The 66,517-nt window shown below is 44.7% G+C and overlaps 1 protein-coding gene across 1 annotated transcript; it reads right to left on the bottom strand.

The window, feature by feature from the left end:
• Window positions 1–17,178: 17,178 nt before the first annotated feature.
• Window positions 17,179–54,395, bottom strand: si:ch211-57n23.4 (immunoglobulin superfamily DCC subclass member 3). Its single transcript, XM_068746977.1, has 14 exons — window positions 54,392–54,395; window positions 53,611–53,916; window positions 44,784–44,928; window positions 44,532–44,662; window positions 43,968–44,105; window positions 43,710–43,868; window positions 35,257–35,422; window positions 29,306–29,556; window positions 28,342–28,506; window positions 28,032–28,220; window positions 18,670–18,783; window positions 18,252–18,375; window positions 18,059–18,173; window positions 17,179–17,283 (listed from the first exon to the last, which is right to left on the bottom strand). The coding sequence occupies exons 1-14, from the start codon at window positions 54,393–54,395 to the stop codon at window positions 17,179–17,181; spliced, it is 2,112 nt and encodes a 703-aa protein (XP_068603078.1).
• Window positions 54,396–66,517: the final 12,122 nt, after the last annotated feature.

Genomic DNA, 66,517 nt, shown 5'->3' with positions numbered 1-66,517 from the left:
TTGACACGCGTTACTGACAAAGCGTTACTGACACCACGCTACAGACACTGCGTTACTGACACCGCGTTATTGACATGCGTTACTGACACCGCGTTACTGACACACGTTACTGACACACGTTACTGACACACGTTACTGACATCGCGTTCCTGACACGCGTTACTGACACAGCGTTACTGACACCGCGTTATTGACATGCGTTACTGACACCGCGTTACTGACCGTGTTACTGACCGCATTACTGACACTGCGTTACTGACACCGTGTTATTGACACGCGTTACTGACATCGCGTTACTGACACACATTACTGACACCGCATTACTGACACTACGTTACTGACACTGCGTTACTGACACCACGTTACGGACACCGTGTAACTGACCGCGTTACTGACACCGCATTACTGACACCACGTTACGGACACCACATTATTGACACCGCGTTACTGACACCGCATTATTGACACTGCGTTACTGACACCGCATTATTGACACCGCATTATTGACGCCGCGTTATTGACACTGTGTTATTGACACGCGTTACTGACACAGCGTTACTGACAGCACGCTACAGACACTGTGTTACTGACACCGCATTATTGACACTGCGTTACTGACATCGCGTTACTGACACGCGTTACTGACACAGCGTTACTGACACCGCATTATTGACACCGCGTTACTGACACACGTTACTGACACAGCGTTACTGACACAGCGTTACTGACACCGCCTTACTGACCGCGTTACTGACCGCGTTACTGACACTGCGTTACGGACACCGCGGTATTGACACGCGTTACTGACACAGCGTTACTGACACCGCGTTACTGACACTGCGTTACGGACACCGCGTTATTGACACGCGTTACTGACACAGCGTTACTGACACCGCGTTACTGACATGCGTTACTGACACCGCGTTACTGACACCGCGTTACGGACACCGCATTATTGACACCGCATTACTGACACCGCGTTATTGACACCGTGTAACTGACCGCGTTACTGACACCGCATTACTGGCACCACGTTACGGACACCGCATTATTGACACTGCATTACTGACACCACTCTACAGACACTGCGTTACTGACACCGCATTATTGACACTGCGTTACTGACATCGCGTTACTGACACGCGTTACTGACACAGCGTTACTGACACCGCATTACTGACACCGCGTTACTGACACTGCGTTACTGACACCACGTTACGGACACCGCGTTACTGACACCGCGTTACGGACACCACATTATTGACATCGCGTTACTGACAACGCATTATTGCCGCCGCGTTACTGACACAGCGTTACTGACATCGCGTTACTGACATCGCGTTCCTGACACGCGTTACTGACACAGCGTTACTGACACCGCGTTATTGACATGCGTTACTGACACCGCGTTACTGACCGTGTTACTGACCGCATTACTGACACTGCGTTACTGACACCGTGTTATTGACACGCGTTACTGACACAGCGTTACTGACACCGCGTTACTGACACCGCGTTATTGACATGCGTTAATGACACCGCGTTACGGACACCGCATTATTGACACCGCATTACTGACACCGCGTTATTGACACCGCGTTACGGACACCGTGTAACTGACACCGCATTATTGACACCGCGTTACTGACACCGCGTTATTGACACGCGTTACTGACACCACGTTACGGACACCGTGTTACTGACCGCGTTACTGACACCGCATTATTGACACAGCGTTACTGACACGCGTTACTGACACCACGTTCCGGACACCGTGTTACTGACCGCGTTACTGACACCGCATTACTGACACCACTCTACAGACACTGCGTTACTGACACCGCATTATTGACACTGCGTTACTGACACCGCGTTACTGACACCGCATTATTGACACTGCGTTACTGACACCGCATTATTGACACTGCGTTACTGACATCGCGTTACTGACACGCGTTACTGATACAGCGTTACTGACACCGCATTACTGACACCACGTTACTGACACTGCGTTACTGACACCACGTTACGGACACCGCGTTACGGACACCGCGTTACGGACACCGCGTTACTGACACTGCGTTATTGACACCGCATTATTGACACCGCATTATTGACACCGCATTATTGACACCACGTTATTGACACTGTGTTATTGACACGCGTTACTGACACCACGCTACAGACACTGCGTTACTGACACCGCATTATTGACACTGCGAAACTGACATCGCGTTCCTGACACGCGTTACTGACACCGCGTTACTGACACTGCGTTACGGACACCGCGTTATTGACACGCGTTACTGACACAGCGTTACTGACACCGCGTTACTGACATGCGTTACTGACACCGCGTTACTGACACCGCGTTACGGACACCGCATTATTGACACCGCGTTACTGACAACGCATTATTGACACCGCGTTTCTGACACAGCGTTACTGACACAGCGTTATTGACACCGCGTTACTGACATGCGTTACTGACACCGCGTTACTGACAGGCGCTACTGACACAGCGTTACTGACACCGCATTACTGATACCGCGTTACTGACACCACGTTACGGACACCGTGTTACTGACCGCGTTACGGACACTGCATTATTGACACCGCGTTATTGACACCACGTTATTGACACTGTGTTATTGACACGCGTTACTGACAAAGCGTTACTGACACCACGCTACAGACACTGCGTTACTGACACCGCATTATTGACACTGCGTTACTGACATCGCGTTCCTGACACGCGTTACTGACACAGCGTTACTGACACCGCGTTACTGACCCCGCGTTATTGACATGTGTTACTGACACCGCGTTACTGACACACGTTACTGACACACGTTACTGACACAGCGTTACTGACACCGCGTTACTGACCGCGTTACTGACACTGCGTTACTGACACCGTGTTATTGACACGCGTTACTGACACAGCGTTACTGACACCGCGTTATTGACATGCGTTACTGACACCGCATTACGGACACCGCATTATTGACACCGCATTATTGACACCACATTACTGACACCGCGTTACTGACACCGCGTTACTGACACCGCATTATTGACACTGCTTTACTGACATCGCGTTACTGACACACATTACTGACACCGCATTACTGACACTACGTTACTGACACTGCGTTACTGACACCACGTTACGGACACCGTGTAACTGACCGCGTTACTGACACCGCATTACTGACACCACTCTACAGACACTGCGTTACTGACACCGCATTATTGACACTGCTTTACTGACATCGCGTTACTGACACACATTACTGACACCGCATTACTGACACTACGTTACTGACACTGCGTTACTGACACCACGTTACGGACACCGTGTAACTGACCGCGTTACTGACACCGCATTACTGACACCACGTTACGGACACCGCATTATTGACACCGCGTTACTGACACCGCATTATTGACACGCGTTACTGACACAGCGTTACTGACACCGCGTTACTGACACTGCGTTACGGACACCGCATTATTGACACCGCATTACTGACACCGCGTTATTGACACCGCGTTATTGACACCGTGTAACTGACCGCGTTACTGACACCGCATTACTGGCACCACGTTACGGACACCGCATTATTGACACTGCATTACTGACACCACTCTACAGACACTGCGTTACTGACACCGCATTATTGACACTGCGTTACTGACATCGCGTTACTGACACGCGTTACTGACACAGCGTTACTGACACCGCATTACTGACACCGCGTTACTGACACTGCGTTACTGACACCACGTTACGGACACCGCGTTACTGACACCGCGTTACGGACACCACATTATTGACATCGCGTTACTGACAACGCATTATTGCCGCCGCGTTACTGACACAGCGTTACTGGCATCGCGTTATTGACACTGTGTTATTGACACGCGTTACTGACACAGCGTTACTGACAGCACGCTACAGACACTGCGTTACTGACACCGCATTATTGACACTGCGTTACTGACATCGCGTTACTGACACGCGTTACTGACACAGCGTTACTGACACCGCATTATTGACACCGCGTTACTGACACACGTTACTGACACAGCGTTACTGACACAGCGTTACTGACACCGCCTTACTGACCGCGTTACTGACCGCGTTACTGACACTGCGTTACGGACACCGCGTTATTGACACGCGTTACTGACACAGCGTTACTGACACCGCGTTACTGACACTGCGTTACGGACACCGCGTTATTGACACGCGTTACTGACACAGCGTTACTGACACCGCGTTACTGACATGCGTTACTGACACCGCGTTACTGACACCGCGTTACGGACACCGCATTATTGACACCGCATTACTGACACCGTGTAACTGACCGCGTTACTGACACCGCATTACTGGCACCACGTTACGGACACCGCATTATTGACACTGCGTTACTGACATCGCGTTACTGACACGCGTTACTGACACAGCGTTACTGACACCGCATTACTGACACCGCGTTACTGACACTGCGTTACTGACACCACGTTACGGACACCGCGTTACTGACACCGCGTTACGGACACCACATTATTGACATCGCGTTACTGACAACGCATTATTGCCGCCGCGTTACTGACACAGCGTTACTGACATCGCGTTACTGACATCGCGTTCCTGACACGCGTTACTGACACAGCGTTACTGACACCGCGTTATTGACATGCGTTACTGACACCGCGTTACTGACCGTGTTACTGACCGCATTACTGACACTGCGTTACTGACACCGTGTTATTGACACGCGTTACTGACACAGCGTTACTGACACCGCGTTACTGACACCGCGTTATTGACATGCGTTAATGACACCGCGTTACGGACACCGCATTATTGACACCGCATTACTGACACCGCGTTATTGACACCGCGTTACGGACACCGTGTAACTGACACCGCATTATTGACACCGCGTTACTGACACCGCGTTATTGACACGCGTTACTGACACCACGTTACGGACACCGTGTTACTGACCGCGTTACTGACACCGCATTATTGACACAGCGTTACTGACACGCGTTACTGACACCACGTTCCGGACACCGTGTTACTGACCGCGTTACTGACACCGCATTACTGACACCACTCTACAGACACTGCGTTACTGACACCGCATTATTGACACTGCGTTACTGACACCGCGTTACTGACACCGCATTATTGACACTGCGTTACTGACACCGCATTATTGACACTGCGTTACTGACATCGCGTTACTGACACGCGTTACTGACACAGCGTTACTGACACCGCATTACTGACACCGCGTTACTGACACTGCGTTACTGACACCACGTTACGGACACCGCGTTACGGACACCGCGTTACGGACACGCGTTACTGACAAAGCGTTACTGACACCATGCTACAGACACTGCGTTACTGACACCGCATTATTGACACTGCGAAACTGACATCGCGTTCCTGACACGCGTTACTGACACAGCGTTACTGACACCGCGTTACTGACACACGTTACTGACACCACATTATTGACACCGCATTACTGACACCGCATTATTGACACCGCATTATTGACACCGCGTTATTGACACCGTGTTATTGACACGCGTTACTGACACAGCGTTACTGACACCACGCTACAGACACTGCGTTACTGACACCACGCTACAGACACTGCGTTACTGACACCACATTATTGACACCACATTACTGACACCGCGTTACTGACACCGCGTTACTGACACCACGTTCCGGACACCGTGTTACTGACCGCGTTACTGACACCGCATTACTGACACCACTCTACAGACACTGCGTTACTGACACCGCATTATTGACACTGCGTTACTGACATCGCGTTACTGACACGCGTTACTGACACCGCATTACTGACACTACGTTACTGACACTGCGTTACTGACACCACGTTACGGACACCGTGTAACTGACCGCGTTACTGACACCGCATTACTGACACCACGTTACGGACACCGCATTAATGACACTGCGTTACTGACACCGCATTATTGACACCGCATTATTGACACTGTGTTATTGACACGCGTTACTGACACAGCGTTACTGACACCGCATTATTGACACCGCATTACTGACACCGCATTATTGACACCGCATTATTGACACTGTGTTATTGACACGCGTTACTGACACAGCGTTACTGACACCGCATTATTGACACCGCATTACTGACACCGCATTATTGACACCGCATTACTGACACCGCATTATTGACACCGCATTATTGACACCGTGTTATTGACACCGTGTTATTGACACGCGTTACTGACACAGCGTTACTGACACCACGCTACAGACACTGCGTTACTGACACCGCATTATTGACACTGCGTTACTGACATCGCGTTACTGACACAGCGTTACTGACACCGCGTTATTGACACCGCGTTACTGACACACGTTACTGACACAGCGTTACTGACACAGCGTGTCAGTAACGCTGACACCGCTTGTCAGCGTTAAAGCCACCCCGGACCCAACAATGGCAACATGAGCCCCCCAGATCCCCCCAAGCAGCCACAGCAACCCAAAAACGTCCACCAGGGCCCCCCCAGAGCCACACGCAGAAGAACCAGCCCAGGGCCCGGGAGCGACCGTCACCAACACAGCCGACGAAACCTAGGCCAGCGCAGCAGCACAGGGCACAGCGGGCCGGCCCGGCGCCCCACCAGCACCCAACACCACGCCCCCCACAACCACCCGCCCCCCTCCCAGCACCCTCCACCCATCCCCCCCCCACCCCCCACCCTCCACCAAAAACAAAAACATTTAAGCAGCATCACCATTTACATCGCTGTGGTGGCTTTCGCTAGCAGGCAGAATCAGGTTGCAATATTTATATTTAATGATTTAATAAAAGGAGACCAACTTTCTGTAAAATATTTCAAATATTTTTTATTTATTTTTTTGGAAGCAGATATTTTCGCCATTGATATGTGTTCTATGAGGAGGTTCAACCAATGATTGATGTTTAAAGACCGTTTATTCTTCCAGTTAACGAGGATTGTTTTCTTGGCGATGGCGAGGGCTGCGAGTGTGGGGTGCGTTTGTTTCTGTGAAATAACGATTTCTGCTGAGTCACCGAGTAGACACGTGATCGGAGATAAAGGGAACGTACAATCCAAGATGGACGACAGTTTATGTGATACTGCGACCCAGAAGTCCTGGACGGGTGAGCACAACCATATGGCATGGAAATACGTGTCAGCAGTATTTTGGGAGCATTGAGAACAGATGTCAGATTCGGAGAAGCCCATTTTCTTCATCATATACTGAGTAATGTGTGTTCTATGAAGGATCTTATATTGGATGAGTTGAAGATTTCTGTGTTTTGTCATTTTAAATGCATTTTCACAGATTTGTGTCCAAAAGTCATGATCTAAGGTTAGTGACAGATCCGTCTCCCATTTTGAGATGGGAAGAAATATCGTATCTGTGCTTAAGAGTACTTTACAAATCTTAGAAAGGGTCTTTTTAACTGTTGGGGGAAATCTTTGTGACTTCCATAACAAATACAGGTGGCTGAGGCGGGCCCCGGAGCATTGGAATTCTTTTCTTAATTGTATTCTTTACTTGAAGATAGTGAAGGAAATTTCCGCTTCCGAGTTCATATTTTTGGAACAATTTTGTAGATGACATAAACGTATTGTCATGAAAGAGATGATGGAGTTGAGAGATTCCCTTCTGTTCCCACATACCTACATGGAAAGGTTGATTGCTAGCCTGAAAGTCAGGGTTATTCCAGATTGGAGAGAACATGCAGGGTTCCAGTTTAGAATTTGTAACTTCTAACGCTTTCCACCAGGCGGACAAGGTGGAAGAAATCATCGGGTTTTTAAAACAGTTATGCCGTTTGATGGTTGTTGTGATAAAGGGGAGATCTGCGAGTCGAATATCCTTGCAGTCCTTCTGTTCCAATTCTAACCAGTAATTAGAGTCTCTATTCGGGTGCATCCATAGTACAAGATATTGTAGCTGGTTAGCCAAGTAATAATTCATAAAATTTGGCACTTCCAGGCCTCCTTTAGATTTACTCCTCTGAAGGGTAGATAGACTAATTCTAGCTTTTTTATTTTTCCAGTAGAATTTAGTGATGGCTGAATCCAACGATTGGAAGCAGTTGGAAGTTGGTTTAAACGGAATCATTGAAAATAAATAATTGATTTGTGGTAAAATTTTCATTTTGATGGTGGCTATTCTTCCCAGAAGGGATATCGGGAGGTTATTCCAACGCTTCAGATCACTGCTGATTTTATCCAGAAGTGGGGTGAAGTTTAATCGGGTTAACTCAGACAGGAATGCAACCGACACAGTGTATTTATGCCCAGGTACTTTAAATTGCCCGTAGGAAAGGAGTAGTTTGGGTCCTGGTCTGCAGGGTTCCATGACTTTTCTGTAATGGGAAGTAATGTTGATTTTGTCCAATTGATGGAATAGTCTGAAAGTTGTGAAAATATTGTGTAATATTCAACTTGAATACTTCCTGCAGCGAAGCCGAGGGTTCTTGTAAATAAAGCAAGACATCATCAGCATATAAATTAATTTTGTGTTCTGACACCGCAGTGTTGATTCCCTTGATCCTGGTGTTTTGCCGCACTGCTGCTGCTAGAGGTTCAATAAATATTGCAAATAATAAAGGAGAGAGTGGGCAGCCCTGCCTGGTACCTCTCTGCAAGGTGAAGCTCTGTGAGGTAATCCCGTTGGTGGTTACGGTCGCTTTGGGAGAGTTATATAATACTGACACCCAGTGGCATCGTTAGGCCTATTTTAGGGGGCCGTCCGGGCCTGGTGCTTTGCCGTTAGGCATACTATCTAGGGGGCGCTATGGAGTTCATTTATAGACAGCGGAGCTTCCAGAATGTTCTTATACTCAGTTGATAGTTGAGGCATCTTCAGATTACTGAGAGGCTTCAGCCCCCCTAAAATATTCTTAAGCCCCCCTAAATAATTTGGGGTTGTTTTATAAAAATATTTTCCTTTCTTTTTTTTTGTTTTTGTTCAGTGACCAAAAATGCCGACATATTCTATTATAACCGCCAGAATATATGTTTAAAAACATGTAACCTGTCATTATTGACTTAAATCTGATCATGGATCTGTTTCCCCTCACTTCATGACGTAAGGTAGAGAACCCGTTCCACCTGTTCCTATAGAGAATGACCACATCACTGAAACTCCAGTCCACGTTTTCCCTGTGACCGCTAATTGTCGGTCCCTGCAGCGTGTTTGAAGCACACAGAGCAGAATAGAAGAGCTTTAGGAGAAGAACGTGAACGGATGGATGAAGAATGGATATAAGAAAGTTTTTCAAGAAAGTAAGTTTATCACTGCTGGTAGTAACATTTAGTTATTGTGTGACACACTTAAGGGAAACACACAGATGCATTAGCCATGGAGCTGCATGAGAACCACAGCCCTGAGCCACGCCCACAGTCTCCCTGAATCAGGGGCAGAGACCTGCAGGACCTGGAGGAACCTGCAGGTTCACGCACTGAATGGAACTCAGACACAGTGAAAAGAGAGTTACTTTTCCCTTGTGTGGATCGGATGGCTGGCGAGCTTGAGTTCAGATTCTGCAGTAGATGCAGAGCTACTAAAGGCATCCAGCATGCAGGCCTGAATGTGAGAACCTCTTTAGAGTATCACAATTGAATGAACTTCAACACTCCAGCCTGAAAACAGAGGAGGTTCTGGTGGCCTGAAAACAGAGGCTGGATGTTCTCCCAAAGATATATTGTCTCTGCACAACCTCCTTGATTCAGACATGTTTCCCTCTCTGAAGGTTCTACCCAAGTTGCCCTAACAGTGCCCGTAAGCAGCTGCTCATGTGAAAGGTCCTTTAGTGCACTGCGTCGGTTGCACTGCGTCGGTTGCACTGCGTCGGATGCACTGCGTCGGTTGCACTGCGTCGGTTGCACTGCGTCGGTTGCACTGCGTCGGTTGCATTCCTGGCTGCGTCAAACAACGGGTCAGAAAAGACTTCACAGTCTTGCAGTCATTGAAAAAGACGAGCTTCAGAATCCCAACAGAGTGATCGACTCTTAGAAACAGACGCGTTCTTTGATGCTTCCATCCATCAAGTAACTTGTAATTTTAGCCATTTTGTTTCTTGTTAATGCTGTAAACATCCTGTTGCTGTCTAAAACTGTTTGTTGTTGTTCTGTATTGAAACAGACTGAAATAATAATAATGTATAATTTATCAGTCCTTGTTAGCCGTTTGAGGTTTTGTGCTCGTACGCTACATTTGCTCACATCCTGTGCATCTCCTGGGGGCTAAGCCCCCCCCTGTCCTTAAAACCTAGTGACGCCCCTGCTGACACCCAGTGAATAAATGACTCTCCAAACCCAAGCTTGTGTAGGACGGCAAAGAGGAAGGACCAGCTAACTTTATCAAAGGCTTTTTCTGCGTCCAGCGATACAACCACTGCCTTTTTTCCAAGTCACTGCGACATACTGATCAGATTCAGCAGTCTTCTAATATTGTTGGTGGAATGTCAACCTTTAATGAATCCTGTTTGGTCGCTGTGAATTACAGACGGGATCACTGTCTCCAGCCTGGATGCGAGTGCCTTTGCTATCATTTTGATGTCGGCGTTGATTAATGATAGAGGTCAGTAGCTTGAAGGGAGGGTGGGGTCTTTGTCCGGCTTCAGTAGAAGTTTAATTGCTGCTGTATTCATGTGGGGTCGTATATGACCATTGTTTTTCATTTCTGTCACTGATCTGAAGAATAACGGCGCTAACATGGTCCAGAAATGCTTCATAAATTCAGCCGGGAAGCCGTCTGGGCCTGGTGCTTTGCCGTTAGGCATACTATCTAGGGGGCGCTATGGAGTTCATTTATAGACAGCGGAGCTTCCAGAATGTTCTTATACTCTGTTGATAGTTGAGGAGTATTCAGATTACTGAGAAATGCCTCAATATCCTCCGGGTTGGGTTTATTAGCTGCTGAATACAAGTTGTGGTAGAACGTGTAAAATATCTGATTGATTTCTTCTGGTGATTGCGTGCACTCACCATTTAACCCTTTAATTGCTGTTATGAGAGATCTTTCTCTGTTACGTTGGAGTTGATTCGCCAGAAACTTGCCTGATTTGTTATTATATTCAAAGTCGTTGTATCTCAGTTGTTGTAATATGAACTCTGTTTTCTTTGATAATATATCATCTAGTTTTAGTTTTGTGTTTTGTAGTTCAGTCCACGTTTGATTGCTTGAGTTCGCTGCGTACGCATCGGTTAATAGTTTAATTTTCTCCTCTAATTCCTTTTCCATTTTCTGTTCCTGTTTTTTTTTGTAAGAGGCATATGATATAATTTTACCTCTGATTACAGCTTTCCCTGCTTCCCAGAGTAAAGACGGAGATGAGTTTGGAGAGTCATTCATTTCCAGATAGTCTGCCCACTCTCTTCTTATGACCCTATCAAATTCTGCATCTTTAAGCAAAGAGGTGTTAAAGCGCCACGTCGACGGGGGTTCAAAGGTCGCTGCGATTTGTAAGGTGAGCGTGACCGGAGCATGATCGCTGATAATTATTGGATTAATTTTAGTAGAAATATTCTCAATCACAGAATTATTTGTGAGAAAATAATCAATTCTTGAGAATGAACGGTGCACAGAAGAAAAGAACGTGTATTCCCTCTTCATTGGATTCTTTCATCTCCAGCCGTCGCCAAGGCCAAAGTCATCCATATACTCCAGTAGTACTTTGGCTGATTGTGTACTGTAGTACTGGAGCGATCTACTGATGGATGTAGAACTGTGTTGAAGTCTCCGCCGATGATGATAGTTGAGTCTGCTGTTAGCTCGAGTAGCTGAGAGAACAATGTGTGGAAGAAGGCCGGATCATCACTATTAGGAGCGTACAGATTCACTATTGAGTATAATTTACTGAATAATAATGTATCGGCCCTCTGGATCCGTTACAGTGTTGTTTAACGTGAAGAGTAGTCTCTTGTGTATTAATATAGAGACTCCTCTTTGTCTGCTGTTATAGCAGGCAGAAAAAACTTGACTGAGATTTGTGTCTGTGAGTAATTTCTCTTCTGATTTTTGTAAATGGGTTTCTTGTAGGAGACAAATGTCTGCTTTTAATTTTGAGAGATGGTCTAAGATGTTGATTCTTTTTGCCTGAGAGCGAGCGCCACACACATTCCAAGATACGCCGCGTTACTGATGGGCAGACCACTGGGTCAGGAGCTATTGATAGCAAACACGTCATTTACACAGGGGACAGAATAGTGTGGACTGATAGAGATGCAATCTTCATCACGCTTCGAGTGAGAGGAGTAAATAAAGACTGGGCGTGGTTAACTGAGCTCATTTAATGATTGAAAATAAATCAGATAAACATTCAGCTAGAAAAGGGGTCTTGGTTTGGTTTAGGCACGCTGACATGTGTCCAGGTAGTGAGACAGCGCCGTCCACAGAGACCACGCTGTTTGGCAGGAAGGACTTCTAAATATTTCTTCATTCAAAACATCCCTTTTTAGTGAATTCAAATCAGGTCGTCATTTTTTATTAGCTTCTAGGTGATGCCTTCTTTCTGTCCATCACATACGTTTTAATATGAGTCATTGTTTTAGCTGTAGCTAATAACACATCTGGCTTATAAGCACTTCTTAATATGCAGCTGGCTTTGGGTTAGTAATTGCTGCTGGGTTCGGGTTAGTACTTAGTCAAGTACTGGTACCAGCAGCTTCTACGTTCCTGCACCTCTTTGAGTTCCTGTTCTTCTCGGAACGACTCTTCAGGCAGCGGGAGTTTGGCGTCAAGAACCTTCCAGTCTTTAGTTTCTGCCTCTCACATCATTTGCTTTAAGGAATCCTAGCATTCATTTACACATCATCCATATCGCTAAAGAAAAATGTGCAATTAACATCATGCATTTTGTCAGAGCTACTAAGGATAACAAGTATAATAACTTCTCCTGTAAACGGCAGGAAGAACAAAAGAATCAAATGAGAACGAGAAATGAAGCAAAGGAGTTTAACCACTACACACTACAGACTACACACTACAGACTACACACTACAGACTACACACTACAGACTACACACTACAGACTACAGACTACACACTACACACTACAGACTACACACTACAGACTACAGACTACACACTACAGACTACACACTACAGACTACAGACTACACACTACACACTACAGACTACACACTACAGACTACACACTACAGACTACACACTACACACTACAGACTACACACTACAGACTACAGACTACAGACTACAGACTACACACTACAGACTACAGACTACACACTACACACTACAGACTACACACTACAGACTACACACTACAGACTACACAAACACTTTGGTATCATTGTTTGAACAGCTTTTAGTTTGAGAGAGGCGATGAGGGGTTGAGCCCTCGTAAATCACTCTGCACTGCTTGAAGTTCTTTAACACTCATAAAGTTTGAACAACAATCAATTAAGCCCATCTGAAATCACAATCAGGCGTAATCAGAAATCAAGTTATTTACAGATACATAAAACAATGTTTGCTTAACATTTGTTGAATTAGAAGCTGGCGAGCTTTAAAGCATTTAAATCCTTTCTCAAGCCAAAGTGGCATGAACTCAAAAGGCTTGTTCCACCAAAGCTGAAGCCACTACTTTAATCACTTAACCAAAATCAAGTTATTTATTTGGCATTATTCAAACGCTTTGTCTCTTAAACCTTCTCCAGTTCCAGGTGGACTTTGAACGTGGCGGTGTTCCTCAGGGAGCTGCTGGTGAGGCGCTGGAGTAAGAGTGTTAAAAATGCAGAGCTATTTGGTTACATATAACTAAACATTTCTAAATAGTATTCACATAAAAAGTATTTTAAAAATATCTGATATCTTCATTTGGTTAAATGTTAGAATCCACAAAATAGTTAATCTGCAATGACAAATTAAATGACATGAACGTTAGCATTTAAAAACTCATTCATAAAAAACAATTTCTTTTTGGTTTGTGTTCAGTTAAAACACTTTTCACACAGGTTCAAAATAAACTATCCAAAATTGTAAGTACATATTTGTTAAAATAACTTTGAAAAGACGTAAAGAAATCCTTCAGCGTCTTTATCTTTGGGCATCATCAGCTTCGTTCTCACACATTTGTGAAAGGCTGACATGGTGAAAAGTAAAGTCCCAGCAAAAGGTCCTCGGCCCCCAGCCCAGTGGCGTTCATGATCCAGCACCTGAAGAGTTAACTTGGCAGCAGGGCATCGTGTACATCATGTTTGAGCAGCACAAACAGGGACCTTGAACTAGGTCCACATCCTCTGCACAGATATGTCTTTGGAGATGTTTTAAAGCAGCTTCATAGAGAATCCATGACCCAGGAGAACACCGTGAGCTCCTCCTGGGTACCTTCACCAGGACACCAACCCAAACAGGAGCTCCAGGAGGTCGTCGATCTGTGGCTGATTCCGGCCCGTCCGTGGGAGTCATCCTGGTGAGGACTCTCCACCCGTCTGTCACTGCAAGCACGTGTCTGCTCGGAGGAGGGGTGTTTTTGGCTGAGGTAGACCAGAACCAGCAGCAGCCTTTGGGAATGCCTGGTTCCGACTTTATTAACAGGCTGCCTTCACTCAACTCCCCAAGGAACGCTACCTCAGGCTGAGGAAACACCTCAGCCATACACCCGAGGCTCTTGCTGGTTCTGGTCTACCTCAGCCATACACCCGAGGCTCTTGCTGGTTCTGGTCTACCTCAGCCATAGACCTGAGGCTCTTGCTGGTTCTGGTCTACCTCAGCCATAGACCTGAGGCTCTTGCTGGTTCTGGTCTACCTCAGCCATAGACCTGAGGCTCTTGCTGGTTCTGGTCTACCTCAGCCATAGACCTGAGGCTCTTGCTGGTTCTGGTCTACCTCAGCCATACACCCGAGGCTCTTGCTGGTTCTGGTCTACCTCAGCCATAGACCTGAGGCTCTTGCTGGTTCTGGTCTACCTCAGCCATAGACCTGAGGCTCTTGCTGGTTCTGGTCTAACTCAGCCATAGACCTGAGGCTCTTGCTGGTTCTGGTCTACCTCAGCCATAGACCTGAGGCTCTTGCTGGTTCTGGTCTAACTCAGCCATAGACCTGAGGCTCTTGCTGGTTCTGGTCTACCTCAGCCATACACCTGAGGCTCTTGCTGGTTCTGGTCTACCTCAGCCATAGACCTGAGGCTCTTGCTGGTTCTGGTCTACCTCAGCCATAGACCTGAGGCTCTTGCTGGTTCTGGTCTACCTCAGCCATAGACCTGAGGCTCTTGCTGGTTCTGGTCTACCTCAGCCATACACCCGAGGCTCTTGCTGGTTCTGGTCTAACTCAGCCATAGACCTGAGGCTCTTGCTGGTTCTGGTCTACCTCAGCCATAGACCTGAGGCTCTTGCTGGTTCTGGTCTAACTCAGCCATAGACCTGAGGCTCTTGCTGGTTCTGGTCTACCTCAGCCATACACCTGAGGCTCTTGCTGGTTCTGGTCTACCTCAGCCATAGACCCGAGGCTCTTGCTGGTTCTGGTCTACCTCAGCCATACACCCGAGGCTCTTGCTGGTTCTGGTCTACCTCAGCCATAGACCCGAGGCTCTTGCTGGTTCTGGTCTACCTCAGCCATAGACCTGAGGCTCTTGCTGGTTCTGGTCTACCTCAGCCATAGACCTGAGGCTCTTGCTGGTTCTGGTCTACCTCAGCCATAGACCTGAGGCTCTTGCTGGTTCTGGTCTACCTCAGCCATAGACCTGAGGCTCTTGCTGGTTCTGGTCTACCTCAGCCATACACCCGAGGCTCTTGCTGGTTCTGGTCTAACTCAGCCATAGACCTGAGGCTCTTGCTGGTTCTGGTCTACCTCAGGCATAGACCTGAGGCTCTTGCTGGTTCTGGTCTAACTCAGCCATAGACCCGAGGCTCTTGCTGGTTCTGGTCTACCTCAGCCATAGACCCGAGGCTCTTGCTGGTTCTGGTCTAACTCAGCCATAGACCTGAGGCTCTTGCTGGTTCTGGTCTACCTCAGCCATAGACCTGAGGCTCTTGCTGGTTCTGGTCTACCTCAGCCATACACCTGAGGCTCTTGCTGGTTCTGGTCTACCTCAGCCATACACCTGAGGCTCTTGCTGGTTCTGGTCTACCTCAGCCATAGACCTGAGGCTCTTGCTGGTTCTGGTCTAACTCAGCCATAGACCTGAGGCTCTTGCTGGTTCTGGTCTACCTCAGCCATAGACCTGAGGCTCTTGCTGGTTCTGGTCTACCTCAGCCATAGACCTGAGGCTCTTGCTGGTTCTGGTCTATCTCAGCCATAGACCTGAGGCTCTTGCTGGTTCTGGTCTAACTCAGCCATAGACCTGAGGCTCTTGCTGGTTCTGGTCTACCTCAGCCATAGACCTGAGGCTCTTGCTGGTTCTGGTCTAACTCAGCCATAGACCTGAGGCTCTTGCTGGTTCTGGTCTACCTCAGCCATACACCTGAGGCTCTTGCTGGTTCTGGTCTAACTCAGCCATAGACCTGAGGCTCTTGCTGGTTCTGGTCTACCTCAGCCATACACCTGAGGCTCTTGCTGGTTCTGGTCTGACTCAGCCATACACCTGAGGCTCTTGCTGGTTCTGGTCTGACTCAGCCATACACCTGAGGCTCTTGCTGGTTCTGGTCTGACTCAGCCATACACCTGAGGCTCTTGCTGGTTCTGGTCTACCTCAGCCATACACCTGAGGCTGTTCGCAGAGGAACAAAGCTCTGTTACGACCGATCAACTGGAATGTTTGATGTCGGTGAGAATATTTGCCTGAATTTGGGTTTGTGCGTATCTTCAAATGTCAAATTTAACTTCCAGAAGAGATCCTAGAAAAATAATATTTTGGTTAAGTGAGAGGATCTTCCTGGAACAGTGAGAACCTGACAGATGTAATCTGCAGTGACTGCTTGTTTTAAGGACTTATTCCACATGCACATGTGCACATCCAGATGCAATAAAGGTAACAACTTTGGTATTGAGGTAGGGGTGTGCAATAAGGGTGGGGAGGTAAAAGACAAAGATGTCTTCTAAGCTACAGGTCGCAGGCTTGTTGAGGCTAATCTCATTTCATCGCTGTGATGACATCTGATGGTACAGGTGGGAGGACTCGGGGCCAGGGGGGGTCAGGGGGTCCCATGTTCCGAGCAGGGGTGTTGAAATCGCTGACCAGCGTTAGTCAGTGGCCGTGCCGGGCTGCCGGGGCTGCCGGATGACAACCTGGCATTGAACTGGACACGAGAAGAATCACAACACAAGAGCGGGAAGCCATGAGAAGCAAATAGTAAAGGAGTAGAAACAATGCAGCTTCGGTTGATGGAGTTATTTCTGATTTCTTTGGAACCTGCATAAGCAGCGTACTGAAGGAACGACAAATCAATGGTACATTTATATGGTAGTGGAATAACCAGGACAAACGAGCTAGCAAAGCTAACAAACTAGCAAACGCTTTATGAATTCTGCTTGGAAACATTTTATTACCGCCGCCGAGGCGCTTATGTAATCGCCGATGTTGGATTCTGTTAGCAAGATAACTCAAAAAGTTACAGACGGATCAGGATGACATTTCCAGGGAATGTTGGGAATGTTACCAGGAACAGATGATTACAGTTTGGTGATGATCCAGAAGAGATCCTGGATTCTCGATCACTTTGAAATGTTTGGTAACTTTGCAGTTTAAAATGTGTTCTTCAATATCTCGGTTGATTATTGATCGATGTTTATGGAATTTGACACAGTCATGGGGAGGCGGGGGGTTCTCTATCTCACCAGCGATCCATATTGAGGTCAAGAACAAATATTACATTTTAACATTAAACCCATTTATGGATTCAAGAATCAGTTAAGCTCTGATTCACTTTGACTTTTCATGTTGGTGTATAAAGATAAGAAGAACAATCTAGAACCTACTGGTGCTTATTTATTTCTTTAAAATCCAATCCAACACAAAATGAAGGCCACGCTTCCAGTTGGGAGGGCTGCGAGCAGCATGGTGGGGGTGGCTACCTGAGGTGGACGCTCCATTCTTGGCAGGCTTGCTCCCTCTTTACGGAGGTCATTGGGTCCGGTGCTTTCCCTCGACACAGACCAGGTGTCTGGAGTGTCCGTTCTGCAGAACAGACTGGAGCAGGATCCAGACAGGAAGGAATAAAGCGTCTGGAGCAGTGCTGCGTCTGTTAGCTTAGCATAGTGGACTCACCTGCGGCGATATCCAAACATGAGGAACAGAACACAGAAGATAATGCAAGCGGTGCCGATATGGATCCCAACCATGATGCTGCCCAGAGAGACGTCGCCATCCCGGCACTGACACGGAGCGCCCCCTGTGGCAGACAGCCAGCACATCAACATGATCAGCATCCATCCATCATCCAACCATCATCCATCCAGGCATCATCCATCCATGCATCATCCATCCATCCATCCATCATCCATCCAGGCATCCAGCCATCATCCATCATCCATCAATCCATCCATTCATCATCCATCCATCCATGCATCCATCCACCCATCATCCATCCATCCATGCATCCATCCACCCATCATCCATCCGCCCACTCACACACCTTCCAGGTGTGTTTTCTCTTCCACAGTGGGTGGCCCATGAACAGACCTACCAGTGGGGGGGTTGCCCCCTCCTCCTTCAGCCAGTGACACCAGTCTCCTGGAGCCGCCACTCTCACCATTTCCATTGTAGGCCACCAGTTTGACTTCAAACACGGCGCCTGGTTCTGTAACAGAGTCCAACCACTGTGTGAATGAATCACTGTGTGAATGAATCACTGTGTGAATGAATAAATGAATCACTGTGTGAATGAATCACTGTGTGAATGAATAAATGAATCACTGTGTGAATGAATCACTGTGTGAATGAATCACTGTGTGAATGAATCACTGTGTGAATGAATAAATGAATCACTGTGTGAATGAATCACTGTGTGAATGAATCACTGGGTGCATGAATCACTGTGTGAATGAATAAGTGAATCACTGTGTGAATGAATCACTGTGTGAATGAATAAATGAATCACTGTGTGAATGAATCACTGTGTGCATGAATCACTGTGTGAATGAATAAATGAATCACTGTGTGAATGAATCACTGTGTGAATGAATAAATGAATCACTGTGTGAATGAATCACTGTGTGAATGAATCACTGGGTGCATGAATCACTGTGTGAATGAATAAGTGAATCACTGTGTGAATGAATCACTGTGTGAATGAATAAATGAATCACTGTGTGAATGAATCACTGTGTGAATGAATCACTGTGTGAATGAATAAATGAATCACTGTGTGAATGAATCACTGTGTGAATGAATCACTGGGTGCATGAATCACTGTGTGAATGAATAAGTGAATCACTGTGTGAATGAATCACTGTGTGAATGAATCACTGTGTGAATGAATAAATGAATCACTGTGTGAATGAATCACTGTGTGCATGAATCACTGTGTGAATGAATCACTGGGTGCATGAATCACTGTGTGAATGAATAAATGAATCACTGTGTGAATGAATCACTGTGTGAATGAATCACTGTGTGAATGAATAAATGAATCACTGTGTGAATGAATCACTGTGTGAATGAATCACTGTGTGAATGAATCACTGTGTGCATGAATCACTGTGTGAATGAATCACTGTGTGAATGAATCAATGAATCACTGTGTGAATGAATCACTGTGTGCATGAATCACTGTGTGAATGAATCACTGTGTGAATGAATCAATGAATCACTGTGTGAATGAATCACTGTGTGCATGAATCACTGTGTGAATGAATCACTGTGTGAATGAATCACTGTGTGAATGAATCACTGTGTGCATGAATCACTGTGTGAATGAATCACTGTGTGAATGAATCACTGTGTGCATCACTGACACATGCCTCATATATCTGACCGACTACATTAAGCGTGAAGTAGACTCGGGCAAATACTGCGGCATGGTCATGCTGGACCTCCAGAAGGCCTTTGACACCGTTAACCATTCAATCCTATTGAATAAACTAGGGGCGATCGGTTTTGATAGCACATCAACAAACTGGATGAAATCGTACCTTGAGGGACGAGAACAAATGGTGGACATAAACGGAACCTTGTCCTCGTCCCTCCCGGTGAGCTGTGGGGTTCCTCAAGGCAGCATTCTCGGGCCGTTACTGTTCCTCCTATACATTAACGACATGAATGCTGCCTGTAACTGCAAATTGTTCCTGTTTGCTGATGACTCAGCACTCCTGATTTCGGGAGAGGACAAAGTGCAGGTTGAGGAGGCTCTCAGCTCTGAGGTCACCAGAATCAGTACTTGGCTTACTAATAACAAACTGTCACTACATCTTGGTAAAACCGAATCGATTCTTTTTGGGTCTAAACACTCTCTACGTGAGATAAATGTTAATGATTTCAAGGTCACAGTCGATAATACAGTCATCTCCAGCAAAGAAGAGATTACCTATTTGGGCTGTGTTCTTGACAAATACCTGTCTGGCGATAGTATGGCAACTAAGGTGATCAAAAAAGTCAATCAGAGAACAAGATTTTTGGGCAGAATGTCTGCTTTTGTCAACAAAAGTGCTCTCCGGACGCTTGCTGGAGCCTCGTTCAGCCCCTCTTTGACTATGCTAGCACCTCCTGGTATTCAAACATCAAAGTGTCCCTGAAAACCAGGCTCCAAACCTCCCAAAATAAACTGATTGGGCTACTCCTCAATCTGGGGCCCATGACCCACCTTCTTCCTGGACATTTTGCTAGCCTAAAATGGCTCAGGGTAGAAGACAGGGTTAAACAACTCAAAATGGGATTGGCATTTAAAATAGTCAATGCAGCTCTGCCCTCAGTCCCCTCAATCCCTGCATACCTGAATAAACACCTCCACAGATTTAGTGACACCCACAGCCACAACACTAGAGGGAGCTCAAACAACAACCTGATTACCCCCTCCTATAAGACTAACATGAGTAAATCATCTTTTTACAATACTGCCCCCCAAGGGTGGAACTGTTTGACTCCTGCCTCAAAACATGCACCTCTTTGGCCTCCTTCAAAAAGGCCCTAAAAATACACCTTTTAGGGGGACAGAAATGGAGATAGTCATCACGACTCTCTCCGGATCAAACCCCCCCCCTATTTGTCCACCTACGTTGCACATATTAATTGCTTTAGTAATTTATTGTAATTTATGTAAGTTATTTATTGTCATTTTGCATCAGTGGTGTAACTTATTTTAGATTAATTGTTAGTTTGCACTGGCGGTGTAAAAACATTTTATTTTTGTTTTTCTAAATGTTACGTTGCATCAATTGCGTAATTTAATATTGGTTTTATTTTTATTTGTATTGTTAATTGTATTGTTAATTGTGGATGATTTATGTACGAAGGACTTTCAACGGAAACAAGCCCGCAAGGGCTTTTTAGAAATGCTCCTCTTAGACCGGATGTTTGACGTTATTTGTACTGTAATACATGCTACTGTGTGACTGTACTTGTACTCTAACATTCTATCTAATAAATATATTCATCATCATCATCATGAATCATTGTGTGAATGAATCAATGAATCACTGTGTGAATGAATCACTGTGTGCATGAATCACTGTGTGAATGAACCACTGTGTGAATGAATCAATGAATCACTGTGTGAATGAATCAATGAATCACTGTGTGAATGAATCACTGTGTGAATGAATCACTGTGAATGAATCACTGTGTGAATGAATCACTGAATCGCTGTGTGAATGAATCACTGTGTGAATGAATCACTGTGTGCATGAATCACTGTGTGAATGAATCAATGAATCACTGTGTGCATGAATCACTGTGTGAATGAATCACTGTGTGAATGAATCAATGAATCACTGTGTGCATGAATCACTGTGTGAATGAATCACTGTGTGAATGAATCACTGTGTGAATGAATCAATGAATCACTGTGTGAATGAATCAATGAATCACTGTGTGCATGAATCACTGTGTGAATGAATCACTGTGTGAATGAATCACTGTGTGAATGAATCAATGAATCACTGTGTGAATGAATCAATGAATCACTGTGAATGAATCACTGTGTGCACGAATCACTGTGTGAATGAATCACTGTGTGAATGAATCAATGAATCACTGTGTGAATGACTCAATGAATCACTGTGTGAATGAACCACTGTGTGAATGAATCACTGTGTGAATGACTCAATGAATCACTGTGTGAATGACTCAATGAATCACTGTGTGAATGAACCACTGTGTGAATGAATCACTGTGTGCACGAATCACTGTGTGAATGAACCACTGTGTGCATGAATCAATGAATCACTGTGTGCATGAATCACTGTGTGAATGACTCAATGAATCACTGTGTGAATGAATCACTTTGTGAATGAATCACTGTGTGAATGAGTCACTGTGTGAATGAATCACTGTGTGAATGAATCAATGAATCCCTGTGTGAATGAATCACTGTGTGAATGAATCAATGAATCCCTGTGTGAATGAATCAATAAATCACTGTGTGCATGAATCACTGTGTGAATGAATCAATGAATCACTGTGTGAATGAATCACTTTGTGAATGAATCACTGTGTGAATGAGTCAATGAATCCCTGTGTGAATGAATCAATAAATCACTGTGTGAATGAATCACTGTGTGCATGAATCACTGTGTGAATGAATCAATGAATCACTGTGTGAATGAATCACTTTGTGAATGAATCACCCTGTGAATGAGTCACTGTGTGAATGAATCACTGTGTGAATGAATCAATGAATCACTGTGTGAATGAATCAATGAATCACTGTGTGAATGAATCACTGTGAATGAATCACTGTGTGAATGAATCACTGAATCGCTGTGTGAATGAATCACTGTGTGAATGAATCACTGTGTGCATGAATCACTGTGTGAATGAATCAATGAATCACTGTGTGCATGAATCACTGTGTGAATGAATCACTGTGTGAATGAATCACTGTGTGAATGAATCAATGAATCACTGTGTGAATGAATCACTGTGTGAATGAATCAATGAATCACTGTGTGAATGAATCACTGTGTGCACGAATCACTGTGAATGAATCACTGTGTGCACGAATCACTGTGTGAATGAATCAATGAATCCCTGTGTGAATGAATCACTGTGTGAATGAATCAATGAATCCCTGTGTGAATGAATCAATAAATCACTGTGTGAATGAATCACTGTGTGCATGAATCACTGTGTGAATGAATCAATGAATCACTGTGTGAATGAATCACTTTGTGAATGAATCACTGTGTGAATGAGTCAATGAATCCCTGTGTGAATGAATCAATAAATCACTGTGTGAATGAATCACTGTGTGCATGAATCACTGTGTGAATGAATCAATGAATCACTGTGTGAATGAATCACTTTGTGAATGAATCACTGTGTGAATGAGTCAATGAATCCCTGTGTGAATGAATCAATAAATCACTGTGTGAATGAATCACTGTGTGCATGAATCACTGTGTGAATGAATCAATGAATCACTGTGTGAATGAATCACTTTGTGAATGAATCACTGTGTGAATGAGTCAATGAATCCCTGTGTGAATGAATCAATAAATCACTGTGTGAATGAATCACTGTGTGCATGAATCACTGTGTGAATGAATCAATGAATCACTGTGTGAATGAATCACTTTGTGAATGAATCACCCTGTGAATGAGTCACTGTGTGAATGAATCACTGTGTGAATGAATCACTGTGTGAATGAGTCAATGAATCCCTGTGTGAATGAATCAATAAATCACTGTGTGAATGAATCACTGTGTGCATGAATCACTGTGTGAATGAATCACTGTGTGAATGAGTCAATGAATCCCTGTGTGAATGAATCAATAAATCACTGTGTGAATGAATCACTGTGTGCATGAATCACTGTGTGAATGAATCAATGAATCACTGTGTGAATGAATCACTTTGTGAATGAATCACTGTGTGAATGAGTCAATGAATCCCTGTGTGAATGAATCAATAAATCACTGTGTGAATGAATCACTGTGTGCATGAATCACTGTGTGAATGAATCAATGAATCACTGTGTGAATGAATCACTTTGTGAATGAATCACTGTGTGAATGAGTCAATGAATCCCTGTGTGAATGAATCAATAAATCACTGTGTGAATGAATCACTGTGTGCATGAATCACTGTGTGAATGAATCAATGAATCACTGTGTGAATGAATCACTTTGTGAATGAATCACTGTGTGAATGAGTCAATGAATCCCTGTGTGAATGAATCAATAAATCACTGTGTGAATGAATCACTGTGTGCATGAATCACTGTGTGAATGAATCAATGAATCACTGTGTGAATGAATCACTTTGTGAATGAATCACCCTGTGAATGAGTCACTGTGTGAATGAATCACTGTGTGAATGAATCACTGTGTGAATGAATCAATGAATCACTGTGTGAATGAATCAATGAATCACTGTGTGAATGAATCAATAAATCACTGTGTGAATGAATAAATGAATCACTGTGTGAATGAATCACTGTGTGCATGAATCACTGTGTGAATGAATCACTGGGTGCATGAATCACTGTGTGAATGAATCACTTTGTGAATGAATCACCCTGTGAATGAGTCACTGTGTGAATGAATCACTGTGTGAATGAATCACTGTGTGAATGAATCAATGAATCACTGTGTGAATGAATCAATGAATCACTGTGTGAATGAATCAATAAATCACTGTGTGAATGAATAAATGAATCACTGTGTGAATGAATCACTGTGTGCATGAATCACTGTGTGAATGAATCACTGGGTGCATGAATCACTGTGTGAATGAATAAATGAATCACTGTGTGAATGAATCACTGTGTGAATGAATCACTGTGTGAATGAATCACTGTGTGAATGAATCACTGTGTGCATGAATCACTGTGTGAATGAATCACTGTGTGAATGAATCAATGAATCACTGTGTGAATGAATCACTTTGTGAATGAATCACCCTGTGAATGAGTCACTGTGTGAATGAATCACTGTGTGAATGAATCAATGAATCACTGTGTGAATGAATCACTGAATCGCTGTGTGAATGAATCACTGTGTGAATGAATCACTGTGTGCATGAATCACTGTGTGAATGAATCAATGAATCACTGTGTGCATGAATCACTGTGTGAATGAATCACTGTGTGAATGAATCACTGTGTGAATGAATCAATGAATCACTGTGTGAATGAATCACTGTGTGAATGAATCAATGAATCACTGTGTGAATGAATCACTGTGTGCACGAATCACTGTGAATGAATCACTGTGTGCACGAATCACTGTGTGAATGAATCAATGAATCCCTGTGTGAATGAATCACTGTGTGAATGAATCAATGAATCCCTGTGTGAATGAATCAATAAATCACTGTGTGAATGAATCACTGTGTGCATGAATCACTGTGTGAATGAATCAATGAATCACTGTGTGAATGAATCACTTTGTGAATGAATCACTGTGTGAATGAGTCAATGAATCCCTGTGTGAATGAATCAATAAATCACTGTGTGAATGAATCACTGTGTGCATGAATCACTGTGTGAATGAATCAATGAATCACTGTGTGAATGAATCACTTTGTGAATGAATCACTGTGTGAATGAGTCAATGAATCCCTGTGTGAATGAATCAATAAATCACTGTGTGAATGAATCACTGTGTGCATGAATCACTGTGTGAATGAATCAATGAATCACTGTGTGAATGAATCACTTTGTGAATGAATCACTGTGTGAATGAGTCAATGAATCCCTGTGTGAATGAATCAATAAATCACTGTGTGAATGAATCACTGTGTGCATGAATCACTGTGTGAATGAATCAATGAATCACTGTGTGAATGAATCACTTTGTGAATGAATCACCCTGTGAATGAGTCACTGTGTGAATGAATCACTGTGTGAATGAATCACTGTGTGAATGAGTCAATGAATCCCTGTGTGAATGAATCAATAAATCACTGTGTGAATGAATCACTGTGTGCATGAATCACTGTGTGAATGAATCAATGAATCACTGTGTGAATGAATCACTTTGTGAATGAATCACTGTGTGAATGAGTCAATGAATCCCTGTGTGAATGAATCAATAAATCACTGTGTGAATGAATCACTGTGTGCATGAATCACTGTGTGAATGAATCAATGAATCACTGTGTGAATGAATCACTTTGTGAATGAATCACTGTGTGAATGAGTCAATGAATCCCTGTGTGAATGAATCAATAAATCACTGTGTGAATGAATCACTGTGTGCATGAATCACTGTGTGAATGAATCAATGAATCACTGTGTGAATGAATCACTTTGTGAATGAATCACTGTGTGAATGAGTCAATGAATCCCTGTGTGAATGAATCAATAAATCACTGTGTGAATGAATCACTGTGTGCATGAATCACTGTGTGAATGAATCAATGAATCACTGTGTGAATGAATCACTTTGTGAATGAATCACCCTGTGAATGAGTCACTGTGTGAATGAATCACTGTGTGAATGAATCACTGTGTGAATGAATCAATGAATCACTGTGTGAATGAATCAATGAATCACTGTGTGAATGAATCAATAAATTACTGTGTGAATGAATAAATGAATCACTGTGTGAATGAATCACTGTGTGCATGAATCACTGTGTGAATGAATCACTGGGTGCATGAATCACTGTGTGAATGAATCACTTTGTGAATGAATCACCCTGTGAATGAGTCACTGTGTGAATGAATCACTGTGTGAATGAATCACTGTGTGAATGAATCAATGAATCACTGTGTGAATGAATCAATGAATCACTGTGTGAATGAATCAATAAATCACTGTGTGAATGAATAAATGAATCACTGTGTGAATGAATCACTGTGTGCATGAATCACTGTGTGAATGAATCACTGGGTGCATGAATCACTGTGTGAATGAATAAATGAATCACTGTGTGAATGAATCACTGTGTGAATGAATCACTGTGTGAATGAATCACTGTGTGAATGAATCACTGTGTGCATGAATCACTGTGTGAATGAATCACTGTGTGAATGAATCAATGAATCACTGTGTGAATGAATCACTTTGTGAATGAATCACCCTGTGAATGAGTCACTGTGTGAATGAATCACTGTGTGAATGAATCAATGAATCACTGTGTGAATGAATCAATAAATCACTGTGTGAATGAATCACTGTGTGAATGAATCAATGAATCACTGTGTGAATGAATCAATAAATCACTGTGTGAATGACTCAATGAATCACTGTGTGAATGAATCAATGAATCACTGTGTGAATGAATCAATAAATCACTGTGTGAATGAATCACTGTGTGAATGACTCAATGAATCACTGTGTGCATGAATCACTGTGTGAATGAATCACTGTGTGAATGAATCACTGTGTGAATGAATCACTGTGTGAATGAATCATTGTGTGAATGACTCAATGAATCACTGTGTGAATGAATCACAGTGTGAATGAATCAATGAATCACTGTGTGAATGAATCAATAAATCACTGTGAGAATGAGTCACTGTGTGAATGAATCACTGTGTGAATGAATCAATGAATCCCTGTGTGAATGAATCAATGAATCACTGTGTGAATGAATCAATGAATCCCTGTGTGAATGAATCAATGAATCACTGTGTGAATGAATCAATGAATCCCAGTGTGAATGAATCATGTGTGAATGAATCACTGTGTGAATGAATCACAGTGTGAATTAATCATGTGTGAATGAATCACTGTGTGAATGAATCACTGTGTGAATGAATCATGTGTGTGACAGCATATGATGGCAAAATGTTTTAATAGAGGTAAAAAAATAACTCAAGGCTGAATCTACGCAGACCCACAGTAGGAGGGCTGCCGGAACCGGACCAGCGGGAGGGCTGCCGGAACCGGACCAGCAGCAGCCTCGGGAAGCTTTCAGCAGGGACGAACACACAGACGCACCCAGATTAGTGATGGTGTGGGCATTGACATGGCAAGGAAGCTGGACGGGTCCCTGGAAGGTGGGGAGAGGGACTCTTCGGTAGGAAAGCCGGAAGCCCTCAGCCTTCCCAGCCTTACTGGGGAGCTCCCACAAGACCTGCACGCTGCTCACGTTCACCACATTGGTGAAGAAGGTAGGAGGAGTTGGCACTGGACAAATAATGGAGACCGTAAGAGGAGAGATGTCAGAGAGACAGAGACAAGCTGACGTCTTCCAAGTGAGCGACGAATGGCAGGATCACTGCAACACGACAGGCAATGTCAACATTACCTCCACCCAGTGTTGTAGCCGCCACGGTGGGGGACTGCTGACTTGCCCCCAGAGGAGAGTAGGCCTTCAGGAATAGGGAGTAGGTGGTGGCTGGTTCGAGGTTCATCACATCATGCTGAAAGGTTCCTTTGCTGATGGCTTCCTGCAGCTCCAGACTGTCTGGCTCTGAATAACACAGCAGTGACACACGAGATCAGCGGTCCCCAACCCTTTTCCTGCCACGGACCGGTTTCGGGGACCGGGGGGTAATTAAATAAAAAAAGAGGAATCTAATCTTACCAATAAACTTTATATTATACCCTTGCAATAACTAGTAAACAAGTATTACACCAGTTTCTACTCACCATTAGTTGTGCTCTCAATAATTACTTCTGTCCTTCATGTTCACGTTTTTTTGTTTCATAAATTCCACATTCTTGTTTTTTAATCCAGGTTCTTGTCTCTCTGTGCTTAAGCAGTTTTAACCCTTCATTGCTCGTTAACGAAGCTAATCAGCTGGAGATAAACCGTGTTTTAAGTCTGACTCCTGGTTTGTCTGCTAAAAGAAGCTTTCTTTTCTTCCTCCTCCTCTTCCTCAGTTGGACTTTCCCCTTACCAAAGAAGCTCTCCAAAGACGTTTGTTTTTTAATTTAATCTTCACTAGTTCACGTCTGTTTTTAGTAACGTATCACGTAACGCATGGAAATTCACAGAATGTTACGTTGGAGTAAATCCGGTCGTTTTTCAAAATAAAACGCCTTTTAGACGCTAATAATCGATACAACGGAAATGTTATACATTAGTTATTCTTTCTGTGCGACCCGGTAACAAATGCCTCACGGACCGGTACCGGGCCGCAGGCCGGTGGTTGGGGACCCCTGCTCTATAGGACAGTTTATCGGAGTCCTGACCACAGCACAGCAGAACGACCTTGTGTTTTGAGCCTCCATACGGATGCTGCTGCTCTTTAACTGTTCTCGCTCACCTCCCATCTTGCGAATGTGCAGGACGTAGCCAATGATGTTGTCCGTGGCGTTGGCCTGTGGTTCACCCCATGTGACCTGCAGGGCGTTGGTGGATAGCGCGCTGGCCCCGAGGCCCTCTGGGGGGCCGGGCAGGTCATTCGTCTGAGCCACAGCCAGTCGGGCACTGGCCTGGCTCGTACCGGCACTGTTCTCGGCGATGCACTGGTAGATGGCTTCGTCCTCTAAGCCGATCCGGGTCAGTGCCAGAGTGCTGCACAGATGAGACACAGCCGCATGAGTCCCCTGCTGCATGCAGTGTACTACTCGTATTAATACTGCTCGTACAAAGATATAAGAAACTGTGCTAATGTTCTAATCTGTTGCTTCAAGGCCTTCATCGGCAGCGACATCACCAGGAGACGCAGCCTGCACACCAGCTCAGCAGATCTTTAGGAGGCTAGTCGATGTTGAAACCCTCGAGTTGTCTGTTGCATCCATTTAGGACACATTTGCCTTGGTCGTGTCCTGCAGCCCTTACGAGTTAAACTGGTTCTACTAACAACGCCTGCATTCTTCTAATAATACTTGTAATAATAGCAATAATATTGCAGCTTCCTCCTGAATAGTCTTAGGTAGATAGTCATGACTCTTATTTCTGTGATTAAATGATGTGGCAGGAAAGAACCCATGACATCTGCAGTGGCTCCAGATAAAAGGGTGGATGCAGGATGCTTTTGTTTCATTGTCAACAGGACATCTTGCAGATTGGTTGCATGAAGGACCATTTTGTTGAAGACTGCTGGAAGGGTTGGGCATGTAACGACGAAGAACCCGCTATAAAATGCAATGTGGAACGTAGTGGACAAGAAGAGACAACGTGTCCTCAACACTTCCTCTGTTCTCCCTCAAAATGAGGGCTCATCTCATCTCTTAACTGCGTCAGGGCTGAGATACAAATAGAAATAGAATAGAAAGCCTTTATTGTCCTTGCATAGTGGCTACACAATGCGATTAGGAGAAATGGGAGGCCTGCTCTGAGTTTTACCTGCTCAGAGGCACCTTAATCATCACCTTTGTCGCGGCTTTGGGGCGGCTGTGGCTCAGTTGGTAGAGTGGGTCATCCAGTGATCAGAGAGTCGGTGGTTCGATTCCCAGCTCTGACTGTCTGCATGTCAAAGTGTCCTTGGGCAAGACGCTGAACCCTAAATTGCCCCCAGTGGGTCTGGCAGCACCTTGCATTGCAGCAGTCGCCCACTGGAGTGTGAATGTGTGGGTGAATGGGTGAATGTGAGGCCTCATGTAAAGCGCTTTGAGCACCGCGAAGCGGTGGAAAAAGCGCTGTATAAGTGCAGAACATTTACCATTCACTTTGGTCAGAGAGGAATGCTATAAGTGTAAAATGATGTGTATCACCTGTTATGCTAGGAATAGCAGGAGTTGCCTTGATGTGAAGCTAGTTTTAAACTTTGTTTAGTTAAACAAAGTTTGGCACTACCCCCAAGCTAGTGAACAAAGCAAAGGCATGGGCGATTTAAAGTTAATGGCATTCCACTGAACTGGAAGAATCTCATTTAGTCTGGAAAGAAGGCTCTCTGTATTGCAAGAACAATCTATTAATCGAGGAAGATAAGAACAGCGCTAGTTTTCCTTTCAGCACTGTTAGCTTGACTAGCAGAGTCCGAGCTGCATTGAGTTATGTATTCCTGCAGGCCTCGGTATTAATGACTTAATGAGCTCCTTTAATGACAAAATTACAACCTTTAGTACGGTGGCCAACACGGGCCAAACGCACTTCAGAAAGAAAAAGGCTTCAATTACAAAAACTAAGCAAATTCACAAACTCAAACACACGTCTAAATGAGGTACAAAAAGAGGAACCTGGTGCAAATTAAAAAATACATCATCATCAAACTCGCTGCAAACCAAGAAACAATCTGCAAAAGCAAAACGCTGAATGACCGCCGGGCACTGAAGTGCTCCAGACCTGCAGGGGGCGCTCTCAGCGTCTCAATGGAGACACACACGGGATGAAGAGACACAGAACAAGTGAAACACGGAGTTTGAGCCAAAAGTGGGAAAGGAAATGTGACTTAAAAAATATTATTATATTTACACATAATGTTTATATCACATTATGCCTTTATAAATGTCTCAACGCAGTACACAATAAAATTAATGTTTACAAAATGTTAAGATTGATATATTAATGTGAGTAATGACGAGTAGTTTAAAAAGTAATTCATGTGTGACAATCAGCGATAGTGATGTGTTGGTCAACTTTGTCGAGGGTCAACTTGTCATCTTCTGCGTTGCAAAAGCAATAGCCCCTTACGCCTAGGATAGGCGCTCGGGCCTAAAAATCTGAGGAGCCACTTGGGAGCCAAAAGAGCTGGAATTCCCATCACCTCTAGAGAGGAACTGCGGTACTGCATGAGGTACTGCGGTACTGCATGAGGTACTGCGGTACTGCATGAGGAAGTCTGGAGTGGCAGAGAAGTATGTCAGAGTAGTTCAGGACATGTTGAACAGCAGTGAAGTGTGCAGTAGGAGTAACAGGGGAGTTTAGTGTAGAGGTGGGATGCACCAGGGATCAGCTCTGAGCCCCTTTTTGTTGCCATGGTGATGGATAGACTAACAGATGAGGTGAGACAGGAAGCTCCTCTGAATATGATGTTTGCAGATGACATTGTGATCTGCAGGTAGAGGAGAATCTAGAGAAGTGGAGGTCTGCTCTAGAAAAGAGAGGGATGAAGGTGAGCAGCAGTAAAACAGAGTACATGTGTGTACATGAGAAGGTCCCAGGGGGGACAGTGAAGCTACAAGGAGGAGACGTAAAGAAGGGAGAGGACTTCAGGTACCTCGGGTCAACAGAGCAGAGTGATGGAGAGAATGTGGAAAGGAGGTGAAGAATCGTATGCAGGCAGGCTGGAACGGGGGGAGGAAAGTATCAGGTGTGCTCTGTGATAGGACGAAGGGACAGGTCTACAAGACAGTGGTGAGGACAGACATGATGGACGGCTTAGAGACAGTGGTGAGGACAGCCATGATGGACGGCTCAGAGACAGTGGTGAGGACAGCCATGATGGACGGCTTAGAGACAGTGGTGAGGATAGCCATGATGGATGGCTTAGAGACAGTGGTGAGGACAGCCACGATGGACGGCTGAGAGACAGTGGTGAGGACAGCCATGATGGATGGCTTAGAGACAGTGTCTCTGAGGAAAAGACAGGAGGCGGAGCTAGAAGTGGAGGAGATGAAGATGCTGAGGTTCTCCTTGGGAGTGATCAGGTTGGACAGGATTAGGAATGAGACAATAAGAGGGACAGTGAAGGTTAGACGTTTTGGAGACAAGGTCAGAGACTTCGAAGGTTTGGACATGTCCAGAGGAGAGACAGGGACTATATCGGTAGAAGGATGCTGAGGATGGAACTGCCAGGGAACAGGACTTGAGGACGACCCAGGAGAAGAGACATGGACGTAGTGAGGGAGGACATGAGAGTGGCTGGTGTTGGGGAGGACGATGCAAAGGACAGGACTAGAGGACGACCCAGGAGAAGAGACATGGACGTAGTGAGGGACGATGCAAAGGACAGAGTGAAGTGGAGAACGTTGGGTTACTGTGGCGACCTCTCTCGGGACAAGCCGGAAGAATAGCAATAATAGATGGAAGTGTCGGTATTTGAATGACTGAAGCTTTCCTGGTGTTTGGTTGGACAGGATGGTTGGACGCTGTGTAACAGGGTGGTGGGACGGGGTATAACGGGGTGGTTGGATGGGGTGTAATAGAGGCCTCATGTGCTGTGCCTCCTAACTCACCACATTAACACAACACATTTGTAAGTATACACATGTGTTGCACTTGGGGGGCCTGGTGCTGGGGGGCGTTCACCGAGCATCCCTCTGCAACCCCCCCCCCCCCCCCCCCCCCATTTTAATGCACCACAGGGGTTTGAGTGGGTGCTAGGCGGGGAGATAAGGGGTAGGGCGCGGGGCAGCAGTGCGCCATTGCCCTCCTCCGCATCCCCCGTCCGGCCCCACCTGCCCCAAATTTTAACGCACCACATACATGTGTATATAGCACCTGGGTGTTCACACATTCACGGTGTTGGGACAGTTCCCCAGTCTGGGATCTGGGGAACTAAATAATCAGGGTATGGGTGGGTTCACAATTTTTGGCCATGGGGGGCCTTGGCGGGCTGGGCTTGGGGCTCAGGGTTGGTGGGCCGGCATCTTGCTCCCTCCTCTCCATCCCAGGGAATAATACTCTCCCCCCAAATGGCTGCATATTGGTCTGGTTGAGCTGAAGCCCCTGCGCTGCCTACTCCCGTTCCCCAGACGCTGGTTCTCTGGGTTTGGGGGTTGCCCGAGCTCAGCGGTGGGGTGGGCGTGGGGGATGGTGGGGAGGGGGGGTGTTGGGGGGGGGGGGGGTGCGGGATGGGTGGAGGGTGCTGGGAGGGGGGAGGGCGGCTGTGGGGGGCGTGGTGTTGGGTGCTGATGGGACGCCGGGCCGGCCCGCTGTGCCCCGTGCCGCTGCGCTGGCCTTGATTTTGTCGGCTGTGTTGGTGTAGGTCGCTCCCGGGCCCTGGGCTGGTTCTTCTGCGTGTGGCTCTGGGGGGCCGTGGGGGTTGTTTCCGGGTTGCTGTGATGGCCTGGCATGATCTGGGGGCTCATGTCGCCATTGTTGGGTCCGGGATGGCTGCCCCGTTCTTAGGTGTAGGTTTCACGCATGCCAGATCCACCACTCCAGCACTCAAAACTCGATCTGAGAGTTAACTCCGCCCACAGATCTCTGAGTCAGTGGAGGTTGCTGGGTCAGTGTTTGTGGCTCTCACTATGCTCTCTCTCTTCGTCCTCAGATCTCCTGAGAACTTGGTGATCCAGACTTTCCTCTAGAGGCTGATGTGAACCTGGTGTATTGGGACAACTCTTGGTGATGATTGGATGGAAGGGGTAGAATTAAGGAGCACAAATAAATCCATTGCACTCTCTTCTCAGAACACTGTGTATTTGTCACTTTGTGTTTGTCCATGTTGTGTGTTCACTGCGGTGTGCACAGCCCTCTACGGCGGTAAACAGGTAATAAAACTAATAAAACATGAATAGGCTAGTCTGACAAGAGGGCAGGTGACGGTCACAATCACTATAAGAATAAAAAGCATAGAACTCTAGCAGAGACTGACGTTGTGTATGTTGTCACTGTTGAGCACGAATGCAGACAAGGTATAGGGAGAGAAAAGACAAAGACAAAAAAAAAGGATGGGGTGTAATAGAGTGGTTGGATGCGATGTAACAGTGTGGTTGGATGGGATGTAACAGGGTAGTTGGATGGGGTGTAACAGGGTGGTTGGATGCGGTGTAACAGTGTGGTTGGATGGGGTGTAAAATGGTGGTTGGATGGGGTGTAAAATGGTGGTTGGATGGGGTGTAACAGGGTGGTTGGATGGGGTGTAAAATGGTGGTTGGACGGGGTGTAACAGGGTGGTTGGATGGGATGTAACAGGGTGGTTGGATGGGGCGTAACAGGGTGGTTGGACGGGGTGTAACAGGGTGGTTGGACGGGGTGTAACAGGGTGGTTGGATGGGGTGTAACAGGGTGGTTGGATGGGGTGTAAAATGGTGGTTGGATGGGGTGTAACAGGGTGGTTGGATGGGGTGTAAAATGGTGGTTGGACGGGGTGTAACAGGGTGGTTGGACGGGGTTTAACAGGGTGGTTGGGCGGGGTGTAAAATGGTGGTTAGACGGGGTGTAACAGGGTGGTTGGACGGGGTGTAACAGGGTGGTTGGACGGGGTGTAACAGGGTGGTTGGGCGGGGTGTAAAATGGTGGTTAGACGGGGTGTAAAATGGTGGTTAGACGGGGTGTAACAGGGTGGTTGGACGGGGTGTAAAATGGTGGTTGGACGGGGTTTAACAGGGTGGTTGGACGGTGAAGACACTCTTGAACAGCATCACAACAACTTGTTGGGCATACCTGTTGTTATTTGTCAACCTGATGCTGTTACCGGGCGTGAGGACCTTGCCGTTCTTCAGCCAGATGAGGCGAGGTGCTGGGACCCCCTGGGCCACGCATGTGAATACAGCGCTGCCCCCTGCTGGTTTGGACACAGACTGTGGCCATTGGAGGAACTCAGGAGGAGCTGGGGGGTGGAACCAGAGAAGCAGATCGTTAATCTTCATTCATTCATTTTCTTGGGCTTTTTCCGCTTTGCAGATCACGGGAGTTGCTGGAGCCAATCCCAGCTTGCTGTGGGCGAGAGGCGGGGTACACCCCGGATGCATCGCCTGCGCATCACAGGGCTTTTTATTTGCATCTGATCTTTTTCTTTATCTATTTATCTCCTCTGAAGCATCCATCCACATCAAACTGCATGTTGTGGCTCGGCTGATTGGTCGAGTTTTAACCAAGAGTCGAGAGCTTTGCTATCTGAGCGAGTTCAAGTTGTATTTTATTTTTTAACAATGCTTTTAATGATCATAAGGATAATTTTGCTTAATTACAATACAATACAGTACAATACAATACAATGAAGTGCAATACAGTAGTCCCTCACTTTCCGTGGGGGTTACGTTCTCAAAATAACCCGCAATAAGTGAAATCCGCAATGTAGTCATCTTTATTTTTTTTAATTATGATACATGTACATAAATGTTTTAAGGCTGTAAAAACCCTCACCACACACTTTATACACTTTTAACAGTCAGGCATTAATCTAAATAGATTGTTTCGGTATTATAGAAACCAAAGATCAAAACCTGTTTTCAGAACTAAATATTTGTTTGAGAAATAAAAATATATAGTACGTACAGTAAACGTTTTCCTATTAATAATGTTAAGGCGTGCAGGTCGAGGAAAGAGCCGCTTGGAGTGCAAAAGAACAAATATTCTGCTCGTGCTCTCTTTAGCCTCTCATGGGCTTCTTTATTGGATAGCTTAGCACAGGGGTCAGCAACCCGCGGCTCCGGAGCCGCATGGGGCTCTTTCATCCCTTGGCTGTGGCTCCCTGTGGCTTTAGAAAATAAATAATGAGTATTTAATTCAATGTATTTTATTTTAGTTCGTTTGTTTTTAAAAAATGTTTTTCACCATGGCAACAGCGTAAAAAGAACAACATGGTTACAATTGTGTTTTTTGATCGGGACCACATGAGGGAATTTTCTGGAAAATTTCCATCATTTCTGGCAAACTATTTTTTACTTCCCATTCAATTTTTGTTCTTGTTCTGTAGGGGGCGCTGTAAGGCAGATTGTCAAAGTTTCCCTTTTAAAGTGTCCAGGTAGGAAGGGTCAATAAGTGTTTAAAATTTGGTTTGGATTGGAGTGTGTGTGTGCAAACGCTGACTCGGCAGTTTTTAAGTTTCAATCCAATATGGCCGCCTTCCTGTGTGTCTGGGGGTGTGGCCATATTATATATATTTTTTTGCCCTGACTTGACGCATGTCTGTACCGAATTTCGTGGCTGTCCGACAAAGTTGGCGTCAGACCCCCCATAGGCACAATGCATTGTGATTTTTGTAGGTGGCGCTGGCGCGCCACTTTTTCATGGCCAATTTTGAAACACATAAAATAATTAATTTTTTGCCGGTTCTGAGCTTGGTTCAAAGTTTGGTGAGTTTTCGAGTATGTTCAGGGGGTGGGTCAAATTGCCGTTTAAACAGCAGAACAAAGAAAATTTCTGAGTATGCGATTATTACACAAAATGCATTTTCGGAATGTATTTTGGCTTTAGGGCCAAACACTCGACTGAAACGGCAAACTGTTTTTTCATTGAAAGGATCAAATCTTTAATGGATAAAAGTGGTGTTGTCGGAGCAATATTTCTTGACCTGAAAAAGGCGTTTGATACTGTCAATCACAGAATCCTCCTGTCTAAACTGTCTACCTTTAATTTTTCACTGCGCACACTTGGATGGTTAGAATCATATCTATTACACCGTTCTCAGTGTGTTCAACTACAAAACCATCAATCAGCTGTTCTAGGTCAGTCTACAGGTGTTCCTCAAGGTTCTGTCCTGGGACCATTGCTGTTCTCTTTATATGTTAATGATTTACCTTCTGTTTGTCCTGACATCGACTTACAAATGTATGCTGACGATACGGTTATCTATGTTTTTGGTAGCAGTACTACACAAGTTGCTGAAGAACTCACAGACATCATGGTTCATGTAACAACTTGGCTGAAGCAGTGCTGTTTGCAATTAAATCTATCGAAAACGGTCTGCATGTTTTTCTCAAAGACAAAGTGCTCTGGTGCTGACCCAGATGTCTTTGTTTTGGGGGAAAGACTGCAGATTGTTTCCGAATACAAGTACCTTGGAGTCCTTATAGATTCACAACTTAATTTCAAAAAACAGGTTAAAAAGGTCTGTAATAGAGTTAAATTCGGTCTCTCAAACTTTAGATTCACTCGGGATTACATGTCGACAGGGGCGTCGTTGATGTATATGCATTCTATGATTCTTTCGCATATCACTTACTGCTTAACAACCTGGTCGCAGGCCAGTATCACTACTCTAATACCTCTGCAGTCTCTGTACAAACAAACGCTTAAAATACTGGACAAAAAACCAGCATATTTTCATCACTGCCCAATATTAAATAAATACAAATTGTTAAACTGGGAAAATTTGATTAAATATATAAATTCATGTCTGATGTATAAAATTATTAATGGTTTAACATCTCCTCCGCTCGGACAGTTTGTGGATGTAAGAACTGCCACACATCGAGTTTCTAGAGGTGCCGCAAGAGGGGACTGCGTTATCCCACTCAGGAAAAGCAAATTTGGTCAATCTGCCTTTTCCTTTAAAGCTGCACATGAGTGGAATTCTATCCCAGTTATCGTCAGAAATCTTGAGAGCTGTAATGCATTTAAATTTCACCTTAAGGAATGGCTCATTAGCACACAGTTGTGTCGTCACTGAGAGAAACTGCTGTTTAATTTGTTGTTTTTTACTGTCACCTGTTTTTATGATTTTAGTTGCTTTATAAAATTTTAGTTAATAGACATTAAGTTTTACTGTTACTTGAAATTGTTTTAGTTGATATAGTTTTTAATTATGTGGTTATTGTATATCTGTATTTTTATTAATTTTATTTCATATGTATTTATATTTTGGGGCCATGGAATTTCTGTCCAGGGACAACAGATGAAAAATAGCCTTTTGGCTAATTCTGGCACATTGACAGAAATGTTTATTAATGTGCGCTGTCCCTGTTAAATAAACGAATCATTCATTCATACGCGGTGAAAGGAGATTGTACTCACTGTCTCCGGGTGAATTTTCAGTGATGTCGTCATGAAATGTTTTATTAAGGACTCTGGATTGTCCGCGGTGCTCTCGGAGATGCCTGAGAATATTAAACTGTCTCGCATACTGCGTGACTGAATGTCCAGGACTGTCTCTTTGAGCGTCTTATTTTCTGTTTTAATCTTCTCCATTTCAACTGACACAGTCGAAACGGAGGAGTGTAGCTCGATGTTCTCACGTTGAAGCTCAGCCATCATACGATAAGCGAGCTCCAAACTAGCCTTAAGATCTTTAACGTCGGCGTGGAGCACGCCGAGGACGTCCAGTTTTTTATTAATGGAGTCCAGAATGTTAGTCGGCATATCTGCGTTGCCGAGATCTTCCGTATGAGTTGCCGAGTCGGCCTTTCTCTTCTTGGAGGGATTATCGCCCGACGCGGATTCCTCCATGGCGCAGCAGCTGGAGTAATACTGGTCGATAAATACCTCGAGGTTCTCCACGCTGAGCGATAATCCAATCCGTCGATTAATGAAAGTAATCGAAAAGGGCGAATTATGCGATGGTGGTGTCTAATATTATATTAGTAGCAGAAAGCCGTCATGTATAATTCCCAAAAATCACACGGAAGGTCTCTCTCCGATCACATCCGGTCTGACCGCGTCTACGGTCCGTCTGGAAACTCTCTTCCCAGTTTCTTCCCACACTGAATGTGGAAGAAATGAAGAGGAGTTATCCCTCTGGAGCAGAAAAGAAGAAGCAGAGAAAAGACAAGGAGGTGCATTGTTGCCTACTGACTGTGTCGTCACAGACTCCATGGAGGCTAACACAGCTGGCTAAACTAACAATTAAGCCATGACGATGTCTTAATTGCCTAGAGGCTGCTAGCATCAGGCTAGCAACCACTAGCCTGATGCTGGTAAGTCCCGGTGGATTTGCTTCACTCTCCACCAGCAAAAAACATAAACTCCTGTTGAGTGTCTGGATAGACAGATGGACAAATACTAATGAGAATAATAATAGCAGAATAATAATAATAAATTGCACCTTGTATGAAAAAGCTATGCATAATGATGGATATGTGACGTGTGTACTCCGAGGAGAACATTTAAACTTAAAACATGTTGAATTATGATGTGACATCATTTTGAACTGACTTAATAAATATGTTATAACATATTTCTTATCTCTCCTCAGGATCATTACTAACAATTTTGAAACCAACAGAGTCCAACGTAATGCCACTGCCATTCCACTGAATTTACACTAGCCAAGCCTAATTTTATACTGTAGCAATCGTGAGGGCCGGTCGCTAAGTTGGACTGTGAGGCGCAATGCACCATGGGAGTTTACTGTGTTGTGTTGTTGGCACCATGAGTGCCCTAACAGAGGGGTGTGTTGCGTTGGGTGTCCTCTGGGCAATATTCATGTGTTGCTAGTGTTACTGTGTCATAATAAAAGTACCTGTGGGCGGTAGCGTGAATAAACTGACACGATTTCGACTCCAGTGTGGTTCTTCTCCTTGAGCTCACTACGATACTATATATTTTATTTTATTAGCCTTTTGCAACGCAGAAGACGCGTCAACCCTCGTAATCCAACGTTGCCATGCTGTTGAGGACGACCAACACACTCACGCACACACACACCGACACTCAACAGCACACACACACCCCGACACTAAACAACACACACACACACACACGCGTAGCCCTCGTCGAGACCATTCCGAAAATGTATTTTGTGTAGAAATCGCATACTCAGAAAAAAAGTTATATTGTTTTTGCAAAAATTCTTGATTCTTCTTCTTTATTAGGCCCGAGCGCCTATCCTAGGTGTAAGGGGCGGGGCTATTGCTTTTGCAACGCAGAAGACGACAAGTTGACGAGCGCAGCTCGTCAACCTTCGGCATCCAACTTTGCCATGCTGTTGAGGACGACCAACACCCCCACGCACACACACACCGACACTCAACAGCACACACACACACCCCGACACTAAACAACACACACGCACACACACCGAGATCCACAAACACAGTTGACTCGCTGCGCTCGTCAACTGTGTTTGTAACTGTCTTCCGATGGTTGACGAGCGCAGCGAGTCAACCATCGGGCGACCAACACACCCACGCCCACACACACGACACTCAACAGCACACACACACACCCCGACACGAAACAACACACACATACAGACACACACAAACACGAGTTGTGTTTGTGTGTGTCTGTGTGCCCCCACAGACGCGTAGCCCTCGTCGAGACCATTCCAAAAATGTATTTTGTGTAGAAATCGCATACTCAGAAAAAAAGTTATATTGTTTTTGCAAAAATTCTTTATTCTTCTTTATTAGGCCCTAGCGCCTATCCTAGGCGTAATTAGGCCCGAGCGCCTATCCTAGGCGTAAGGGGCTATTGCTTTTGCAACGCAGAAGACAAGTCGACCCTCGGCATCCAACGTTGCCATGCTGTTGAGGACGACCAACACACCCACGCACACACACACCGACACTCAACAGCACACACACACACCCCGACACTAAACAACACACACGCACACACACAGAGATCCACAAACACGAGTTGACGAGCGCAGCGAGTCAACCGTGTTTGTAACTGTCTTCCGATGGTTGACCAACACACCCACGCCCACACACACGACACTCAACAGCACACACCCTGACACTAAACAACACACATACAGACACACACAAACACGAGTTGACGAGCGCAGCGAGTCAACTCGTGTTTGTGTGTGTCTGTGTGCCCCCACAGACGCGTAGCCCTCGTCGAGACCATTCCAAAAATGTATTTTGTGTAGAAATCGCATACTCAGAAAAAAAGTTAGATTGTTTTTGCAAAAATTCTTTATTCTTTCTTTCTTTCTTTGTTCTGCTGTTTAAACGGCAATTTGACGCCCTGAACATGCTCGAAAACTCACCAAACTTTGAACCAAGCTCAGAACCGGCGAAAAATTAATTATTTTATGTGTTTTAAAATTGGGCATGAAAAGGTGGCGCGCCAGCGCCACCTACAAAAGTCAAAATGCATTGGGCCTATGGAGAGGGGTCTGACGCCAACTTTGTCGGACAGCCCCGAAATCCGGTACAGACATGCGTCATGTCAGGGCATAAAAAAAATATTATTATGGCCACGCCCCCAGACACACAGGAAGGCGGCCATATTGGATTGAAATTTAAAAACTGCTGAGTCAGCATTAATGCTGACGGTGCATTTGAACGAACTCCTCCTCGGGGGTTTCACCAAATGAGCTGAAATTCAGTGTACACCATCTAGAGACGTGGGGCATCAAAAGTTATCCAAATTATTTTCATATATTTCACGGTTTCCGTGCGGCAAAGCTCCAAACTTGAGGTAGAATTTTGAGCGTTTTCGTACACCAAAAATTGCTCCCGTTTGCACACACACACTCCAATCCAAACCAGATTTTAAACACTTATTGACCCTTCCTACCTGGACACTTTAAAAGTGAAATTTTGACAATCGGCCTTACAGCGCCCCCTAGAGAACGATAACAAAATTTGAATGGGAATTAAAAAATATAGTTTGCCAGAAATTATTGAAACTTACCAGAAGATTTCCTCATGTGGTCCCGATCAAAAAACCCAATCGTAACCATGTTGTTGTTTTTACGGTGTTACTATGGTAATGGCCAAAGTTCCCCATGTTAGTCTATGACAAACGACACGATATTATCCCATTATATTTAAAAAGACATATTACCATGGAAACGTCCCAAATTTGCCACATACAATCTAACCCGCATGCCGGTCGGAAAACTCAATCGTAACCATGTTGTTCTTTTGACGGTGTTGCCGTGGCAATGGCCGGCATTCCCCATGTTAATCAAATGAGTGCGACACAAAACAATCACCAATCTTATAAAAATGACATATTAGTATGGAAACATCCCAAATTTGCCACATACATTCTCACACACATGCCGGTTGAAAAGGCAATGACACCCAGGCTGCATTTTTTACGCTGTTGCCATGGCGATGGCAACCCCTCCTATGGGGAGGGGTCCGACGCCAACTTTGTCGGACAGCCACGAAATTCGGTACAGACATGCGTCAAGTCAGGGCAAAAAAAAAAAAGTATTATGGCCACGCCCCCAGACACACAGGAAGGCGGCCATATTGGATTAAAACTTAAAAACTCCTGATGGCAGATGGCCATATAATCCAAATAACGATTTGACTAAACTGTGAGCTACTCATGCAGCTAAAATCTAAACACTCAGGACAAAAGCGGCGTGCGTTGGCGGGTCAGCTCAACGGCCTTTCGGCCGGCGAGGGCCTACAACGCCGCTTGCGGCTTTAATTTTTATTGGTATTGTTAAATGTTGATGATTTATGTACTAAGGACTTTTTTGAAATGCTCCTCCTAGACAGGATGTTTGACTGTACTTGTACTGTAATACATGCTACTGTTTACTGTACTTGTACTGTAATATATGGTACTGTTTACTGTACTTGTACTGTAATACATACTATTGTTTGACTGCACTTGTACTGTTCTAACATTCTATCTAATAAATATATTCATCATCATCATGAAACCATTAGCACGCTAAGGGCTCCTTCATGCTAGCTGACCTGGCCAAAGGACAGCCAATCAAAATGCAGCAATATTAGAGTGGTGAAATATGGACATGAGTCTCTCTCTCTCACACACACACACACACACCAGAGACCTTTCTTGCTGTTGCTATGGCGCTCGAAGCTGTCAGTCGCCATAACAAATCAATAAACATGTGGCCAATCAGCACTACAGAATCTTTACAGTCATTGAATGCTCGAGGACAAACGTCATTGATGGTGAACATCACGAGATGTCCAACTTCCAGCCAATCATTGATCTGCTCATTCACGAGAAAGACGGTGCAGGGGAAAGTCCACGTAAGAGTTGCCACAACCTCAGCCCCACCCACCTAAAAAGGCTTTACCACTGGCTTTTAGTCTAAATAATCTTTTTGAAATAAATGCCTTTATTCATTTGTAAAATTATGTATACTGATGGATAAAAATGTTTTAAAAAAGAATCATAAAAACAGAGAATTTTTTGGGGATTCAGAAGGGGTGCCACGGTTACCCACCGAGCCCCTCCCATGACCCGGTCCATGCTAAACACCTGTCCAGTACTGGCAGGCTTACCTTGCACCACCAGTCGTCCGAGTGCAGTGCGTCTCATCCTGGTGCCGGGACGATTGGCAGCACAGACGTAGATGCCAGAGTGCTGCAAAGACACATCTGAAATCATCAGGTTTCCTGTCCCCAGAACCTGGACACCCTCCACTCCAATGGAGCGTCCGTCTGATGGACAAAAAACACAAAGGTGGCGCGTGACATAAAGGGCCGCATGCTGGGACATAAAGGACCCCTCCCTCATGATTGGACTGCTTCCAGGGATACCTAGTCTGCTCCAGGAAACAATAGGTTTTGGGTTTCCCGTGGCGATACACTCCAAGATGGCTGTCTGGTGGACAGTAATGGTCAGATTCTGGGGTCCTGACAGGATGACAGGCTCCTTGTAGGTCCTGGGAGCCCCACCTGGAAGGATGACGCAGGACAAAAAGTGAATATGGATTAAATGGCAAAGAGAAAACTAGCATGTTTAATAAGTTGTGCTGAGTCAGCTCGCAATCCACAGAGGGCGGGGCGAAGTCTTTCACATTCCCGGTTACTTCTAAAGCGCTTTAAATGTGCCTTAATGACTTTAAGAAGACAAAGTCAACCCTAGCTGGCGTCTCTTCAGGTAGGCAGTGGACATACTAATACATACACCACGGACTGATTAGCAATCAACGATGTCTAGGGTGATGGAATGAAACCCTTTCAGCTCAGGATGGAGGCCGCTGCACCTTAAAAGTGTTCCACAAGCACAAAGCTTCGATCATTCAGACGTCAGAAGAACAGAGGTCGACTGGTGGACGTCACAGGGAATACAACCCCCAACCCCTGCTCCATGCTACATACCCGTTATGTTGAGCGTGGCCTCGTGGCTGTGGCGAGTGTTGGCAGTGTTCATAGCAACACAACGAAAAACTCCAGCATCCACCTGCCTCACGGCCGTCACCTGGAGAATGCCCTTTGGCAAGAGAGTGTATCTGGAAAGGGAGGAAAAGCCAGACAATGTTTGTGTGTGTGCACGGGAACACCGTGTGTCAGCGTGCAGCTGTAACTAGAATAGATTCTAGTAATAGTAAATGATCATGCCGGGTCGGTTACCTGCTGTCACTCCTGTTGAGTGGAACCCTGTTTCTCTCCCAGGTGATGCTTGCCTCAGGTATCCCATTGATCTCACACTGGAAGCGTGCCACACCCCACTCGTCCACAGTCATGGACACTGGGTGGGTGTGGAACTTTGGAAGAGCTGAGAAGCAAGTCGCATACAAAGATTAGTGCTAATGGGAAGAACACTGGGACAATTTGGTAAAGGCCTGCAGAAAGAAGTACAAGCTATATTCAGACTTTATCAAAAATCCAACAATGAAAAAAGAAAAACGATACAAAGATTATAAAAATCAATTAACAGTAATATTGCGGAAGCAAAAAAAGGCCCATTATGATCTGCTACTGCAAAAATACAAAAATAATATTAAGGGTACATGGATGGTGATAAACAAATTAATAGGAAATAAAAAAGGAATAACTTTTCCAATTCCAAATACTGACAACAAAAAGGATATTGCCAATGCTTTTAATAAATTCTTTGTTAGCTAAACAATTAGCAAAAACTAATAATATTAAGTTACATATAACCAATAATAGTAATACAATGTTTTTGCATGGAGTATGTGAAAGCGATGTGTTACAGGTAGTTCATAAATTTAAAAATAAAAGGTCAACAGATTGTCATGGAATAGACATGAGTCTCATCAAGGAAGTCATTCACTCTATTGTTGAACCACTAACTTATATTTGCAACAAATCATTTCTGAGTGGTATTGTTCCTGAGCAAATGAAAAATAGCCAAAGTGGCAATAAACAATTAGTGTCCAATTACAGACCTATCTCACTTTTACCTCAGTTCTCAAAAATATTGGAAAAATTGTTCGAAATTAGACTTGATGCATTCATTGATAAGTACAATATATTAAATGACCATCAACATGGGTTTAGGAGAAATCGCTCCACTTCATTGGCAGTAATGGAATATGTAGAAAATGTCGCAAAAGCCATTGACCAAAAATTAAATACAGTGGGCGTTTGTTGACCTGAGCAAGGCATTTGATACAATCGATCATGATTATCTGTTAAAAAAATGTGAATATTATGGTCTTCGTGGTAAAACAAATCAATGGCTACAGAGTTATTTAAATAACAGACTTCAATATGTAACAGTTAATAATGTTGATTCTCAACTCGAGACAGTAGTTTGTGGAGTACCCCAAGGCTCAGTCCTGGGACCGAAACTATTTACCCTTTATCCAAATGATATTTTTTCGGTATCAACCCTGTTGAAAGTTATGTTTGCGGATGATACAAATTTTATCTGTTCTGGAAAAGATTTGGTTGAATTATTGCAAGTAGTGGAAAAAGAATTTGTTTTGATTAAAAAGTGGTTTGACCATAATAAGTTATCATTAAATGAAAACAAAACTAAATTCATGATTTTCTCAGGAAATAGAAATTTTGACAATGTAAAATTATATTTAAATGGAGTGGAAATTGAAAGAGTGTATGAAACGAAATTCCTAGGTGTAATAATAGACAGTAAACTCAGTTGGAAACCACATGTAGAATATATTAAACGCAAAGTGTCAAAATCTATCGCCATACTTTACAAAACAAGAGACATATTAAACCATACAGCTTTGTTCATGATATATTGTTCTTTGGTTGTACCCTACCTATCATATTGTGCAGAAATATGGGGGAGCGCAGGTAAAACATTAATAGGTTCATTAGGAAAATTACAAAAAAAGGCTATTAGAATAATCAATAAAGTAGGATATCTTGAACCAACCAATAATTTATTTATACAAAATAAAACATTAAAATCAGTTGATATTGTGAAAAATATTGGTGAGTTTCCATAGAGTGAAAAATAACAATATCCCAAAGTGTATAAATTACTTTTTCAAATGAAGGGAAACCCGCTATAATCTGAGAGGTGTATTTATGTTTGAATGTGTTAAAGCAAGAACCAACGATAAATTAAGGTGTGTTTCTGTTCTTGGAGTGAAACTGTGGAATGAGTTATCTGATGATTTATAACAATGTATTTCGTTATCAAAATTCAAAACATGTCTCAAGTGTGAAATAATTAATGAATATGAAAAGTGTGTATAAATAATAATTTGATATGTAAAGCCAATCTAATCGTCTGTATTATAGGATAGGCTACAATATGCATTGCTTCTGCCTATTCCTTTTTTGGTTGTAATGTATATTTAGTTTTGTTTAAGTTGTATTTTTTTGTCTTAATCTGACAACCAAAATAAAACTCATCATATCATATCATGCACAAGTACTAATGATGAGTATTGCCCCATCAGGTGATGTCTGTGAAAACCATTGCATTCTGTCCTCTGCAAACAAGGATGGAGTTTTGTCCAGGATGAGAAAAAAATGGCTTATGTAATGTAAAGTGTGGCGTTTACCTGACAGGGTCAAAACACGTGCCTGGATCCACCAAAATACGCGTCGAGATCCATCAAAATACACGCTTGGATCCACCAAAATAGACACCTGGATCCACCAAAATACATGCCTGGATCCACCAAAATACACACCTGGATCCACCAAAATACGCACCTGGATCCACCAAAATACACACCTGGATCCATCAAAATTACACGCCTGGATTCACCAAAATACGCAACTGGATCCACCAAAATATGCTCCTGGATCCACCAAAATACGCGCCTAGAGACATCAAAATACACGCCTGGATCCACCAAAATACACACCTGGATCCATCAAAATTACACGCCTGGATTCACCAAAATACGCAACTGGATCCACCAAAATATGCTCCTGGATCCACCAAAATACGCGCCTAGAGACATCAAAATACACGCCTGGATCCATCAAAATACACGCCTGGATCCATCAAAATATGCAACTGGATCCACCAAAATATGCTCCTGGATCCACCAAAATACGCACCTAGATCCATCAAAATACAGGCCTGGATCCATCAAAATACACGCCTGGATCCACCAAAATACACGCCTGGATCCACCAAAATACGCAACTGGATGCACCAAAATATGCTCCTGGATCCACCAAAATACGCGCCTAGATCCATCAAAATACGCGCCTGGATCCATCAAAATACATGCCTGGATCCACCAAAATAAACGCCTGGATCCACCAAAACACACGTCTGGATCCACCAAAACACGCACCTGGATCCACCAAAACACGGACCTGGATCCACCAAAATACGCGCCTGGATCCACCAAAACACGGACCTGGATCCACCAAAATACGCGCCTGGATCCACCAAAATATGTGCCTTGATCCATTAAAACACGGACCTGGATCCACCAAAACACGTGCCTGGATCCACCAAAATACGCAACTGGATCCACCAAAATAGATAGATATATAGATTTTTATTCGTCCCCATAGGGACATTTTTCTTCACTGACTGAACATCAACAACATCATCACACATCACAGACAACAAACTAATAATATGTGACACAATATTGTAACATGTGACACAATATTGAGAAAACAAATACGCACCTGGTTCCACCAAAATACACACCGGGATCCATCAAAACACACGTCTGGATCCACCAAAACACGCACCTGGATCCACCAAAACACTCACCTGGATCCACCAAAATATGTGCCCTGATCCATTAAAACACGGACCTGGATCCATCAAAATACGCACCTGGATCAGTCAAAATACGAACCTGGATGCACCAAAATACGCACCTGGATCCATCAAAACACGCACCTGGATCCATCAAAATACGCACCTGGATCCATCAAAATACACATCTGGATCCACCAAAACACACGTCTGGATCCACCAAAACACGCACCTGGATCCATCAAAATACACGCCTGGATTCACCAAAATACACGACAAGAGCCATCAAAATACGCACCTGGATCCATCAAAATACACGCCTGGATTCACCAAAACACACGACTGGATCCACCAAAATACGCGCCTGGATCCACCAAAATACGCGCCTGGATCCACCAAAATACGCGCCTGGATCCATTAAAACACGGACCTGGATCCACCAAAACACGTGCCTGGATCCACCAAAATACGCGCCTGGATCCACCAAAATACGCAACGACCCATCAAAATATGCAACTGGATCCACCAAAATAGATAGATAGATAGATAGATTTTTATTGGTCCCCATAGGGACATTTTTCTTCACTGACTGAACATCAACAACATCATCACACATCACAGACAACAAACTCATAATATGTGACACAATATTGTAACATGTGACACAATATTGAGAAAACAAATACGCACCTGGTTCCACCAAAACATACACCTGAATCCGTCAAAATACACGCCTGGATCCATCAAAATACGCACCTGGTTCCACCAAAATACGCGTCTGGATCCACCAAAACACGCACCTGGATCCATCAAAATACACGCCTGGATCCATCAAAATACGCACCTGGATCCACCAAAATACACACCTGGATCCACCAAAATACACACCGGGATCCATCAAAACACACGTCTGGATCCACCAAAACACGCACCTGGATCCAGCAAAACACTCACCTGGATCCACCAAAATATGTGCCCTGATCCATTAAAACACGGACCTGGATCCATCAAAATACGCACCTGGATCAGTCAAAATACGAACCTGGATGCACCAAAATACGCACCTGGATCCATCAAAACACGCACCTGGATCCATCAAAATACGCACCTGGATCCATCAAAATACACATCTGGATCCACCAAAACACACGTCTGGATCCACCAAAACACGCACCTGGATCCATCAAAATACACGCCTGGATCCATCAAAATACGCACCTGGATCCACCAAAACACACGTCTGGATCCACCAAAACACGCACCTGGATCCATCAAAATACGCACCTGGATCCATCAAAATACACATCTGGATCCACCAAAACACACGTCTGGATCCACCAAAACACGCACCTGGATCCATCAAAATACACGCCTGGATCCATCAAAATACGCACCTGGATCCACCAAAACACACGTCTGGATCCACCAAAATACGCACCTGGATCCACCAAAATACGCCCCTAGATCCATCAAAAGTGTTGCATTTTCATTCAAATCAATACATATACAGCTATGTATTGCGATTAACGATGCGATAATCTGAAAGCCAATGTACTCTAAACCAGTGGTTCTTATCCTTGTTGGAGGTACCGGACCCCCCAGTTTCATATGCACATTCACCGAACACTTCTGTTGTTTTTTTCAGATTCAAGACAGGTATATGATTTTTTAATGGTGCACAAAATGAACCGTGCATGAAATCACCTTCTTCAAAGAACAAAACCAACACAGTGCATGAACTCACTAGAGATTACATCCCGGCCAATCAGGGTGATTCTGCTGTTGCCTTTGAGAGACCAGTTCAGGGCGTGGCTTCACCTTGGGGCCGCTCTCGTGTCATGTTCACATCAAAGTCTGTTCCTTTTCTTTGTTTTTATGTCCAGCATCCTCAAAGGATTGCTCTCAAAGATATGTTGTAACAAATGGTGATGATGATGAATTTATTTATTAGATAGAATGTTAGAGTACAAGTACAGTCACACAGTAGCATGTATTACAGTACAAATAAAGTCAAACATCCTGTCTAAGAGGAGCATTTCAAAAAAGCCCTTGCGGTCTTGTTTCCGTTGAAAGTCCTTCGTACATAAATCATCCACAATTAACAATACAATTTTAACAATACAAATAAAAATAAAACCAATATTAAATTACTCAATTGATGCAACGTAACATTAGAAAAACAAAAATAAAATGATTTTACACCGCCAGTGCAAACTAACAATTAATCTACCGTATTTTCACGACCTTATGACGCACCTGGTGATTCGCCTCTCATTAACAGCTGATTTTTCGGTATTTCAAACGTACAAAGGGCGCGCGGATCAAAAGGCGCCGGCATGATAGGTGCGCAAAATAAAGCAGGAGCAAAACTGAGTTTAGTACTCACATCTTTAATCGTCATCAATCAAACAAGCATACTAGTGCGCGTTTTAAAAAATAGAGCCGGAGCAAAACAGAGTCATTAATCAAACCCATCAAAGTCCTCATCCTCTGTTTCTGTAGTGAACAGCTGCGCTAGATCTCCGTCAAACATGCCGGCCTCTTTCTTCACTGTCAGAGTCACTTTCCGTGCCGTGCAGCGCCTCGGAAATGGAGCCGGCTTCACAGAACAACGATGCTAGCAGACAGTTAGCCGAAGCAGCTACAATCCAGTCAAACTGTGGCGCTGCGCTGCCTTCCACTCTGAGTGGAACTGTGTTCTCCTTCTGTCATCCAGCGCTCCCACGCAGCCCGCAGTTTAACGTTGAACGGTTGGAGTTCTTTGGTTAATCCACCGGGGATGACGATGATAAGATAGCTTGCTAGTTAGCCCGTTAGCGCGTTAGCTAGCTTCACTCCGGTTTAGACCGTATCGGTGAGATCGCCGCGCACGGAGTCGCCGATTGCAGGAGCCGAGTTGCTGCAGGTCTTCTTGTTGCTTCCTCCTCTTCCTCCATGGATTCATTAATGCTGGATTCTCTCTCCGCTGCTCTATTCCCGTGTTCTGCTGCGGGACCGACAGCCTCGAGTTGGAACTCTGCTTCCGTCAACACGCCATAATAGTTTACTGTGGTGAAGCGCATCGGCGCGTATCACTCCGCCAGGCGCCTGACTGAGTCCGCCTTACAACAACAAATAGGCCGCGCGGACCAATGGACGCCCGGCACATTTTGAAAAAAATCTAAGACTTTTAGGCGCGTCCTATGGGTGTGAAAATACGGTAAAATAAATTACACCACTGATGCAAAATGACAATGAATGACAATAAATAACTTACATAAATTACAATAAATTACTAAGGCAATTAATATGTGCAACGTAGGTGGACAAAAAAAAGGAGGGGGGGTTTGATCCGGAGAGAGTCGTGATGACTATCTCCGTTTCTGTCCCCCTAAAAGGTGTATTTTTAGGGCCGTTTTGAAGGAGGCCAAAGAGGTGCATGTTTTGAGGGGAGGAATCAAACAGTTCCACCCTTGGGGGGCAGTATTATAAAAAGATGATTTACCCATGTTAGTCCTATAGGAGGGGGTAATCAGGTTGTTGTTTGAGCTCCCTCTAGTGTTGTGGCTGTGGGTGTCACTAAATCTGTGGAGGTGTTTATTCAGGTATGCAGGGATTGAGGGGACTGAGGGCAGAGCTGCATTGACTATTTTAAATGCCAATCCCATTTTGAGTTGTTTAACCCTGTCTTCTACCCTGAGCCATTTTAGGCTAGCAAAATGTCCAGGAAGAAGGTGGGTCATGGCCCCAGATTGAGGAGTAGCCGAATCAGTTTGTTTTGGGAGGTTTGGAGCCTGGTTTTCAGGGACATTTTGATGTTTGAATACCAGGAGGTGCTAGCATAGTCAAAGAGGGGCTGAACGAGGGCTCCAGCAAGAGTCCGGAGACAAAAGCAGACATTCTGCCCAAAAATCTTGTTCTCTGATTGACTTTTTTGATCACCTTAGTTGCCATACTATCGCCAGACAGGTATTTGTCAAGAACACAGCCCAAATAGGTAATCTCTTCTTTGCTGGAGATTACTGTATTATCGACTGTGACCTTGGTATTAAACATTCCAGGGTTTCTTAGCAACAACAATTCCTCATCTCCATGTAGCTTCAAAAAGTCTTCCTTCATCTTTGCCAGTACGAGGCTAGAGGAGGCTCCATCATGCAAGTCATGCAGATTCTCCCCCTGGAAAGCTTATTGTGTTTATTTATTTTGTTTAATGTTTGGTATTGACGCTGACTCCCATCACGTGAATCCATGTTGGACATGTTCGCCCGACCACTTTCTTTTTTTGCTCGACATTGTTAGTTTGGTGTTGAGATGGGTAGCTCATTGTGTGAATGCGAGTTCGTGGGAGCGTTGGATGACAGTAGAAGACTTCAGGTACCAGAGTGATGGAGAGAATGTGGAAAGGAGGTGAAGAATCGTGTGCAGTTAGGCGGGAACGGGGGGAGGAAAGTATCAGGTGTGCTCTGTGATAGGACGAAGGGACAGGTCTACAAGACAGTGGTGAGGACAGACATGATGGACGGCTTAGAGACAGTGGTGAGGACAGCCATGATGGACGGCTTAGAGACAGTGGTGAGGACAGCCATGATGGACGGCTTAGAGACAGTGTCTCTGAGCTAAAGACAGGAGGCGGAGCTAGAAGTGGAGGAGATGAAGATGCTGAGGTTCTCCTTGGGAGTGACCAGGTTGGACAGGATTAGAAATGAGACAATAAGAGGGACAGTGAAGGTTAGATATTTTGGAGACAAGGTCAGAGAGACCAGACTTTGATGGTTTGGACATGTCCAGAGGAGAGACAGGGACTATATCGGTAGAAGGATGTTGAGGTTCTCCTTGGGAGTGGCCATCTTGGACCAGTTGAGTGAGATTATTTGATTTTTAAAGTTTCAGTTAGAGAGATGCTTTTAGTTTAGTTAAGTTCAAGAATAAATAAATAAATAAATAAAAGACTGAACGTCTCGGACTGTGAGGGATCGACCACTCCTTTGGTCTTTGATCCACACATCACGACATATTATTTTTGAGCTTTGTATATTGTGATTTGATGATTTGTAGCTCAATAAATGAAGTAATGAATTGAGGGTTTCCCACCACCATTTGGTGAGCAGCATGTCGACGGAGAGCGACTTCACACAGGCGAACATCGACGTGTACAAAGTGTGACAAAATGACTGAAGCAAATGTCGTGTTATCTGTTATCGGACTCGTGCAATCCGGAAATGAGCCCTTCCTGCCCATATCAGTGTCAGAATATATGCAAACAGTACAATTTATAGTATTGTACTGTCCAACACTTACATGCCAGAAGGACTTTGGCCTTGCGGCTGACCAGCAGGCCATATTGATTCTGGGCAGTACATTCATACTCTCCCACATCTCCGGCGCTCCCATCCCTGCGCCTCTGGACGCTCTGGATGAACAGCGTGCCGTTCGGCAGCAACCGAACCTGTGGACTGCTGGGTAAAGGCACGCCGTTCTTACGCCATGTAACCGTGATGGGTTCCTCTCCCTGGACCTGACAGTCCAGCATGAGTTGGCGTTCTCTCACCGCAATGACATCACTGGGCTGGAGTAGGAAAGACAACTCTAATGCCAGACAGCGTCCTGCAGACAGGAGAGAGATACCGGTTAAACGTTAGAGTCTGTCTCCAGGCAATCATTGAAGCAGAAATGCAATCAGGATAACGTCATCCCATTTGAAGAGAAGGCTCTTCATCTCGGACCCGCTCCTCATTCCTTACTCTGGTTCTATCTGTGTGAGGTCCTGGTGGGGTCACTCCATATCTAGAAGCAACGGCCCAGCTAGAGAAAGTTCCAGCGCTCATTGAGCTTTGGGTTGAATGACTCTAAAGGACAACAAACACTGACAAATTCTGTCCACTCAAAGTGGCCCAATAGAAACGGGTTAGCGTCTCAGTCGAGCTCATTCTGATTGTAAACACTTAACTAATAAAAATGTGGAGGCACCAGATTTATCGCACCAAATTCCACACATTCACACACTCCCGACATACGCCTGATTTATATCCCTCAAGGTCCATCCATTGTCTGTATATCTATATATCTATATATTGCTTACTCATCTGCCTACTTCTATGTAGAATGACAAGATATGGCTGATTTGTGATACTGAATGAATGAATGAATGAATATATTTATTAGATATAATGTTAGAGTACAAGTACAGTCACACAGTAGCATGTATTACAGTACAAGTACAGTCAAAGAGTAGCATGTATTACAGTACAAGTACAGTCACACAGTAGCATGTATTACAGTACAAGTACAGTCAAACAGTAGCATGTATTACAGTACAAGTACAGTCACACAGTAGCATGTATTACAGTACAAGTACAGTCAAAGAGTAGCATGTATTACAGTACAAGTACAGTCACACAGTAGCATGTATTACAGTACAAGTACAGTCAAACAGTAGCATGTATTACAGTACAAGTACAGTCACACAGTAGCATGTATTACAGTACAAGTACAGTCACACAGTAGCATGTATTACAGTACAAGTACAGTCAAACAGTAGCATGTATTACAGTACAAGTACAGTCACACAGTAGCATGTATTACAGTACAAGTACAGTCACACAGTAGCATGTATTACAGTACAAGTACAGTCACACAGTAGCATGTATTACAGTACAAGTACAGTCAAACATCCTGTCTAAGAGGAGCATTTCTAAAAAGCCCTTGCGGTCTTGTTTCCGTTGAAAGTCCTTCGTACATAACTCATCGACATTTAACAATACAAATTTCACGATACAAATAAAAATAAAACCAATATTCAATAACTCAATTGATGCAAAGTAACAATAAATTACATAAGCGCTGAAAGATTTACTCAGCCTCAATCGCTCCATGGTTGCAGGGGCAACAACACAAGAGGAGGCCTCACCGATAGATAAAAAGTGTGAGGAACCCACCAACCAAATGGACCAGAACCCAAATGCTGTTTCATGTGACTAATGGCGCATCTCGTTTTGCTGCATGCCAACAAGCCGAGGGCAACGGCAATACGAACACTGAGCAGGAGAACACTGGCCATGCTGCAGGGGCCGCCTCCTTTGAAGCAGAGGCCAATCGTGACAATAGTATTGTGACAACGCTTATTTACACCCAGCCCACAGTGACCTCTCTCAGAAAGTGCTGTTGGCCACCATAGAGCCACCGTAGACCCAGGGGCACCATCTGCCTTCCCCTGCACCCCTCCCAGCTCGAGTCCTTTCATATCCATCGCTGAGGTGACTTTCCCATGCTACGAGAGCGCTCTCATAACCTTTGTTCATTCCCCTCCTTGACCTTTGCAACAATCATCGTCTCCCCCATCTTTATGGGTGTTCATTTTCTCATATGCAAACAGCCACGAACCCTGGTCCTTTTCTTCAGCCATGAGGCAGGAACAATTGGGAGTTGCACTTGAACCTGCATAATGCCTAATCAGTGTCACCATGGATTGTTGCATCTGCTCAACCCAGCTGTGAGTCGTTGTTGTCCGGACTCCATCCAGCATCACATCCCAGATGCAGCAGCTCGACTCGACTTTGTGTGGCTTCAGCGCAGAAGAAGCATTTCACACATGTAGGCGTTAAGAATGCACACACAAGCTAAGGGAGAGGGAAGATGGCAGCCCTGTAGCGGCGCCCAGAGGGATGGTGCCTTGTTCAAGGGCACCTCGGCGGCACTCAGGAGGCACGCGTTCAGTCGGTCCGTACGATCTGCATTGCTTGCATTCATGAAGGACAATGTTTTCAACTTGAAGTCCTCCAGATATCATCCGGCTGATGTCTCCAGCTTATAAAATTCATTTGCGCATGAAACAGCCTTTGTGATTTTTTTAATGTTGCTTTTAGAGTACAGGCTGGGAGTTTAAATATATTCTGAACACACAACAGAGGTCTTCCTTCATTGATTCACTGTTCAACCAAATGGAAGCTCTCCACCCCAGCAGAGAGGACTGTGGTTCCTCTGGTCAGCTGGGTGTGAACAGGCCGATCGAGCCCCGTGATTCCCATGAGCCTTCCACCCCCAGGCCTGCTAACGAAACTCGGGGCTCCGAAGGGGGGATTAGCGAACTCTTGGTGCTACAACCCATGGAACCTAAACGGCCACATGTTTTCTCATGTGTTTGATTTGGAATGGGAAGTCAGGTTAGCATTGATAAGGTTAGACAGAGCATTGAAAGGAGACTCTGACGGATCATAAAGGTGCAGTGCTGCTTTAATAATGTATGTATAGCCAACAGAATTACAACGAGGGACATCATGTCCCAGCAATAGACTAAGGAGGACGACCTTCCTACAGAAGCAGGCTGGGCTTTGCTTGATACAGCAGGAGTTGAGTTATTTTACAGTTTGTCCTGCAAGAACCCAAGTCCAGATTCAGGACACGAAAGACAGACCGTTTAAATAATGACTGGGACAGCACTGATGTGGTTCAATGAATAAAAAGCGTCGGTTCAGTAAGGTACTTCGTTATTTTACTGTAGCGTAATGGGGGGGTCTTCAGCGTAGTAAAGCCTGATTTCATCTGGAACTTCTTAGCTCTACTCGTCCAACATTAAGGTGTCCACCAGCAGAATGGAACAGATGCCTTTCTCAACCAACATGTCTTCATTCAAACTAGTCCCTAATCTGCACAAAGGTTAGGAAATGGGTGGGACAGAGTCAACCTAGTCCGTTCTGAGTCACCAATTATCATGAAATTCATGGTGCTATGATCACATTCATTTTGATCATGTCTATGCCAGCCATGCCTTTACTTTGTAATGAGGAAGCTTCAGACGCAAGCATCTCCAGAACTTCCAGATTTCCTTCATAAAGGTAGAGATCAACGAAGGGTCGTTGCACTGACACAGAGTTTGTAAGACTTAAGTCAAAATCCGCTTTGAATGATAACCACCATTATGTTTGTCTTTGCACAAACCGCTGTCTTGTTTTTAGCCTTAAATTCAGCGAGGCTCTGCATCTGTCAAAACGAACCGATGTGGGACAACAAGCATGAAGTCACAATGTCCCCACAGGCTTAAGTCCACGGCGTTAGAGAACGGAGCATTTTCAATGGAGGGAAAGCAACATAATGAGATGTTTTGAAGGGAGGAGGTTGTCCAGCAACCCCCCACACAAACACCCTGAGCCCGTAACCCTGAGCCCCTCAGGGGTCATGAGAGAGTCAGAGGTAAGGAGGATGGATGTGTCCATGAGGGTGGGGGACAGCTTGCGTCCAGCCTTATTCTCTAGCCTGTTAGTCTGTTAGTCTGTTACAGAGGCTGGAACAATCTGTTGGTGTTAGAGGATCTGCATTGAACTGGTTTAGATCATATTTATCTGATAGATTTCAGTTTGTACGTGTTCATGATGAATCCTCTACGTACACTGAAGTTAAATATGGAGTTCCACAGGGTTCAGTGTTTGGGCCTGTTCTGTTCACGCTGTATTTGCTTCCCTTAGGTAACATTATTAAGAAACACAGCATAAATTTCCACTGCTATGCAGACGATACTCAATTATACGTGTCCGTTCAGCCAGACAAAGTCGATCAGTTGGTTAGACTTCAGACGTGCCTTAAGGACATTAACTCCTGGATGACCGAGAACTTCCTGTTATTAAATCTAAATAAAACTGAGGTTCTGGTTCTTGGGCCAAAGCATCTCAGAAATGTTTGTTCTAGTGTTGTAGTTGAACTCGATGGCGTCTCAGTGTCCACCAGCACCACTGCCAAGAATCTGGGGGTAATCTTTGATCAGGACCTGTCCTTTCAGTCCCAGATAAAGCACGTTTCAAGGACTGCGTTCTTTCACCTTCGGAATATTTCAAAGGTCAGGCACCTACTAACCCGAATAGATGCAGAACAAATAGTCCATGCTTTTTGACTTCCAGACTGGACTACTGCAACTCCTTACTGTCCGGCTGCCCAAAAAGGTCTATTAAACATCTCCAGCTGATCCAGAATGCAGCAGCTCGTGTTCTGACGGGAACCAGACTGAGAGAACACATTTCCCCTGTTCTGGCGTCTCTGCTTCCTGTTAGGGAACGGATTGAATATAAAATCCTTCTACTTACTTTTAAAGCCCTCACTGGCCAGGCCCCTCCTTACCTTACAGAGATGATTATCCCGTATTGCTCACTAGGACCCTGCGGTCCCAAAATGCTGGCCTGCTCTTGGTTCCAAGAATTTCCAAGAGCAGACAGGGGGGGGGCAGAGCTTTCAATTAAGCTCCTTTATTGTGTAATCAGCTCCCTGTTTCGGTTTGTTTGGAGGCCAGTGATCACTGTAAATAGGTTGGTCTAATTTGTAGATGTGCCAGATGTGTTGTTGTGTAATGAGGACTTTCTGCCCCCACCCTGTGGATCCCTGCGTGGACAGCACTGGGCGTGGTCACAGACGCGATTCAGGTGTGGAAGCATACGCAACTGCTGGAAACGCCCCACGGACATTCAGGTATGGACTGGGCGGATTAACCGTAAAACGAGTGGCATTCAGGCATTTCAGTTTGGTTTTGATGCCGCCGCGATGAACTTTGTGGGTGGCCCGTAAAGAACTATAAAGAAAGCACTGACCTTCACATTTTGTCTCCTGCCCCGTTGTTATTGTGTTACTTTGTGACTTTATCCGTAACAGTGAGACAGACACCATCTCTATGTTCAAGAGTAGATGAAAGACTTTACTTTTTAACAAAGCTTATAACTAATCGATGCAGTAATCAATATAATCAATATGCTGTCATTAGGCAGCACTGGTGGCTTAACATCATGACACACTGAGCTCCTCCCCCTTTGTCTGATTATTCATGTTATAAATATATGTCAGTAATCTCTCTCTCTTCCTGTAGTCTTGTTCTCTCTCTCCCTCTGTTTGTCCCTCTCTCTCTTTCAGGTCCTTCTGTCCGTGGTGCTGCAGAACCTGGACCTGTGTCCCTCAACACTGATGTCCATATCGCTAGCATTAGCATTTATTCCCTATCCATCTCGTTTTTGACTCTCCTCCTACCTGTCACTCTCTCTCTCTCTCTCCTTCTCAACCCAGTCGATCCAGACAGATGGCCAAAATTGTTTAAACAGCTTTTTCACCACACTCTCTACGTGAGATAAATGTTAATGATTTCAAGGTCACAGTCGATAATACAGTCATCTCCAGCAAAGAAGAGATTACCTATTTGGGCTGTGTTCTTGACAAATACCTGTCTGGTGATAGTATGGCAACTAAGGTGATCAAAAAAGTCAATCAGAGAACAAGATTTTTGGGCAGAATGTCTGCTTTTGTCAACAAAAGTGCTCTCCGGACGCTTGCTGGAGCCTCGTTCAGCCCCTCTTTGACTATGCTAGCACCTCCTGGTATTCAAACATCAAAGTGTCCCTGAAAACCAGGCTCCAAACCTCCCAAAACAAACTGATTCGGCTACTCCTCAATCTGGGGCCCATGACCCACCTTCTTCCTGGACATTTTGCTAGCCTAAAATGGCTCAGGGTAGAAGACAGGGTTAAACAACTCAAAATGGGATTGGCATTTAAAATAGTCAATGCAGCTCTGCCCTCAGTCCCCTCAATCCCTGCATACCTGAATAAACACCTCCACAGATTTAGTGACACCCACAGCCACAACACTAGAGGGAGCTCAAACAACAACCTGATTACCCCCTCCTACAGGACTAACATGGGTAAATCATCTTTCTACAATACTGCCCCCCAAGGGTGGAACTGTTTGACTCCTGCCCTCAAAACATGCACCTCTTTGGCCTCCTTCAAAAAGGCCCTAAAAATACACCTTTAGCGGGGCAGAAACGGAGATAGTCATCACGACTCTCTCCGGATCAACCCCCCCCCCCCTATTTGTCCACCTACGTTGCACATATTATGTGTCTTTTTTAGTTTATTGTTAATTGTTCTATTGTTATTTTGCATCAATTGAGTAATTTAATATTGGTTTTATTTTTATTGTTAATTGTGGATGATTTATGTACGAAGGACTTTCAACGTAAACAAGACCGCAAGGGCTTTTTAGAAATGCTCTTCTTAGAAGTTTTTCCTTGCCTCTGTCTCCAAAGTTCTTTCTCTTGTGGGTCAAGTTGGGTTCTGTGTTTCCCTGCTAATCCTGTAAAGTGCCTTGAGATGACTTTCTGTTGTGATCTGGCGCTATAGAAATAAAATGAATTGAATTGAAAATTGAATCGTCATCACCATCATCCTCATCTCACTACAGCTACTAGAGTAATTGCTGACCCGCTTTACATTTCTATCATGTATTCCTTCTGACTTGAGAGTAGCAAGGAGGAGTAATATTATATTACATTGTGTTGTTAGCCACTCCATTGCTCTGAGCCCAAGAAGGAATGGAATTCGAATTATTTGGTAGAACATCTGTTGGAACATTAAATGTTTCATGAACTGATAAACCAATATCATAACACATAAACATGCATAATCAGCGTTGGCCCATAACAGAGAGCCGCTGCACAAATGTTTAAAATCAGGGCAAAATTAATTTCTTGTCCACATCTTGAGATGTCAGCATCTTTTTGTTCAATGCAAGAATCTCTGGCTACCACAGGACATTTGTGTCCCCAGCTGGAGGTTAAAAAATGGGGTGTTTCTGTAGGGGGATGACCTCCACACACATAGCGTAGTAGAGTCTGGGGCAGCGCTATGGAGATGAGGGTCAGATCACTGAAGAAGGCGACGTGGGTCTATTGTGTCTCCACAGAGCTCCACTGACCAGCACGACCCAGAATCACCCCCAGCCTGAAGGTCAGAGGTCACTGCCTCTCACCGCCTTCTCTGTGGGCCGCATTAAAGACGTGGTCTCTGACGCCGTCTGCTCTGCTCCCATTCTAATGCAAAGCAGCGATAAGATGTGTACAACTACACATTATAATATATATATAACGGACATCTCTTAAAAAAATGTCAAAACACATTCATGTTTTCAAGTTTTGTGGGTTTTTTTTGGTCATGTCAAACAACAACTGGATCAAGTTACTAAGTTGAAAATGAAATTTTAATTCAAGTTCAATCTGAATTGAAGCAACCCCAGTGACCCGCAATTCGTAAAATCGGCTGTAGATGAAATAACAAGAAAATGGATGGATGTAATGTAATTTAATGTAATATAAAAAAATATACAATTAAAGCAAGGAAATAAATGTGCATTCAGCAGCTGTCATTTCGTGGATCTGATGTACGATAGATATACTGTCTGTGTTTGCCGATGCATGCTACAGGAGAGAAGCTGAACGCTCCTACTATAAACCGGTGCCATGCTACAGGAGAGAAGCAGAACGCTCCTACTATAAACCGGTGCCATGCTACAGGAGAGAAGCTGAACGCTCCTACTATAAACCGGTGCCATGCTACAGGAGAGAAGCAGAACGCTCCTACTATAAACCGGTGCCATGCTACAGGAGAGAAGCTGAATGCTACTTACTCCAACAACAGAAAGCTGCCAGGCAGGTGAGAAATACCGTCGGGTTCATTTTGGTTCCTTCACTCAACCTCCTGAGCGTCAAAGCCGATGACCATAAGACGACTCAAATTTGAAATCCAAATATAAAGTTCTTCTGATAGATCCTCCTCCTCTGAGTCTTTGGTGATAAAGCTACACTGTGTTTACATGCCATTAAAGCGTTGCTATGCTGTGGCTTCCCTGGTGCAGCGTTTGACCAATCAATGGCTGCTGGTTGTGCCCCCAGCTTCTATGAGAATAGAGCGAAGATGACACCTCAGCCTGGACAGAGCATTGATAAAGTAGCTTTCACTCGCTACGGCAGGTTAGTCTCCTATGAGCCAATCACAGCCACCCCTCCGTCACAGGCTTGAAAGAGGAGTGGCTCCACACGGGCAGCATAATTAACATTCATTTAAACAGAGGGCTGCTGCCTGCTTGCTCCGCCCCGCCCCAGTCCTGCCTGATGGGACAGCTGTGACCTGAGCAGGAAACTCCTCCCTGACACCCCCACATTCTGACGGCAAGCTGAATGATTTTTACAAAATTAAACAAGTGGGACTAACATTTAGCCATGAATTAACTAGTAGTACGACTGGACTTTCTTCCTGTGCAGTGAGGGGTCGCCACAGCAAATCAACGTTCTCCACTTCACCCTCCCTCACTACATCCATGTATCTTCTTCCAAGGTATGTATCTCCACTTCTCTAGATTCTCCTCTCCCTTCTTTACGTCTAAGCATAACAGTGCAAAAACAAAATGACAACAATTGTGCCCCTTTGGGCCATATCCTCCTGAGACCCAGTCTCTGTAATGGACACATGTCCACTACAGAGGACATGCTAACGGGCTGGGTCTCAGGAGGATATGGCTCATTGGAAGTGCCGCATACAACAGCAGGAAGAGGTATGTCTGTAACAAAGACATCAAAATACAAGCACAAAACAAATGATAGATTTCATCAGCTGACGTGTTGAGTCGGTCCCCACTTGTAGCCGTGACATAGCATTAGAGCAATCAGTGATCATTTTCATCAGATCTTGATCGATATACTGTTCTATGTAGTCCAGTGGGGTCCAGCCCTCTGTCATACAGCCCTCCGTTTCCTCATGCTCAAACTGGGCTAGATTTCAAATTAGAAACATCAAAGGTCTCTTTGATGTCTCAATGATATATGTCTATACAAGCAGAGCCGGCTCTAGGCATAGGCGAGCTAGGCGATCGCCTAGGGCGCCACCTGCTGGAGGGGGCGCCACTCCAAGCCTCGAATATATATATATATATATATATATATATATTCGAGGCTTGGAGTGGCGCCCCCTCCTATATATATATATATATATAAAAAAAAGGAAAATAATAAACTAATAAACGTATGTTAGAAAGCCCATATTATTAGTTTGGCGTTGCACGGCTCATAGACGCGTTTTCAGCTGATAATTGTTCGTTCTGACGTGAGCTGTCACATGTCCCATGTTCGTGAACACACCATGGTTCTCCGACGCCTTTGATTGCGTCATCTCCGTGTGCAGTTTGGAACAGTTTCCCTCTCCAGACGACGGTAGAACGCCGTTATACCGTGGCTTATCTGTCTTTACAGATATTCTCTACTTCTTTCTGTTCAGTGACGTGCGTACATGCCAGAAGAACACAGCATAATAAATCGAGCTTTATTTGTGCCATGCAGTGCACACACAGTAAACCTGGTGGGAGCTGATGGGCAAAAAGCTCTGCAGATGCCAGTGGTTGCTTTGGCTTCCTGCAGAAGCTTTTCACACTATTTTCTGCCTCCACTCAGAGATGGTCCATCTTAAAAACACATGTCCACACGACACTGAAGTCCTGGTCAGATACTCGGTGGGAAAGTCGGATCAACAGTGTACAGGCTGTGAGATACCAGGCTGCAAAAGTCAGAGATGCACTTTTGGAAGTGAGAGACCACACCACAGATCCGGTGATAGAAATTGAGGCACAGTCTTTAGCTGAAGAGGTTGCATCATACCGTTTCTCTGTCTGTACTGTGATACGGGATGACATCCTGACAGAAACTCAGCATGTCAACAAGTTATTGCAGTCTGAGACAATGCAGACGGATGTTGCAGTTGATCTGAAGAAAACTGAAGCCTCTCTTACCAGCTACAGAGACACTGGATTTGCTTCTGCACAAGCATCTGCCAAAGAAATGTGTGAGGAGATGAACGTTGAAGCTGTTCTTAAGCAGAAGAGACTAAGAGACAGTTCTCCTTTGAGGCTTCTGGTGAGGAACTGACTGAAGATTTCCTTTTTCAATATGGTGGTAGATGTCTGCATTGTGTCACTAAGGGAAAGATCACAGACAATGGGTGAAGTCGATAAAAAGTTCAGTGTGTTTGTCAACTTCCCTCAGCTGCCCAAGGAAGAGCTGGAAAAGCCGTGTGAGAGACTGAGCAGTGCCCTGAGCTGGAATGGGCAGTCTGACCTGGATGAACAGGAACTGGCACTGGAGCTGCAATCATTCCCAGATTTGCCAAAACCCAAAATGACCACCCTGGAACTTCTCAGTTTCATACAGGAGAAGAAACTGAAGGAGATTTATCCCAACATGTGGTTGGCCGTGAGAATTGCTCTCACTATTCCAGTGACAGTTGCTGCTGCAGAGAGGAGCTTCTCCAAACTAAAACTTATAAAAACTTACCTGAGGTCCACGATGTCACAAGAGCGTCTCAATGGACTTGCTTTAATAAGCATAAATCATGAGCTTTCAGACAGGTATCATTTGGTGATACCATCGATGCCTTTGCTGCAAGGAAGTCCAGACGTGTAACATTTTAAATGTAAGCTATCATGCAAAATTATTTGCTATGTATCTGTTTGGCATTGTTTGTGTGGAAGCTGTCAGGACTTTTAATTTCCTCTTAATCTGAACAGTAACCCTGTTTTATTTGTTTATTTATTTTATTTTATTTTATTATTATTATTATTTGTATTGTATAGCGTGTGCTAGTTGTTTTGAAGAATAATTAAACTTTTAAGGTCCGTCATATGGCTGTTGTTATTAATGTTTTATATATATTATGTTTGCCGTTATTGGGGGGGGCGCAAAATCATAATCTCGCCTAGGGCACCAAAATGGCTAGGGCTTGTATACTTCTGTATACAAGTAACATAGTTTAGACCAGTTCAGTTCTAGAACTCGCACACCGAGGCTGAAACTATTCCCAGCCTTCCCTCGGATCAAGACAACGATCTCATCACTGGACAAACGAAAACCAGCAAAAATAGACGGACCGTCAGAATGGCTCCTTCCAAACCCGGAAAGGAAGCAAGTTTTGCAGCCCAGACTTGGGCAGAGCAAGTGTCGGAGGAGAGTGACGAGTCTCAAAGCATCACCTCTGCTGACGACCATCCCCACGACCTCCAGTGGGGTTATCACCAGGTCGTTTGGACAACGGAAACGCAGAAGAAGAAGCAGGCAGAACTCGAGCTGCAAAGAACCAGCGAGGAGCAGATTGCTTCTCTTCAACAGAGCCTGAAAACAAAAGGAGGAGGTGAGACCAAGGAGCAGCAGCTCGTCAAAACATCACAGGAAGGCATTGTACGAGCAGCAGGACACCGAAGAAGCTCTGGAAGAAATCAGAGTCCAGCACATGAGCTGTCTAGAGACAAACCGGCTGCTGAAGGAGGCCAGCGAGCTTCAGCAGGAGGAGGCCTCTAAGATGGAGGAAATGCTCATCCAGAGGGAGGAGGCCTTCAAAACAGAGCTTGCTGAGCAGCGGGCGTTGATGGAGAAGGAGTTTCTTGACAGGAGCAGGGAGGCGCAGAAAAAGGAGGAGCTCAATACCCTCAAAGAGGACGACACCCTGCCACAGGTCCCGAAAAAGAAATCCAGGATGAAGCGCTTCTGGTCTTTTCTATTCCCTTGCCTTAGAGAAAAGACCTCCACTCCCCTGGACTAGGGACCCCACCAATTGCTCAGGCTCAGGTCGGGGAGGAGATGCTGCCCCAAGTGGAGGAGTTCAAGTACCTCGGGGTCTTGTTCACGAGTGAGGGAAGGATGGAGCAGGAGATCGACAGACGGATCGGTGCAGCGTCTGCAGTGATGCGGACTCTGCACAGATCCGTCATGGTGAAGAGAGAGCTGAGTCGAAAGGCGAAGCTCTCGATTTACCGGTCGATCTCCGTTCCTACCCTCACCTATGGTCACGAGCTTTGGGTAGTGACCCAAAGAACGAGATCGCGGGTACAAGCGGCTGAAATGAGCTTCCTCCGTAGGGGGGCTGGGCTCTCCCTTAGAGATAGGGTGAGAAGCTCAGTCATCCGGGAGGAGCTCGGAGTAGAGCCGCTGCTCCTCCGCGTTGAGAGGAGCCAGATGAGGTGCATCTATTCAGGATGCCTCCTGGACGCCTCCCTGGTGAGGTGTTCAGGGCACGTCCCACACGGGGAAGACCCAGGACACGCTGGAGAGACGATGGGATTCTTAATCCGGCCCACCAAACTTGTCTAAATTATATAATTAAATTAAATGTTATTTTAATTAAACCTCATTCATTTCCCCCTATATGTACCTGAATAAATATACTGCATTAATATACTAAATTGTTACTTTTACATGTCATTTCTATTCATCTACACAAACACTCTACCCATCTGTTCCTGGCCCGGCCCCTCTGTCACGCTTTAGAACCCATTGTGGCCCGCGAGACAAAAACTTTGCCCACCACTGGGCTACTATAGCAAGGAAAAACTTTCAAGGCTCTTTCCAGACAAATTTGATGAGAAG

This window comes from Brachionichthys hirsutus, chromosome 13, assembly GCF_040956055.1.
Source record: "Brachionichthys hirsutus isolate HB-005 chromosome 13, CSIRO-AGI_Bhir_v1, whole genome shotgun sequence".
Classification (NCBI taxonomy): domain Eukaryota; kingdom Metazoa; phylum Chordata; class Actinopteri; order Lophiiformes; family Brachionichthyidae; genus Brachionichthys; species Brachionichthys hirsutus.
The sequence above is the reverse complement of the archived record's forward strand: the minus strand, read 5'-3'. Positions and strand labels throughout refer to the sequence as shown.

Bases quoted from the DNA above. Each gene is read 5' to 3' on its own strand.
- si:ch211-57n23.4 (XM_068746977.1), bottom strand. The intron at 44,929-53,610 runs GTAAGTGTTGGA...CTTGCTTCTCAG, and splicing joins GGCCAAAGTCCTTCTGGCAT to CTCTTCCAAAGTTCCACACC. The intron at 18,174-18,251 runs GTGAGTCCACTA...ATCCTGCTCCAG, and splicing joins ATGTTTGGATATCGCCGCAG to TCTGTTCTGCAGAACGGACA.